Source organism: Chlamydotis macqueenii, chromosome 1 (genome assembly GCF_036417535.1).
Source record: "Chlamydotis macqueenii isolate bChlMac1 chromosome 1, bChlMac1.mat, whole genome shotgun sequence".
NCBI lineage: Eukaryota > Metazoa > Chordata > Aves > Otidiformes > Otididae > Chlamydotis > Chlamydotis macqueenii.
The window spans coordinates 75,026,988-75,099,076 of record NC_141556.1 but is presented as its reverse complement, the minus strand read 5'-3'; the positions used below and the strand labels follow the sequence as shown (position 1 = coordinate 75,099,076).

Here is a 72,089-nt window from a genome sequence, read left to right as displayed (position 1 = left end):
AGCCAGACATTTCAGTGGGGCGAATTCAGTAGAAGAGCATTCTAGACTAGCTCACAGCTGCTAAGAGAGTTCAGAATCACTATTTCTGCGTGCATCACTAATGCTACATTAGGACAGCTCAAGGTTTCTTCCTATCCCTATATCTAAGTAATTTTCAGATTTTCAGTAGTATAAACTGGATTAAAATCAAATCATTGACAAACCTTAAAGGATTAGAATTTATTTCCCTGTTTCCCTGCCAGCCCCCCAGTGAAGTGGATAGCTGTACCCTTCAGAAAAATAAGCAAAGCTTTCAAGGGTAGCACCTCGGATAGGGAGTTTAGACTGGGAGATAATGTTAAAAATTCAGCTGCAATGTGCAGTGAGGATTAAGATGTGGATTCAGTTTTGATATTGCTGAACCTTCATATATTTGTACCCATGTGGTCAGCTAAAAATGCAAAAAAAATACTGATACAAACTGAGCTTGTGACATTTTACCTGTCCTTTCCATACTAAAATAAGATTTTAAAAAATTAATTTCCATATAACTGAATCTATTCTGGAGCCCAGGTGCGGATCTGGGTTTTCACTGAAGATGTCCCATCCCCAAGAAGGGAAGCAAGAAGAAAATAGGGTCTTTGAAGCTGTCATTCAGGTCTGTCTCTCCCTGCAGTGGGCTGCGTTACGTGAACTGTACAGTCTGTCTTGCCCAGAACAGCTGTGGCTGTCATCCACTAGTATAGTGTTAAAATTAAGACTGATTGCGTTTCCATCCATACATTTAGCTGCTGTCAGTCTCAAGTGTGGCAAGCAATTGGTGCAGAGTTTTGGCCTGGAATTGAATAAAGTGAGTAAATATATAGAACAGCAACTGGAGTTTGATAACAACCGCATAACGTTATCTGCAAAACTGTTTCAGCTTCCAGCTGGCTCCTCTCAAGGGGCAGCAACACAATTGAGACTGGCACTAAGTTGATTTCATGGGCTGAATTCTGGCAAAGTACCCAGCTGCCTCCTTGGCTTGTGAGTTATGACTGTTGCCTTTCTCAGTAGCAAAGTGCTTTCTCTTCCTGGTTTCTTTTCACACTTATCTCTGGTACTTGTCAGCTTTTGAGCTAATTACAGCCTCTTTCTGGAAGGGTATGGCCTTCTGTAGTCACAACACATATGCTCTATCAACAAGGTAGGAAACCTCTCTCCTGGCTGTCTTGGAGTGCTCTGACATCTTCCCCTTCTTTGCATCTTGCTGGGTTTTGCCCTGAGCCTCCACGATCAGCTTTCCACTGTGTTTTATTTGCAGCTCACGGCAACAGAATGGGAAGATGCAGAAGGAAGCTGCTGTTGTGATGTTTAAATAGATACAGGAGTGAGCAAACACGAGGTTCAGGTTCTCTCAGGCTCGGGAGACACCTGACTTGCACCTTTTGGCTTTCAGCTCTGTGGTTTGTGATCACCTCTGCGAGAGGCGTCAGAAAACCTCTTATTTAGTGCTTCTCGACAATGAAAGCTTCAGGGCTGTTGTCAGCACAAGGCATTTCTTCCTCTTAGGGGAAGAAAGGGAGCAGTTTTTAGAAGCAGTTTTCTGCCTGTGTCATTTTATGTCCTGCCCATGTCCCGGAACAATTACGTGAGCCTAGGGCTGCACCACATGCTCCCAGTCACTGTGTGAGTCCCCCAACCTCGCCTGAGACGGGGCTGCTCTCTCAAAGGTCCATTGTCCACCAGCACAACAGAGGCCATAGAAGCAACAGGAAGACTGAGAAACTGCCTGATGGGGGTGTGGGAAAGCAAGAGGAACCAAAGGTTATTCCAGTGCCCGGCCAGGCTGTTCATTTAATGAAAAAGGCAACAGACTGAGCCCATGAAGCAGGTCTTGATCTACTGGGAAAAAAAATGTGGCCTTTCATATTGTTGTCTCTTAATTACTTGTGTTATGGTACCACCAGGAGGCTCTGTCCTCCTCTGGGGCAAGTCCATAGCTGGCAGTTTGCGCTCTGTCACGTTCAGTGAATACGCTGAGGTGACAAGGAGCCAACTGTACTTTCAGCGCCGCTGCTGCTTCTTGCTGCTAGCACACACTGCATCCCTGCAAGTGATTTCCTTTATGAAGGGTGTGTAGGCTGCTTTAATTGCTAGTGGAGCAGATCCGATAACACAGAGTACACTGCTATGTTTGTTGGCAAGTTCTTAAGAAGTGGGTAAAAGGAGCTAGAAGCAAAGTAAAAATAGACTCTCTTTTCTTAAGAGGTTTCATGATCTAATGCATCTGGACAGTGTAAGTTACAGTGCCCGGACTCAAGATTTATCCATCTTTGGTTTTTGTAATATTCTCCTTGGTGCTTTTAGTGACTCATACTCTTCTGTTCCTGTCACCACGGCATGTGGTTGGACTTCTGGAGCAGTTTGCTGTGCTTCATTTACTCTCTTGCATTTATGTTCATTTACACTCTGAAGATTTCAAAATACTTTTAAAATAGTCATTAAGTATATCTTGGCACATCTTTGAAAAGTATTATCAGTTGTATGCCTCAGGTTTAAGATGTCCCCATGAAATATCTTTGCCATGCAGTGCTAGGGCTGGATCCTTTTCTTTCCTTCCCTTTTCCTCCTTCAGATTTACAGATCCGGACTTGTGAAGCTTATTCTGTTCTAAGCCTAAACTGTTCTCTTTATCGTTAGGATGTTTTAAAGAGGTTGACAGGTGATTTATATGCTAAAATTTAGATCTGGCTTTAAGAAGACTTACTAAACCCACCAAACAGGGTATTATTATGCTGTAGGACCACTTCAAGAGCCTCTTTTATTGCCAGAATGAGTAAGCCCTTTCTGGTCTCTGTACAGTGGGATCAGAGGCAGTAGAAATAATAAACTGTTGTCACTGATACAAATAAAGGAAGATGTGAACCATTTTGTTGGTAGACCAGGAGTTAGCAAGTTAAACACTCTTTTGAACTGCTGAGAAATCTGTATGCAGTGACTTTGTGCTTGAAGTAGGAAATGAGGAACGAAAATCATTATGTTAGTAATCTTTGTCAAGGTACCATGAAACAAAACAAGCAGAATAGAGGGGAAAAATTAAATTGAATTAACAGAAGTTACGTTATAATGAGCCAAGGAAGCAACTACATAATGAAGGAAAAATATTCTAGCTGTGTGGTAGTATTTGTTCACTTCCTATTTATTTGACAACTTTATGTTAAAGAGATGAAAATAAAATTTTCAGAAATTATTCATAATATATGTTTGATCAAAAGACGCAAATTAGCTGGAATCAGCTACTGAATCAGAGACATGGACATGCTGGTGCATCTCAGATGGCAAGGAAAAATACCAACAGTCATGGCCATTTGGCTTTGTAGCAGCTCTGAGGTGCTGAGCCATGCTAGACCTAAATGAAAAGCTACGAACAGGAGGCTTATAGCTTACCTAAGAACCGAAGGGAAGCAACCTATAGTTCTTGTGAAGGAGCCCAAGTTGAAGGACATTTCTTCCATATGTTTTCCCGCAGTGAATACCCTGTTTCCTGTCAGTTCTGCGCCAGAGAGCTGATTTAGCTGACTTCAGCGAGATGGTCAAGATTCAGATTTCCATTTTCCAAGCGCAGCCTGCTTTGCAGGAAAACACAGACATAATGCAACATTAGTCCTGAGATTCAGCTGGTCCTAATAACCCCATATACATGCAATCCGGGAGAGCTGAATGTTACTTTCCAACCCCAGGGGAGTCTCCTGAGTCTATCCTTCAAATATTTCTATTTATACATTTATTTCCATTTAGGGCAGAAGAACAGGATGTGAACAGGTTGGCAAGCTACCACCCCATCTCCTGCACGGGTTGCGGTTCATGAGCCTTATAGCAGAGCTCAATAAACACTGGGCAGGATTCAGCTTTGAAAAAGCACAGGGAAGGGGAGCAATAAGGGTCCCTAATTCTCCAGCCTAACTCTACTCACATCTCTCAAGAGAGCAGGGTTTCCGAGACGCAGTAAAAGGATGGAGCGTGCTTTTTTCCTTATCACAGATCTTGGTAACGAGCAGGATTTGGGATGTGCTTTTCAAGGCTGCAGCCCCCTGAGCTGTTCCCTGTACTGGGGTCTGTTCTCTGGGCTATGCTCTCTGGTCTCAGCTCTCCTGAGGACAGATCCAGCTGCATTTTGTATCTCACTTATGCATGCTGTCAGTGTTTGAAAAAGCAAACTGTAAGAATGTACATGGGATTTTGGGAGCTGTGCTTCAGTGTTTAACACCCTTCTGTTGTACCTAATGTGGAAGACAAGAATCCACCCCCAAACAGGTCCTGCTGCAGTCCCACTGTGGCTGCACTTAGCAAGCCTACCCGTGATTCACCGGAAAGCTTCTCTAAAGTTGCCTGTGAGGAAGGAAGTTGGCTCTAAAAAGAGGTTTTTATGTGTTGAATGGTCACAGGGTAAAACTCTCTGTCAGGTCGCCCCTGAGCTGGGGCAGCTCTTCATCTCTGTAGGTGAGGAACCTGCACAACCTGCCGTAGAGTTTTTCACAACAAGGATGCTAGAACTGCTTTGCTCTCTGCCACGCTGGTGTTAATAGCATTGTTTTGGTCTTTACAACTGGAACTGGTATCAGAAGAAATCCTACTGGTTATCTTTAGACCTTATGCTTTTCCCCTAGCTCCAGGGAGTATGAATATATTATATGTGATGATAATAATAATGTAATTATAAAAGCAATGTAATTATAAGAGCAACATAATTGTTCTAGTGCAAAACTATTTTTTTACTCTGGAGTTTTTCTAAAGAAGTTTTAAATGTTAAATACTATATTGTAAAAAATTCTTCAATAATGAAAAAGCCCAGCCTGGGGCAAGGTTACTTCTACCTGGTGCTCAGCAGAACTGCAGTCAGTGCAGCTCTGCTGCTGATGTCATCACAGATGTACTGTTTGAAAAAGGTAAAGTAATCATATGTTCCTGAAAAATCTCTTTGGATTTGGGGAGCAATAGGTTTCCTATCACCTTATCATTGATCTAGTCTTGCATATGAGCACTGCAATTAGTTTGTCTGGAACGAAATCATCAATATATTTTCATTCATCATATTTTCATTCATCAAAATAGGCATTTAGCTTATTATGGCTGAGGACAGTGTTGCAGTTTTGGGGAGGATGTCGCAGCCGGGAAGCAAAGAAGAAGAAGAGTGAATATTAGCACTCTGGGCATTCCCTCCTGCAGTCAGTTGTCAAGCGCTTGCTGGGTTTGCCACTGTTGTGTCCTGCTCCTAATTCCCCTAGTTGCTGCTCTTGTTTCGGAGCAACACCTGGGGAGGAAGCATGTGTCCTGTGGTCCCATCAGCAGCTCTGAGGCCAAAAGGGCACTTTTGGCAGCCTGCTGCCTCCCTGCTGTAGTGTAGGATGCGGCTGCACGTGAGGGGGGACTCTGTGGTACTGTGCAAGAGGATTGGGAATGACTGGATTTTTCCTAGCTCTTAGCCATAGCTCTAAATTTTCCAGTGTGCAAGATGCAGATAGTTGTCCTGTGACTGAATCCCACAGAGGAATCCTAAAGCTGGCAACTAGCTCACGGCATCAGGGAAAAGAAATTAACACCTTGCTCCAGGTGTCCAGGGAAGAACATAAAGAAGTGCCAGCTGCACCGCAGTGGCTGCTGACCCCTCTGCCACGCTGGGCAAGGGGGACCTCTGAGCCGTGGACCCCCAGATGCTGGGGGCTAGCACCAAAAGGGAAAGACCAAGCTCACCCTATTTCTGCTGTACCTGTTACGAGTGTGCTGGACTGCAGATTGGGGCAAGCCTTTAGTCAAATGTGTCAACCAGATAAAACATTCGCTTAAAAGCCTCTTTTGCAGAAACCACAGACTGTTTCGTCCCTCATGCTCAGAAAGGTATTCAAATGGCTGTTTTCCCCAAGCCCTCCCCGTTCAGTTTGTTATCATTTTCATTATTAAACATTTATATAAGCACTGTAACATTTTATAGTGTTTGACAGAGATTTCCAAGTCTGCCTAATTAGCACAGTCCCTGCCACATGGAATATACTTTTATTATTACCCATTCATGTCCTTGTTGTTCAGAAGAAGTTCTCTTGTGAATGGAAATGTGCGTTACTGCACTTCAGGCTAGTAAGTGTGACATAAAATACGACACACAAAATTAACTACTGCGCTACAGGATTCAGCAATCAGGGACGATGTGCATAGGGTCACACTGAGACTCTGTTTGTTTGCATCATTGCTTTTCTGCCTTACTGCCTTATTAAAAGTCTGAGAGGAAAATATTGGGAGAAGAAGTAGTGGGGGGGAAGAAATGAACAAATCTATCTTGGCATAAATAGGTTTGGCTCAACAATACAACAGTTGTCAGCAGCCTTTTCCACGAGCCTGTTCCCTCAATGAGCAGAGCACAAAACAAGTGATTGAAAAGTCAGTTCATGTCCTTACAGCATTCTTGGAAAGAATCTGAAAAAAAAAAAAAAAGAAAAGAAAAAAAGAAGTGGTTATGTTTGTAAAATGAAGTGTGCTTTATGCTTCTGTGTGTCCAGTGCCAAAGCAGAGCTTGCCAAGTGGAGGTGCAGTCCTGTGTTGGCCCTGATTGTCTTGTCCAAAGATTAGATAGAAAAAAAAAAAAAAAGACAGTGTCTCTCTTTTTTCCCCTCCCCCTGCCCACTCCTGCTCGTATTTGTTTTTGTGAAATCATACCTAGCACAAAACTATTAAGAGCACTGGCAACTTTTGGGGCTCTCGAACTATAAATTATGAAGAAGGACCATAAAACAAAGCACTACTTGTCTATTAAATATGCATGCGCAAATCTTCTCTGTACGTGTATCTGTGGTGACTGAGAAGCAGGCTGATGTGCCTGGTGCTCCTCAGCTCTATGTCCCAGGGAGATCAGAAGAAGCCTCTAGCAGGGGTGCTGCTCTTCCCCCATGCTCTGAGCTGCAGGACAGGTCTTCCTGCCTCTGGGCTCATCCCCAGGCCTTCGGCACCTCCACCTCAGGAGGAGGTGCCGAACAACAGAGAAGGCAGCAAAGCGATGCCTTTCCCTAGCAACACCTCTAGGCTCACCTCTTCGACGAGCTGCACATGGACTGGGAAAATGCTTGGCTGCCAACTGGCTGGGGTGTGAGCAGGGCAGATTGGGGTGAGGACGGAAGGGATAAGAGAGGGGTTTTTGAGACTGAGTGGAGAAACTGAGGCAGCTGATGGCTGGTTTTTGACACAGCTTGGGAGGCCTATGGAACATGCTGTGGTAATTTCACTTTTCTCTACTCAAAATTACAATATGGTAATTAAAAAATGAAAACACTGAATATTCTGGATTTCCTTTCCTTGCCTCACCTTACAAGCACTGCTGCTTCTGACCTGCCAGCCTGCAGTTCCTGCGCTGAGCCTTGGCTTTATCCAGATTGCTTTCTCTCCCACTTCAAATAATAGGGATATTTGTCTGCTCTTTAAAAAGAGGCTCAAAACTCAAATTCTCAACTTCAGGCCTTAAACCTCTGGACTTTGTAGTAGTGTTGAAAAGCTGTTGCTCTCTTTGTGTTGGAGGTGTGTCTGGAAAACCAGCACCTGAGAGTAAATGAGTGACCAGCCATGAACAGGGAGTGCTCAGCTTCAGCTACTGCCTGTGGACCCTTTTCCCCGGTGCCTTGTGTTTGAGGCGACCAAAGGAGGAAGGGGGAGTTACTCTGTACTCCTGCAGACCTCGGGACAGCTGGGGAGTCAATATTAATGGAAAAAGCCTGATTATCTCCGCTGCTAAGGGGTTTGATCTGTGTGGTACCTGTCAGAGTGGAGATGACGGCTCCTGTGGGAGATATGTGCCCAGATCCCTAAAAGAGGAGGCTGATCTTGTGTCTGGTGGATGCACTATGCTGGCTGCTGCTCTTTAGTGATATAACTAAGTCCCATAATTTGATACTCAAGAACATGTTGTGTCTTTGGAAAAGGAAAGGAAGAAAATCTTGTGCTTCAGTGAACATATTGATCTGCAGCCCAAACGAGGCAGCTCATTGTGAAACATTTTTTTCACCGATTCTTGCAACAGGAAACAAAGTTGTCATTCCTGAGGCAGAGCAGCCAGCTTTGGCTGAAGCCGAGAAGCCTGAACCCTGATGCTTGGTGGTACGAAGGTAACTGGAACCACTGCTACAGGCCTCGACAGTGATTCGTGAGGACACTGAGCATTTGCTCTGGAAACATCCGGCCTGCGGTGTGCAGTGCTCTGCTGACGTGAAGAAACGCTGTGCGTGCCTTGACACATGCCAGTACTACCTGTACTGGTGCATCTTCTCTAACGAAAGAAGGGGCGGTTGAAGTAAACCTTCCTCTTCATAACATTCCAAACTGAAATATTAGATGAGAGAATACATGGAAAGCTCTCAGGGTGCATAAGACATGTTGAGTCTTGACAGCAGGAGATTAGAAAAACATAACAAAGTCAGTTGAAAGCAACTTGAAAATGATGCAGGTTGGCCATTGCTGGATTCAAATGTCATCATTTATAGTCAGCTCCATTTTTTAATAGAAATTGATGGGCTGCTGGGAAGATACATTACTTTTTGCACCATGTTAATTCAGTCCATGTACACGCATATATTAGGCATAATGCAGTTGTGGTGTCTGGATGTATAGATGGCGGCATACAAACACATAAATTTAGATGATTTATGGATCCTGATTGTTTTGGGTTTTTTTTGTGAGCGCAAATGACAGAAAATGTCCTCTGGCAAGGAAATAACCTTGCTAATTTAACTACATCAGCGAGCATATGGATCAGGCTTTCCCTCATGGGGCAGTGGCTTTGTGTTGTTAGTGAACATGCATTCCTCAGCAGCTAGAGAGACACAGCTCTTCTTTTGTTCATTTCTTCCACATGTTCTTGGAGAATATTTAATGGCATCTCAATGTTTCTGATACCACTTAAAATGAACCACAATTGTTGCAACTTCCCAGGCTTTAAGGAAGGAGTGAGCAGGGAGAAAGATGTAGAGAGGCACGAGCAGAGTCAGAGCAGTGGCTTGTGACAGCATGGTGTAGCTCAGTAAAGTTTTTCAAAGATACTGTTTAAACAGAAAGAAATAAAACAACTGCCCTCGCCAGGGTGTCTCTCGCAGGTACATTGTCAGTGAGCAAGAACTTAACCAAGACTTTATGGTCTGTCCATCAGCGATGGCAGCTCCTTGGTGCTGACAGGGGCTGCCTTTTGAAAAGGGTAGATTACATCACAAAATGGATTTGATCTGACAGAGATGTCATCCAGCAAGGATCCCCTTTGCGCTCCCAGCCCAGGCCCAAAAGGGACACCAAGTGGCTCACCACACTCCTTGCCAGTGGAGTTTCAGCATCATGTTACACACTTCTCTTCCTAACATAGACCTATAGATAGCAAACACCACTGGTGTGCTGAAGGCGGATTTGCGTGGGAGCAGGCAGTTGCACACAAGCTGTGCAGGGACTGAAGCCAGACGGAGGTGAGCTGGCTTGGCTCCACTGCTTGTGTGACAAGATCAGCGTGGGCCCGACCTGTGCAAGTTGGTGCTGCTGGAGGGGACCTGTGGTTCCCAGAGACCAGCTCACAGCAGTGGGAGCAGACAGGCTGCTGGCCATCCCTCCCCTGAAACTCTAGTGGTCCCAACAGAGCCAGTTAGAATTTGTCTGTCTCCACACTGGTAAAATACTCCCGCCTGGCTGTTGAAGCAGCTTCCCCAGCCAGCAAAACTGTGCACACAGGTTTCTCCAGGAGAACCGTGCTCACCACCTCGCTGCCTTGGACAAATGCCTGGATGGACAGGAGATGTTGCAGATGCAGAAACCATGTCTGAGATTTGGCTTGCCTGGACTTTTCGGTAGGGAGGAGACTCTTCAGCCCCTGTCAGCTTCAGAATGGTTCAGTGCACAGTGTGTTCAGCGCCGAGGTGTCTGAACATAGGCACCGCTCCTGTGCTTCTCTCGATGCCTTTTCACCCTTGAATACCAAGTCTTCATCTGTGAGTCTTACAAGACCTTGGCTGTGGCGGAGACTACTGAGGATTCTCAGTGTCTGCTGTGTCTCAGAAGGACCACGGAAATCCCAGCCTGGGGAGCAGATTTTTATTTAGAGAGCGCGCTTTCCTGGTAGCTTATCTCAGACGACAAAGTTGCTCCTGTGGGATGTTAGCACTGCAGTGTCACTACCTTTGGTTAAAAACTTGGACTGTTTCTCACAGCCGACTTCCTCTTCTGGCTGGGGACATGGGCTGTATCCATAGGCAAAAATCACAGTGTTACTTTTAGACTTTATTTACAGGCACAGTCAGACAAGTACTTGTAGTACAATTCAGGCTATTTCAGAGGGTTTTATTCTTCCAGTTAAGACAGAGTAACTGACTTTAGAGCAATTCTAGCCCATTTAAATGGAAAATAAAATTAAAAAAAAAGGATTTGCCTTCAGCATTACCACCTTCACAGACATGCATGAGGACTTTGCAAACCATTTGAGTGGATGTGCTTGAAATGGTTTCTGTTGCAATGATCCTAGAGAAAGAAAAGGAGAATCCTGATGGATGAAGGGAAAAGGTTAAAGAGAACTGCTGCAATCTGGCAAAGGGAGTTGACTGGCTGGCCAAATCTGTCTCTTTTGTTTCTTTATGCCTTGCAAAGTGTCCCTGTAGAAAAGAATTAGTAAAAAAAAATTCCAAAACTTCCTGAGAAACTGTCGATGAAATTAATTCCTAGATTTAAGTAAGTGTTTAGTGCATGTAACTGTACATATTCAGAGGGCAACAGAAAAGGGAAATTTGTATGTGTGGATGTGTCTGTAACATGTTAATGGCTGTGGGAAACGATTAAGAGCATTTGATTCTTTTTGCTCTTACTGTGTGATTGGTAATTTAATAAAATATTATTTACTTCAGGTTTATTCTGATTGAGACTCAAAGTGAGCATCCAATGAACGCGGGTATGTTTGCGGTTTTGGATATGTAGTCTGAAATGCCTGAAAAGCTTCATTAGATGTACTCATTTTAAAAATGAGGGAGGGACTTCCATTTAAATGCAGTGTCCCATGGTTTTCCAGGGTCTCCCACACCAAAGTGGCTAGCCACAAGCCTGCCCCAGGCCACAAATCCATTGAGAGTAATTAAATACTTACAGTGCTGGACTCCAGTACTCTCCTGAGAGCAGCAAGCCAATTTACAACCCATATTCCTGTGGAAAATAGCCTGTAGTTGCAGAGAACCTGCTGGGAATAGGCTCCCCATAATGCTGATTAATGTTGCAGGTCTGCATTATGGATGCTGAAACACCCAGTTTTGAACCCCAGCTTGGGAGATGGCCTGAGCACAGCAACTTCTAGAAAGGCACCATGTGCCACGTGGCGCTATTTTATTTTTAACTCAATGACCTGCTATGTAAGTGCTGGTGGAAAACGTACCACCTCCCCTGGCCATGGGCAGCTGCTGCTGATTCCCCCTCTCCCTGGCCTCAGGACCCTGTTACCAGCAGGCAGCGTAGCTGTTAATCTTCACTTTTAAGGTGATGAGGCAGGGTGTGCTCACGGGATGGGAAGCCTAGTCTCTCATTGCTCAGGGGCTGCTGCCAAACAGGCGTTTGCACTCTGTCTGAGCCCTGCTGATGCTGCTCTAGCAGCTCCATGCAGGGATGACCCAGGAGACGGGTGCATAAAGGAGCAGCAGAAGGGATGGATGGATGCCTGTTCATTTCTGCTGCATGTGTGTGGCAATCTTTTCACTGGTGCAGTGCAGCAGTAGGAGACTGACAGTATCTGCTGCAGTTTGCTTGGGATTTGGTTTGCAGAGCCTGTGGTGAAACTGTGCTCTGCAGCCCCCGAGGAAGAGTGTTCGCAGAACTGCTTTTTACAGCAGATACAGTGAGAAATATTGGACAAAGATATGTGTCCAGCACTTTTTAGAAACACTTTAAGTAATAATTTTCCCTCATCATATGTTGGGTGTTTCCAAATGTCTGAGGGTGATCTCTGCTCCCAAGTTTATGATTCCAGGAAATGAAAGTAGATGGAAGTTTGGGGGCTGCAATAGATCCGTTACTGCTTCAGCATGTCGATTCAAGATCACATCATGCACAAGACATTAAACATACAAACACATCAGCTTTGCAGTGTTTGTTGTTCATAGGAAAAGGATAAGAAAGAAAGAATGCCCTAACCGAAGTACAGAAATGAGAAAATAAAACCTACTTTCTCTTCCTGAAAATATTCCAGTTCATTTATTTGTTTTCACACTAGTCAGGTATTGCTGGTAAACTAATCTGTCTGCTCCACAGTAAATCTGTGATACAGAAAATCCAGATCTGCAGAGAAGGAATACCAGTCATAAAATGAAAGCTTAAAATAGGTTGAGTGAGTTTTATCTAGCAAAATTTAGAAACATTTTTTGGAAAGCTTTAGATAATTTTCAGCTCAGACGGATACTGTCTGAGCACATCTTCTGCTTACTGAGAAATAAAATCTAAATAGAAAGACATAAAAAAGGATGCCTATATAGTTTTCAGAAAGGAAGGAGACTTTTTGGAGCGTACAGTGCCTTGCATATCATAGGCACATTTCCATATACCGGGTTGTGGAGATGAAGTGAAATAAAACATCTGCATATAATAAGGATTTGGGTCTGCTTTGGATCTTCGGCATCTAAAATTTGACTATAGCTCCCAGGTATTCCAAGTCCTTTTCCAATAATATCTTCCTGAGATAAGTTTTCCACTGCCAGAATTTTATTTTATTAAGTTCTATGAAGATGGAGTCATGGGTCTCTGAGAACATCGATATAAAACCTTATTATGGAAGGCCACAGCCAGCAGCAACTCTACAGATGGTATTAAGAGGGCCAGTTTCAGTTTGCTCATTTTTCATGTGTTCCCCATTGGTAGAGGGGTAGCAGAACATTCCATTCTTCTATGGAAAGAACATTTATGGAAAGATTTCTGAGTCTGATTGCATTTGTCATAGGCTCGATTCTGTTCTCGCTATACTTGACATCAGGTACCTTATAGCTACTTGCAGAAGCAGTCTCCAAGGCAGCCGGAGACCTTACAGGACCTGCGTCCCACCCGCCTTCTGCCAGTGCCTCCCAGAGTACCTGTGCAAGCATGCCTAGTAGCATGCTTATGCCTCAGGCATCTTGGGTGATGCTCCAGTTAGAGCTGACAGCATGTATGTTGCTACGCAGGCTGGGAGATGGGCGAGGCGCCTAGGAGAATGGCTCTCATGTTGTCCTTCCTACATTGCACAGGCATCACCACTGCCTTCAGCCCACAAACTGTGCCGTCCACTATGGTAAGCCCACTAGTACTGATCTGGGTGTTGAACCCATGCTTAGGTCTGGTCTGCACCAGTTGGACTTTACGCTCATCTCTCCATGTGTAGGGACAGATAGTCCATCAGCCCAGTGAGTAGGTGGCTTGAGCTGTTCACCACAGTCTTGAACCAGACCCATAGCACCATAAGCATTGCCTAAGGTCCATTCTGATCCTGCTGTCAGTGAGGTGGCCATAATTTTTTGTATATGACCTAACTATATAGAACCAAAGGAGCATTTTATGGAGAAGAAGCTGAAGTAGCTGCTACTGAAACAGAGCCAAGAAGCAGCAAGCATGCTTTGGATCACGGGGATAGATACGGAAGGGGACTAAAGCTAGGTGAGTTTATCACGGTGCATGCTACTGTCAGGGAAGAGAAGAGCCCAGGAACAGACAGACCACCAGCATGTGCTGCCATCCTGGAAGGGATTGTTAGTGGACTGGGGATCAGCTAAAAAAGATTTGAAAAAAGAAAGTCAGAATCTGTGTAATTCCTGAAAACCAGGATCCCATCACTAGTCATGCACAAAAAACCATGCTAAGTAGTCTTGAAGTCCTGAAAAGTAGTGTGTTTTCATCAGAAACATAAGAGAGAGGTATTGACATGATTGTTGTGGGACAAATTAGAAAGCTGGGGGGTAAAAGCAGCTAATTTGGGAAGGATATGGTCTTTCAGACTGAAAACAGATTTCTACCCAATCCTTTTGCAGAAATGGTAACTGAAACTAAACCTCTGAGCTGTTTCTTGAGGACTGGTATATATGTGTCTTTGTATGCCTGTACATTTTGCAGTTTTTAACAGAGTGGGCAGTAAAAACATATATCACTATGTAATGTGAGTAGCTGTCATTCTTGTTTGCGTTGCAAACTAAATTGTTGTTGGAGCACTTACATTCAACAACAGATAGGATGCATTTGGTTTGAGAATGATGTTCTGCAGGCTTGTTTTGTATAATCAGTTGAAATTCTTGACTACGAGCTGCACAGCAAAGCCATTTACCATTGTTTGGGGTTTTCTTTCATCACTTTCCTTATCTGAGGTACATACAAAGTTTGGAGATGCTGAACTACTGTGAGAAGGCCTCTTTTTGAAGTGGCTGTGAGGATTTTAAAACCAGAAGAAGACAATGGTTTATAACTGTTGTCCTGAGCCCTGTAACTTCCCCTGATCCGCCATGATCATAGGCTGAACTTGAATCTTTTCTCATTCTTCATGACAGGCCCTGGTTCATGTCCGAGTGCGCAGAACCTTCCTCAGAAGAGTACAAAATTTTACCCTGGTAACCAACCCAGGATTATGCAAGTCTGTGTCAGACCTGGAATTTCCAACTCTTAGATCACAACTTTACCCCCCCTGGAAAATCCATTTAACTGTAGAAACAATGATGATGATGTTACCTTAAATTACATATATTATCAAGCAAATGGCAGGAAGCGAAGGCAAAGTTTGTGATTTTGGTACTACAGTGCTGAAGAAGTAGACAATTCTATAGCAGAACATCACCCACAAAGGTCTGATCTGCTCTTTTTGCCTGGTAAAATTGCTGAGTAAGAGGTTCTTTCAGAAAACTTTAGGTTTCTGGAAAGCCTAAGGCAGCCGGTGAATGTCTTGTGGCTCAGCACTGAAATACTTTTGTGGTCTCCCAGATGTAGTTCTTAATTTGCCAATACAAATCTCCATGCGTGTCACTGGTATGTTATTTTTAAGTTAAAATATAATGCTTATGTTTTTGTAGGATTGAATCTTAAATGTAACTGGTCACTTAAAAATAAGAGCAAGAAATGGCCTCTGGGAAGTGTTCAAAGTCCTTTTAAAATGCCCTTAGATGTGAAATGAAGAGTGAATGTGTGCTAAAACCCTACATCATCGGGAATCACAGAAGCAAGCAAAAAGTCTCCTTTTATTGTTTTGCTTTGAAGCATATCTGTGTTTCTTACATATTAGCACGCCTCAGGCAGGGCTCAACATTTCACGTAACATGATGACCCTGGAAAACACGCTACAATTTAGGGATAATTCCTAATGAGGGTTTATAAATCCGTAAGCGTCTTATACAAGTGAATGAACCAGTTCTCCAAGCCACAAAATGCTGCCCTGCACTATATTACTGCAAGGACCACTTAGTGCAAAGTCTGTTTTGCTCCAGCATGATGAAAAGGATCTCTGTTATTCAAAGGTAATAGGAAGGCTGAAGAAACCGTGATATGAGGGGAACTGACTTTCTCGTTTTGCTGGTTTCGCAGGTTTTTTTTTGTTGGTTTGGAAGTTCTGTGCTGCCATCTGTTAACTTTCTATTACTGTCACTTGGAGCCTGGAGCAGGTCACCTCCCTCCTCTGCCTCTCTCTGAACAAGAGGAGTACTATAGTCCTCTGTAACAGTGCCCAAGCAGCTCAGGGCATCTTATTATGGTGAAAAAAAAAGATGTGTTTGGTGTTATTGTTTCATATAATGTAAAGCTTTTGAATGGGGGGGAGTTTAGGTGAATGATTGTGTTCAAGAAACTGCAGCTCCAATGGAAATGAACAGAAGGACAGAGAAAGAGGGGTTTCCGACTTCTGGGGAAAAGGGGAGATGGCAAATGCCCTGTCATTGTTGTTCCTCCTTAATTCCTATATGTTTCTATTGCAGATCAAGGCTTCACTTAGCAAAGGGGTTTTTCAGGCAAAATGAGTATTGTCATTCAACCATTTCCAGATGCCTATAACTTTAGCCTGGGGATGAAACGTCAGATGGTTTCCTTAAAAGGTGTCAAAGAAAATCTGGCTGAGATCAAACACCATAATGAGGTTCTTAGTGGGAAGACATAGTGAATGGTAACCTGGTGTGGAAATTTTGTATGAACCTTTACAAGATTGACTTAAGCTGACATGTTAGAGTGTGTTGGCATCATTTGGCAGCTAACTCATGGACGCAATGTCTTTTATGTCTTTCTGCACTAAGCATGCATTGCACAGCTGCTGAAACTACAGCAACCATCGTTTCAGTGGTGCAGGTAGTCATCTGCTAGCCTGTGTTGCTCGTTTTAAAGCAAAATGATCACATTCTCATAGAGTCTAAATAGTTTTCTAAAATGTCTTAATTCCAGTCAGTTCCTCTAGCTAGCTTTTATTCTTATTCAGGTTTTAGTATGTGTATTTTTTTAATAGCAAAAGCATCCTGTGTGTATTTAAAGCGAGTATCTACTTGATGCAGTGGTCCTGTGTTGGGTCAGAGCGATGTGACTGAAATATCACTATAGAGCTCTGCAAAGAGTGTCAAAGGGCAATGTCTGATTTCCACAGGCTCTGCTTGCTTGAAGTCCTTCTTTTGTCTCATAATAGAGCTGTACTCTGATTGCAAAATGTAAATTGTCTGTATCTGCCTCTTTCCCCTACTCCTTATGTGTCAGCCCACCTAGAAGCTTTCTATTAATTTATCAAATTGTCATTGGGCTCATTTGTTACTCTGCAGCCGTTAGCCTGTCCATTTGTTTAATTGGTCCATTTCCCATTTGTTAGTTATTCAGTCTGTGAATCATCATTTGTGTAATTTTTAGCTAACTATTAATTGAATACTATTTATAATGTGATTACATTGTCTACATTCTCATTTTTGCATGATTGGCAAGAGAAAGGGTTCTTTTGTTATGATGCATGTCAGAGTCTCTGGTTAATTTTTGGTTGGAAAATCAGAAGAGAGTGATGGCTCTGTCCAGTAATTACAGAATCGAGGAGTCCAAGATTGTTTTAATCAGTTGAACATGGTGATTCAGTTCAGGTTTCTGCTTCTGTGTTTGGCTGAGGAAGGCCACAGGGACAAAGGGGTGGCTAAGGTGTGTGATCTTACCAAGCTTGTTAGGCCTTTAAGGACCAGAAATTGTTTTAACTCTGCCACTGTGCATTTGTAACATTAATCATGTTACTGTCCTAACATGCACGGTGGCTATTTGTTAGGCAGTGGTGTGCAAGAGCATCAAGATCTCCTAAGCTTTCACAGTTGGCACAAGTTCCCCATCTGCCTTGTCCTCACATGTGTTGAAAGGCAAAGCTTGGGTAGAGGCTGATCACCCATGTTCAGTATTGGGTAGGAGGGCAGTATCCTGTAGCTGGCATCCCAGCCACTGACGTGGTGAGCTCAGCATCCAGGGTATGAATAAGATGTAGTTAGGGAGCACAACGTATTCTTGCTATTCATTCGTATCCAACAACCTTCATGTGTTATGGTGGAGCCTGTATGAGAACTTGATCCATATGAGATGGCTGAACCTCACTGACTCTTTTGTGCCAATCCAACAGTTCAAGATTTGTACAGTGGCTGCCTTTGTAACAGCCTGTGATTTATAAGGAACTTGAGAGCAAATACAAGTTTACTGTTAGAAATGTTATGATGGAAGAGGGAAGTATGATGAACTTTGTGGGAGAAAATTAAAGCTACAGAGAGCTCCAGGGCTGCACAGTGAGACAGAGAAGCTCCTCCAGGTTTGCTCAGTAACATCTGAGGCTACACTGAGCTGAGCTTTGTGAGGACAGGGCTTGTGCTTACAGAGGATTGGTATGAATGTGGACCCAGACTTCAAGTCCTGACTTTCTTCCTAGCTGTGCTTGGGATTGGGAAGATCTGGGCTATTGATTCAGATGGATTTTTGGGTTTGCAGTCACCAGAGTGAGATTTCAGAGGAGCATTTAAGTTCTCAAGCAAGGCATGATCCTGTGGGGTAAGCAGCCCGAGTTTGGATGCTGGAAATAAAGGGTGCTGGGCTCCTCCTCAGGCCAGGGGGCAGCTTCCGAAGAGCTGGCCTGAAGCATCATCTTTGGCTACAGTGGAAAGAGACCACTCTGATATAAAACAGAGGCATAAAGATTCCTCAGTGCTAATGTCAGGTAGGGCGGGAGTCTGTGCATCACCTGGGTATCTCTGTGTGCCCAGCTTGGTTCTGGTGAATGTAAATATCCACAGAAAGACTCATCTGGGCCTGTGGTACTGACATAACAGGCAGCATCTAGGCTCAGTTCTTGGCTAAATTATTTAAAAAGAGAACTTGCAAGTTTAGCCAAACATAGAATTATTATTTTGACGAGCAGTAAAACTGTGGGGCTGTGAACCATCTAAATGATCCCCCAGCTGGCTAAGGAAAGATCATAGCCACAAACAAAAGTAACTCTCAAGTTAGAGTAACTCTACAAACTTACTGCTGTCCCAGAATAGTTGCTAATCACAGATGTATGTTAGTCTTCTCTGAAAAAAATACACTGGGAAGCAACAGATTTCAAAGTTGCAGTAGCGTGGAGATAATTTTATTTACACTTTCTCTGTGTTGGGTGCCGAGTGGCTCATTCTCCACTATTAAATTTAAACAGGTTGATATTGCACCCCCGGCAATAAGGGAAGAGAGCCAGTTAAACATTGACTGGGAGGAGATGCCTGTCCCTGCTGAGCTGAACACCACCCAGCTTGAATTTTGGGAGGTTCCTTAACCTTTGCTCTCGAGGTCATTGTGCTGCCAGTGTTTAAACTCTTTTACCTAAACAATGCCAGTAGGTTGTGGAGCATACCATTACGCTTGGTTACCTCCAGCTCTGGGAGGGCCCCTTGCTTCAAGTGCTTCCCCCTGCCGCCCTCTCCCTTTAAAGGGAGTGGGCCAGATCAGTCCAGCATGCAAACAATGATGTCAGTATTGTAAAAGAAATGAAAAGCTCTGTGGGAATCCAGGAGACAAGCCTCCAAATTAAGGATCTTTTGGCTAACTACAAGCATTAAGAGAGACTTATAAAGATCAAAATAGTGTAGTGTGCCAATGTGGCATTTGATGACAAAGATAAAAGCAGAACTTATTTGAGAAGCAAGATTGTTTTAGCCAGAGAAAGAAATCTTAGTATCTGTGTTGGAATGCATAAAAACACATGTTTCCGATATTGTTTTCTCATATGCTAAATGGACAGGACATCTGGTTATGTTTTTAAAAATTAAATTAAGTGACACTAAATCAGTGCTTTACAAAGCAAAAGGTAGTAAACCAAGAACATCTAATAAGGTAACAATGAAATATTTGGCAGGACTTCAGAGTCTTAGAAACTCACACAACCAAAAGGAGCTGAAATAACTTATTGTGATATATAGGAGGCCTTAACTTCTCATTTATCTGTGCTATTTCTTACTGCACTTCACAGTAATACGCTGTGTTCCCGTTGGTATAGATTTCTATATGTTAGAGCCAAAACTCCAGATGTTTTCTAGGTAAATCCCTGGAGACTATTTTATTGTGTTTCATTTCTCCCTATTTACAATTCACTCATCTTGAACTCCAGCCGCTGGTAATAAAAATCCATAGAGTCTGCAGCTGAGCCAAGTGGACGCTATTGTCTTGTTTTTTCAAGTCAGGGATGGGTTGATCCAAGCCTTGAACAGAATCCAAACCACTAGAGTTTTCAAAAAGTTCATATCGTCTTTCTTTTTTTTTTTTAACCCTTCATGCACCAGGGAATAAAGAGACAATTGCTTTGTCTTTCCTTTTCCCCCACTCTCTCGTAAAAGGTTCAGCACGGTAGCATTTCCACAATTGCTGCCCATAGGATTGTCCTTTAACCAGGCCTTTCTGCAAAGACCAACCCCTGCCTGTCAGTTTCCACTCTGTCCCTGCTCAGTCATTTCATAAAACACATTGGAAGAGATTCACTCGTCGCATAAGAGAGCGACATTCAGGCAAGAAATCTTTTTTTGCTCACTTCAGCCCTGATGCTGCCATAGTGTTAGCCAAAGAGACGGCTGCCCCAGCCCCAGTGTGCCCAGCAGCCCAGGGCTCTCTGTATCCTGCTGCCAGGCTACCTTCACCACTCATCTGCCGTCTTTCTCTGCTTTCCCCTGGAGTAAAAGAAAAAGCAATACGGATGCACAGTCTTGCCTCATCCCTGAGCCACTTTGTGCTTCTTTTCCTATTAAGAACACCTCCTTTTCTGCCTTGCAGGTACTGCACAGTGCTTCAGCCAGACGCGTACAAACCCAAGCTCTGCTTCCCCTTCCAGGGAGTTGTGCAAGGCCTTTATTAATGATTTAAAATACAATAAAGCCTGCTGTCTCCTCCCTTTCTAGATTTGCTATCTATTTAGATGGTAAACACCTTCAGGTTCTCTGGTACATCAGAGAGATTCTGGTGCCCGACTCGCACTGAAATCAGTCTGCAGTTACTGGGGAATTTGGGTCCCTACACACTGACAAAAACCCTGCTTAATGACATGAAAATAATTAGCCAGCCACTTCACTGCAGTGGGACTTCAGTTAATTTTGAACAGCTGAAAAGTTACATTTCAGAGTTGCTGCAATCAGTGGTACATTTTATATTCCATCATGGGCATGTTTGATTAATGGACATCAAACAGATTTTTATATTAATACACCCACCTACCATATGTATATAAACATATATGATTCCACAGCGTAATCTGATCATGTTTTCTTAGTGGTTCTGGGCTCAACTGAGCCTTCAGGGGAATGCAGTGCTGTTTGGAGAATGCCAAACAGCGGGCAAGACCTGCTCAGACCCTTGTCAGTGCTGCTCTGCTCCCTTTTCGCTTCGGGTAGAAAGGTGAATGGAAGGGAGTTGTTACACCTCCAAAAAGGTGATTTATTTCTCCTCGCATGCCCAGGTGAAGTTGACTGGCTCTGAGTCCAGCCTTTTCCCTATCTTGTGTTTTCTCTGCTGACATTCAGGGACTGCACAGTGCTTGAGACCTAGAGCTGCAATGCAGCTAACCGGTAACTCCAGCTCTCTGCAAGGCTGGAGGGAATTCTTTATTGCTCTAGTAAGCAGCTAGAGTGGTAAGTGCCAGCCTACTAGCACTAAACTAAAATTATTTTATTTTTCTTTGATTTCTTGTTACTTGGGCAGGTGAAGTACACTTAGGCAAAACAGACAACATCCTTTTTGCTTTGTGTTATTGCTTTTGAATTATTTACTTATTTGTGAGGTAATACAAGTTACTCATATAGTGTGAAGTTTATAATTTTTGCTTCATGGGTCAGCAGATCTGACTGTGTTGGTTGGCACCCTAGTTACTTGGAAGAGCTGGATATGTATTGTGAGTAAATTTTAAAATAAAATAAGTTAAAATGGACTGAACCCAAAATGCCAGACAAGAGCGCTCTTACAATGGATCTAACAACGCTTAACAGTTTCCAGGTTCCAAACTCAAGTTACATGAATTGCGTTTCAAAGTGAAAGTGCTATTATCATTAGTTTTAGTTTCAATCAGAGAAAGAGAGGTACAGAAAGATAAAATTATTTTCTTAAGGCGCTGCATTTCAATGGCAGTGCTAGCAGTTGATCTTCAGTCCTGTATCCTAGCTAGTGGCATTAAAACCTCAGATGCGGTATCTCCTTGAACTTCAGGGAAAACCACCTCCAAATGCCATGCCTCAAGCTCATCTCTAGAAATATTTAATGAGCAAAATTTTAATTGAAGTTACATTAAAATAATTAACAAAGAGAGCATCAAAGCATAGTAATCTTCCCAAGCTAGCAGTATTATACAAACCTAAATCTGTAGCAAACCAGAGAAAGTGTTATGCTGATCAACCGTTTTCAGCGGGGAGAAATTAATACAAGGCAGGCATTAAGAACTAGGAACGATGGCTGCTATTTAGTTTTATTTTCTTCTAATTTGGAAGCAAGTGCTGTGTCTGTAGCCTACGGCTTTATTTGCTAACAATGAGGCTTCAGCCTGGACTGGAGCCACATGGGTCACAGATTCCTCATCTGAAAGCCTGTGGATCTTCTGTCATGGTGTCCTTTGGGTGCATTACATAAAGGTCACCGTTCTGGGTACTTTCCCTCTCTCCCTCTGTTTTTCAACTCATTCTGGCTCTACTTGTTCACTACTGAGGACCAGCTAAAGAAAGAAAAACATTTTCAGTTCTTCAGTGTGAAGCTGGGTACATGTATAGTACTCAACATTTATAGAGTATCTGTCCTTAAAATGTCCATGTTCACTGAGCAATTGACATCTCAGATGACATAAGTAGCTCTCTGAAGTCAACTGAAAGACTCAAATGTTTTCAGTGATTTCAGTGTATTTTTAGTTCTGCCATTATTTTCCTGCAGTGAGAAAGGCAAAAAAACCCACCAAACCCTGTGGCATCTAAAATGCTGTGCGTATCTTTTTGCAAATGCAGTAATCTCACAGTAGCCTGCTTTTTCCAGTGTGATGCTGTCTCAGCCAATCCTTTGCATCAGAGAGGAAAATCTGTGACACATTCCCAAATTCCAGTAGCAAGTTACCTACTCCCTCTGCCTTCCCTGATGTCTGTCCCTGAAAAATGCAGAGTTTGAGAGGGTTTTTTTAAACATTCCTTCAAATGAAAATAACAACCATCAATGAAGGAACAGAAAAAAAATAATACATTTCACTCATCATAATTCTCAACAGTACTTGAATTTTTAGTAATAAATTGTAATAAATTGTATAAGATCAGTCTTGTGACGTAATAACATTTCAAGAGGGGGAAAGATTTTTAAGTAGTTTCAAAGACAGATTTGAAGATCATTGCCTGGACACAAAAAGAGGATAACTTTTGATAAGTCATTTGAGAAAAAGGCAAAGAGGCTAAATTAATTGAATAAGTTATTAGCATTAAATTATTAATTCCATTCTGAGTCAGCTTTGAGCTACTTATTAGCAATTAATTGATACAGATATTTTATAAAATGCACAAGTAATTTTCATAAATACTTCTGAACACTTTTTTTACTGGATGCTAAGTGATGAGCGTGTGGAAATGTATGCTCAGTCTTAATCTGCACCATAGTCATGTATGGGTTAGTCTAATTAACAGTGCTCTTCCAAGAAGGGAGACAGGCCCTGATACCTTGGGTAAGGAACAAAGCTTGAGAGGCTCTTCCTGTGCTGGTTCCTGGAGAGGACTAATAACCTCTTTCAGCACACAAAAAATGATGTCTTCTCATGTGTTTTCAGTTGTGACCATCTACCAAAGAAACCCTCTGCCCAAGGGTTCTGGCTGTTCAAGCATCTCTGGTCCATACTATGAATTAAGCATACAAAGATTGCTGTAAGTATTAAACAGAAAGAGATTGCTATAACAGGAGTCCTCATTTTCCCCATGCAGTATGGGCAGAAACAGAACCTGACAAAGCAGAGGAGGACACTGGCTCTCTACAGCATACCTGTCCTATCCTTTCTGGCTCCAAAAAGCAGGGAGGGCCCATGGAGCTGGTGTAAGGCCCATGAAGGGAAAGAGCTGAGGAGCAGTGGGTTTTTGCAGCCTGATCTTCTAGGCTGGAAATCTTCTGCACTGACCCTCACATCCTTCTCTGTGGTAGCTACCCCTTGGCACAAGAGCCTGTTGTGGGATTTTCCAGTGTTCTGTATGGACTCCATTTGATCTCACTCAAGTCAGTGCTCAGTGGAAGAGGTATTGGGCCACCCACGAAATCTTCTGGAAACCCCATTCTTTCTGTAATACACATTGGCTTGTTCCCATTCCAGGAGAGCAGGAACTTTATTACTTTTTGGAGGCTCTTTGAAGATAAAGTGTGTACTTATTCTGATCTTTTCCACATGTTCCTTTTACTTTCATCACCTAATTTAAAGTGTGACTAATCTTTGAAGAAAAATATTTTCCTGTTCTATCAACTTCTCTATTTAACATATCTTTCCGTTCAGCTGAACAGTTTCCACAGGGTTAATAATAATACTTACACACAGCCCAAATGAAGAATACATCCCTAAGCCAAGCAAAAATACTTTGTAAATGACAATTTTTACTGTTCAGTAAGAGGCCAGATTAATTATACTTTGCCATCCATAAAAATGCACCAAGATGGTTGGTGAAACACGCATGCCCTTGTGCACATGTACACACACTTACTAGAGACATAAAAGCATCTGGTTAAAAACTACCTCTGATTTTCTGCACCAAGCTTGCATTTAGATAATACTTTCACAGATTGTTAGGTGCTTTACAGCAGTGTGCAAAGACATTGCTCTCCTTTTACAGATGAGGATACGGGGACACAGGGACAGGAGAGTTCCTCAGGAACTGATGTTTGCAGATCCAGAACCTGTATCCCATTGACCTCCAGTAGACTTTAGATTCCTGTGAACCTAAATCACTCCTGAAATCGGATTCTTGCTTTGATGAATATTACAGTGTTAATATTACCAGTAGACTTTAGATTCCTGTGAACCTAAATCACTCCTGAAATCGGATTCTTGCTTTGATGAATATTACAGTGTTAATATTACCAGAGTGGCTTTGTTCAAATTGTCATCAAGTCCGTTGGTGGGCAAGGGAACATCAAAATTTACCTACCTTGTTTTGGGTTGTGGGAACTTGATTTCCACCTGGAAAGAGGAATGAACCAGGTAGTACTGAAACACACAGACTTGCAAATACCCACAAGCATTTTCCTCATGCAGATTTATTTCATGCACACTGTTTGTCTTCATCTCCTCTCCAGTGACTGAACTGAAGCCTCTTTGAAATTTTTTGCAACCTTTGATGACTAAATAAGCACGATGTTCCAGTGGTACAGATCTGTACCCTGCATGCTATTTGATTTAACCTGAAAGGACCAATAAATGTTTTCTCAGTAAAAGCTATCAAAAGTAATTCAAGACATAGAGCAGAAGCAGAGATGATTCACAGTTTAGTGAGCGAGGACTGTACCAAATCAGGACGTGTGTTTTTATTCCTACAGGTACCACCCTTGGGGAAGCTACGTTAGCTCCTCTGACTAAGTTGCCTCTCTGCCTTTGGTTGGTGAGTTAGGATGGGAAAAAATGTCTGTCTCTAGTCTCATATTGTGGATTTCAAAACTGCCTAGTGCAATCTCAGCAGGGCTTCTAGGAATAAATGTAACACAAATAATGATAATAATGGCTATCTTCAGAGCAATAACACACTAAAAGTTTCTCATTTTTTAAAACATGCTTGCCGCAGTGTAACCAAACACAGCACAATGACATTAACACTGTAATAGCTTTCTACAACACTATAATGTGATTTTTTTTTCCATCAGAGAAATAACTAATAAAATATACACAGCCACATTAGATAGAGCAATACATTTTAGGAGAAGGGAGTCCATTTATCTGATTACACATCCAAGGAAACTGTTGTGAGAATCAGGCAGGGAAGGGAGGCAGGGATGTACTTCGATAATGTCAGACATCTCGTTCTGTTCTGAACAGTATGAGTTCTTGTCACGTGTTTGTATCTATGGGAGACCAGAGGAGTCCCCACTGATCTCAGGAGAAAGTTGTCTTCATGAATGCTTGTTTGTGAATGCTAGTTTGGGATTTCCAGTCAACAGTTTTGATTAGGATAATATTTTTTTCACTTAATGGTTTTCAGAGAAAAAGCAATAACAAATTTTTCTCAGCACTTTAAGACATTTCTTGACTGGCTTGAGTAATAGGAACACAGAGTCATAGCACAATCTATAAATTTCCCATTTATTTATTTGTGTGTGTATGTATATTTCAATGACTCCTTTATGTAATGGCTTTATCTGCATATCACCTTTTAACAATATTTTTAAAGTGGGGTTTTGTTCTGAAAAATAACTTTTCTGTCCTTCCTGAGATGTATGCTTAACCATAAGGCAATTTGCTCCTCTTGCAACAGGAAACTCCAACAATATTAGCTGTCATGTTTTCAGTCCTAACTCTTAGTCTGTAAGCCCTGGATCCTGAGATCATTCTTGCCTCTCCAAGGCCATAATGCACTCAAAACTATGGAGCAGCATAAAGTTCTGCCCTCACAGCAAAATGGTACATGAAAGATGGTTTGGATCATGAAGCAAGCACCACTCCACATGCCCAGCCAATTTTCACTCCTTGCTTGTGAGAATTAGTGCTGAAGTGAGAGAGTCTGCTTGAGGGAGACAGAAATGGTCCACAGAAGAGGTCTTAAAGTTTGAACTTAAATAGTACATTTTGCTATTGTGATGAAAAGCCCCTTTTTGCCCTCTGAGTTTGAAGCATTACCTTTGTGCTCTGGAATACTTCAAAATAGAAAACCAAAATATCTTGGAGTTTAACTCTTGCTTCTACTCAGATACGTGCATGTGACCACATTTGTCCTGCCAACCTGAGTACTGAAAACCTGAAAATAGTGTTTTCCGCCTGACTTCAGGCTTTATAGGTTTCTGATCTCCAGCTATTATTTTAATTTTTGAATGCCCGTGGACAACTAAAACCAAAACAGATCAAGCAGTGCATAGTGATAGTAAGCCAACTCTAAACCACAGAAGTTAAAAAAAAAGGTGTAAGTAGTAGAAAATGCATGTGCAACCAAGTGTGTACCTGAGCAGAATGGTTACATGCTTAATGATCTTCCTGGTACATTATTATTGTCTCCCCCAGCTTAGCATGCTGCATTCAACCCAGAGCCGGCTCTCTGTACCATCCGAAATGGAAGAAAAGTGAACCGAATCTTGTAGCTTTCTTCTCCCAAGAGGTGCTTATGGGACTGCAAGTCCCAGATCATAAACCTTCCCAAAGTGCCTTCGCAATTGCCATTTGATCATGACTCAGAACGGGTCTGCCTTGCATTAATTGCACTGACTGTGGCTCACAAAGACATCTCCCGGGCTGTCTTTTGCATGCAGTGGACTCAGGTAGTGCTACAGGAGTAGCCATAGCAACACGACACTCAACAGGACCTGCACATCCTCCCAGAGAGCTGGATAAATCCGGAGGCTGCATGATAAACGCGGTCTCAAAGCTGCCACTATTTCCACTTGTACACTGGATCCTGAAGATACTCTTACAGATGAGGGTATCTATTGGAATTAGAAAGAAAAAAGGAAAATACTAGTATGCTAAGATATTATTTCAATCCCAAATACTTTTTCCCACTCAAGCCTGGCTAGTCCCTTCCCTTTGTGCTTAAATCCTCAGCTTAGCAAAGCATCTGAGTCTAACACATTTAGATGGCAGTCTGGAAATGGGACAAGGCATGCTTGAAATACTGGGATGCTGCAGCCTCTCTCTGAAGATGCCAGCAGCAGTGGCAAGCTTTAAACATACGTGTTTCTTGATCCAAATTCTGCCTCAGAAGCCTAAGGCTTCATCAGTCGTAAACGGCGCTCACCACTAGTGAGTGCTGGGGCTCTCATCCGTGTCCTTCAGCTGGGCACCCTGTGTCCTGGGGCAAAGCCCCTACCTGAGCGCAGGACCCTGTGTTAGCGGAGACGAGGTGTCACTCAGGGCTGTTAGCTGGGTTTTTAATTGTCTCATAATGCTGAGGCTTCAAATTAATATATTGCTTTTGATCTCCTGCTGGCACATGGGGTTTTGAGGCTGGTGTGTCTGTTCAGTTTCTAATAGCATCTTTAAATGCACCCTCACTATTGTTACCGAGTTATAATTAAGCAGACAAGAATAGCTCTTTCCTCCCAGTGCTTAATATCACAGAAGAATATGCCAAAGTTGGTACTTCTGAAAACTTGCTCTGTCAGACAGGAATTTCTTGGTAGTAAGACCACATATGCCCTCTGCTGTCCCTTCAAATTGTGCAGAGTGAAGACATATTATCAGAATATTATTGTTATTATTATTACTGATATTAATTTAATGATTATATGAAAACTAAGAAAAGAAGACATATTCTGAACCAAAATAGTATTCTTTGTTAGAAAGCAGTCTGAACCAAATGTTAGTTTTGTATCTGAACCTTGATTGTTGGATATTAGGGAATGTTACTGAAACTTATTGCTGTAAAGTTTAATAGCTGAATCGGAAGGAAGGTATCTGCTGCTCTTTTTCCATGCAAATGTTTCCCAAAAGGCCGCACATAGAATGATACACACTGGTACAGTACTGCTGTCACATCTTCCTTCAAACTAGCAGCCCTACCAAGCTCTGCCTCTGCCCTAATATAAGAATCAACAAAAGCATTGTTTTTTTAATGTAACTCGAGCCCCTGCAGGATGACTATTGCATTTCATAGAATCATAGATTGGTTAGAGTTGGAAGGGATCGTCAAAGGTCATCCAGTCCAACCCCCCTGTAAGGAGCAGGGACATCCCCGACTAGATCAGGTTGCTCAGAGCCTCATCCAGCCTGGCCTTAAATGTTTCCAGGGATGGGGCTTCCACCACCTCTCTGGACAATGTGTTCCAGTGTTCTACAACTTGCATCGTAAAAAAATTTTTCCTAATATCCAATCTAAATCTACCTCCCTCTATTTTAAAACCATTACCCCTCATCCTATCACAACAGGCTCTACTAAACAGCCTCTCCCCATCTTTCTTGTAGGCCCCCTTGAGGTACTGGAAGACCGCTATAAGGTCTCCCCGGAGCCTCCTCTTCTGCAGGCTGAACAGCCCCAACTCTCTCAGCCTGTCCTCATAGGAGAGGTGCTCCAGCCCTCTTATCATCTTTGTGGCCCTCCTCTGGACCCTCTCCAACTGGTCCATGTCCTTCTTATGTTGGGGGCTCCAGAACTGGACACAGTACTCCAGGTGGGGTCTGACCAGGGCAGAGTAGAGGGGGAGAATCACCTCCCTCGACCTGCTGGCCACGCTCCTCTTGATGCAACCCAGGATGCGGTTGGCCTTCTGGGCTGCAAGGGCACATTGCCAGCTCATGTTGAGCTTCTCATCCACCAGCACTCCCAAGTCCTTCTCCTCAGGGCTGCTCTCAATCCATTCCCCGCCCAGCCTGTATTTGTGCCTGGGATTGCCATGACCCAGGTGCAGGGCCTTGCACTTGGCCTGGTTGAACTTCATGATATAGGCATGGGCTCACCTCTCCAGCCTGTCAAGGTCCCTCTGGATGGCATCCCTCCCTTCCAGTGTGTCGACGGCACGACACAGCTTGGTGTCATTGGCGAACTTGCTAAGGGTGCACTCTCCCACTGTCCATGTCACCGACAAAGATGTTGAGCAGGGCCAGGCCCAAAACGAACCCCTGAGGGACGCCACTCGTGACCGGTCTCTTCTTGGACTCTTTCACGAAAGAGCTATAGAAACAAAGGATCCTTGCTGAGGATTTGAAGTCCCATATGTCAGGGAGTACAGAGCCCTGTTTATAGCCGATGGAGGGGACCCCGGAGACAGGTTGAAGTTTGTATCAATCAATCTCATCTAGCAAACCCGGGGGCCCAAACTTTTGCATTTGCAAAAGCATGCACAGCACAGATCCTTTCCAGCCCTCTGTTGTGTTTCCTTGAGTTTGCAGAGAGGTGTTTGCTCTTCTTGTGCAGGGCTGGCTGCATGGCTTCCTGCCCCAAGGAAGGTTTTGCATTGCAGGAAGGGGTTCAGGTAGCTCCATCCTTAAGTATGCAGGTAGGGGGTCTGAACTTACACTAGATGCAGAATTGTACAAGGCAACCTCATGGGAAAGCTCTGCAGAAATAATGCTTTTCAGATTTTGCATTTTTGTGCTTCATAAGCACGTAGTTTGATGTGCTTCGGAGTTCTGGAGAGTCGTCTGGAATAAGATCATATATGCAAAACTGTATGCCTTTAAAAATAGATCTATAACAAAAACCTAGATAAATTTCCAAATATAGAGGACATTGTATTTTTTTCAGTAAGTGAACTGCTTGCTATTTTTACATGCTGAATTGCCTTTATTTTTCAGTGATGGCTAGTCTTAAGAAACTAATTTCTTGGCAGCAAGCAAGCTTTTAACAATCTTGGGTAAACTTTATAGGGTGCTTCATTTACTCTAGCAGCACATAATGGAAACAAAGTGTTGACTAGAATGCGCTTTTCCAGATTAATTCCTGTCTTCTGACAACACACACTTTTCTTGACAAAGATAAGTTTCCGAGCGCTACACAAATTGCTGCCTGCTGTTTGCTCAGATCGTACTCACCATATTATTTTGATGTTTAATGACAGATAAGCAACTGCTCAACACTCTACTTTTAAATTATAGCCTAATCTGTATTTCACTGGCTCCTAATAGCTGTCATTTTGGATGGCACTTCTGAAGAGCACGTGTCCCTGGGTGAATGTCACGCAGCAGTGGTCAGCTGAGGTGTTGGAGTAAACTCTCCATCAGCCACGGGGAACACTGTGGAGTTCTAACAGGACCTAATTTTGGTAACTGGGAGAGGTGACTCAAGAGGCCAAAATTTTCCATGGATGAATACAAGTCTGGCAGCGGGCAGCACAGAACTGGCTGGATAAGGTGCTATTTGAGCTACTGTGATCATTTATATGGACAGAATTGCACCCCCTGCCCAAACTCTTGGATAGATCTATAAGTTAATTGCCGTGCCTATCTAGCTAGCTAGTGTGTGACCGTGTGACCACATGCAATGCATTCATACAGATTATTTCCACTAATACTCTAATTAAAATGTCTCCTAAGATACTCTTCTCAGTGCCTATATTGGAAATACGCACTGAATGCTCAGCCAAAATTATCTGTTAGAGTGCAATTAGCTGTGAGTGAAGCACTGAAACCTGGAATATTTTTGACTAAGAGGTCAATTAGTCTGATTGTGAAGCCAAGGAAGCAGCCAGCCATAGGATGGTCAGAGGGAGCAATCAAGCGAATTGAACAGTCAGCTGTTTAGGATGAAACCAGTGAGAGCAAGATGAATTTTCACCCTGCAAGTGATGAATGAAGACCTGTCTGGAGTGTTCAGCCAAACTGAACTCTCAATCAGTATTCGATTAACCTGAGCTGCCCTCTAGGTGAGGCATAAACATAGGATTTAAATATATATATGATAGTATCATCATGTATGACGCTCCCAAGAGCTGTCCTATATGTAATAAAGCATTAACAAAATTAGTAAATAATAATAACTGAAAAATACTAAATAAAAGTGAGATAACTGTATTCAAGCAAAATATTTTTGTATCAAACAGATGACTCCTTCATCTTGCAACTCATCTGTCCTTAGATTGTTTCAAATCTAAATATCAGAAATTTTTCTATTGTCTAGTAATAGGTCTTAAAGTATAATAAGACTAGGCTTTGAGGCTAATTAAAGTTCAGTAGAAATGAACTTTTTAATATCAAATGTAAGCCTTTGTAATTAACATTTAGGAGGCAGGGTTAATTATTATTTTCCCCTGTGTGAGTTTGCAGTGTAGCATGAAGAAATCTTTTAGTTTGATTTTAAGGCTGCCTTTTATTAATGGGGAAACTACCCTGACCCATTAATTTTGCTGTGGAGTCTCTAGTCCAGGTCTGGAGGAGGAAGGGAAAGATCACTGGGCTTAAAGATTTCTTCAGTCCCCAGCCCTGCCATCAGCAGCATACCGGCGCCACAGCTGGGGAACAGTTGTTGCAGGGTGGTGGCACTGGGGTGATGCAGCAGCCGAAGGTCACTTTTCCCTCTGCCTAGGAGTGGTTGGCTTGGCATCTTCACCAGCTTCCTGGGTGTTGTGTGTCAGTGGCGTGGCTTGGGGAGGCTGTGGCTTTGGCCACCCTTCGACTAGGCAGCGGTGGAGGCATGGGCAGAACTGGAAGTCACTGAGCAGCACCAGTCTGGTACTATCTCTCTGTTCTGCTGTTCAGGTCCAGCCACGTGACAGGGACATCAGTTTCCCTGAAACTGGGAGTTTTCTCCAATCACTCAAGGCTTGGTGGCAGGAGCTGCTGGGCAGCCGTGTTTCCAGTTCTGCCATTGCTCCCACAAAATGTGTAGTGGCCACACAGATGGAGCAGATTCCTTCACTTCCTCCATACAGCATTTTTAAACCCAAACGGAAATGTGTCTCGCTGGTCAAGCAAATGAGTAAGTACATGCAAGGAAAAGTCTGGCAGGCAGTGGAGCAGGCCAGCTGGAAACTCCTCCAGGTCCCTGCAGCAGAGACAGCCGTTAACAGGTCTTGCCTGTCTGAACACGAATGGCGAGCCAGCGCTGGCCCTGAACCACTCCTCCTACAGGGAGAGGTGTTTTGGCCGGGCCTTTGCAGACATTCTGTCATTATTTTGCAGAAGGAGCATCAGGAAAACCTCAGGGGAAGGAAAAGCTGGAGATATGCTCAGGTTTGGCTCTTATAAAGGCTACTCTAGTTAACTTCATTTGGTTTATCTCCGTGGTTCAGAAACATAGGAACAGTAGACTAGATTTATTTTTTTTCTTAATGAAGTCATAAATGGCATCATGCCAATTAGAGCAAAGGCAACGCTTTCTTTACATTAGCTAGTTAGATCTTTCCTCAAAGTGGAAATCGTGACTCCCTACATTTATTTCTTGTCCTTGCTTATATGTAAAGAAGTATTTGTTTAGCATTTGGGATATGTCATTTAACTCAGACTAGTTCTGTTTATAAGTGTATTGTGCCACTATTGGATTTTACGTTGCAAAATTCCCTTTATTAGTTCCTCAACCCTGACCAAAGTTATATTATTTTACCATTCAGATAGTTGCTCTTTTTTCAAAATATTTATATTGCAAAGCTCATGCTCCCAAATTTAGTGTGGTGTAGCAGTCACAAGTTTACTTCTTGCATGTACTCATTTGGCAGTGATCAAACCACAGAGATGTCAGTAGACCTACTCATTTATTCTGGAGAAAGATGAGATCTTCAGGGGCTATGCAAACAAGTCTGATTTAAGATTTTTTTTCCAGAAATGTTTCAACTGACATGTACTGTATGCAGACAATTAATACGGAGTCTCTTAATCTTTGAAACTGTAGTTTATGTTACTGATTGCACAAATTATCTTGGATGCCATTGTGATAAAATTCTGGAAGTTTTTCTCATGGCAAAAGAAAAACTATGACACTGGAAGTGTGATGCTCAGTAACGGGGCACTGACCTGTCCTACTCGAGCTGAGAAGTGGCTCAATTCACCTGCAGATGATGAGAATATTGCCTTCTGTACAGAGATTCTAGAAGGTCAAAACACTTGGTGAGCAAATTGTTCCTGCATGTCAAATGATACTCTGGGGTAATGGTTGTTGCAGCTTCCAGAGTCCTGTCCGTGGCAAAGCTCCATGGTATAGTTTTGGATTGACACCCATTGCCCACTGTCCCAGGTGACCCACAGATTTATTGGCCCTGCCTGGGGAGAGGTAGACAGCCTCCTGACTTGCACTTGTGCACCACGCTGGGGCTGCCTCATGCTGCTCTCCCAGCTCAGTAACGCAGAACAGGAGTTTCCCAGGAGCTCAAACAACTTATTTTCCTGGTGCAATTACAGATGCCTGGATTTGCGTTTCTACTCAGCAAGAGTGCTTGTATTAACCTTCTTCAGAAGTGGTCAGTGCATAACTCATTGGGAGATACCTACACATTTCTATAACATGCTTTGTCTAGTTGTTCAGTGCAACACACAGTGCTTGTTTGGGTGTGCATGTGATACAGTCTACCAGACTCTCACTGTCCTGTGGGGAGCATCTTCCAACAGAGTGCCTTAACTGTTGCGTGCGTGGAGATATCAGTTCTTCCAGCTTTTTCCCAGCTGAGAGTTTTTCCTGTCTCTTTTAGGAACTTGCTTTCTGTGTGTATGTAGGTACAAGAGAACTTGCAGCCCAATAAAATCAAGTTAGATCCAAAACCTTAGTTCTGATTATCTTCTTTGCACTGTGTTTATGTACAGTGACTGTTGATTATAAATCTTACCATTACTTAAATGACAAATACAGACACACACTTAATGAATGTAGGAACACTTTTGAAAGATTGCAATTCATAGGGACACCATCCTGTTTGGCTCATAAAATCAATATTATAGGTAGCCAAAGTTATAAAACATTTGGATCAAAATATGGATGAAGTTTTTGTTTTTCAGATCCAAATCCATGTTAGGGTAGCTGGTATGACAATCACAACCTTCAAAACCATTTTCCCTCTGATTTCATGTGATCATTTTCTTAGGAGACGCAAGATATTCTTGTCAAGAAGGAAGCACTGAAGGATGTTCAGGAGAATTATATCTTCCCGGAAAGTGAAATCAAGTCATCCAGGTATGTGCCTGGAGGAGGAAATAGGTGGGACAGTTAACTTAAAAAAATCAATCCGTTTACCTTATTTCGTGTTTTGCTGTACAACTCTTTTAAAACTGTATTTGAATATGCAGATGTCATGTGCCAGAATTTTTTGGTTTAGAGTAGCCCAAGAAAGGTCTGGGTCACCACCCCTCACAACTAATTAGTCCTTTACCTCAGGAAAAAGGTTATCACTTAAAGATGACACAGCGTTTCTTTGCCATGTTTTTTGAAAAAAACACTGGAAACCTACAAGTACTAGACACACTTTTGCCTTCTGAGTTCCTACCAGTTCTCCCTCTCTGGAGAGCCTTGTTATTACCCTACCTGTTTTCCCAGAGCAGAGTGTGGTGTTCACATGCTGTTGGATCTTTTGTCTGTGTTTTTTTTCAGAAGTACCCGTGAGCCTACGTGGTAGAACTTTCATTGGATGCCCAGTTTTCTCAGGCTTCCAACTATGGAAGTAGTTCTGTAAAGCCCTGAAAGGCCTCAGACAGCCCTCCTCACTTCTTCTTTGTATTCTTCCAAGCCAACTTCCAGTCCCCTGCATGCTAAATTACCAGAAATAATTTATCTGGGAGGCACGGGGACTCACTCATGGCAAAGCAGCCTATGTAGCCTTGCCAACCCAACCTCACCCCATCTGTCTCCGAGCTGCTCCTGGCTGAACTCAAGGAGCCCTTTACCTCTCCAAGTAGACTCAGGGTGGGAACTGTCACCTGGCACTGCTGAAGCTGATACCCAGCCTGCTAACCCAGGGCCAGGTCACCTTATTTTGCTCCCTGCACACATAACATTAAAGACATCAGCTTCCTTCTCTTAGAGCAGAGCAAGACAGCCAGAAGCACCTGCTGGAAATGCTGTGCCTGGAAAAGGCAGAGGAAAAACAGTCATGAGAGAAATTACTGAAATGACCACGCCAATTTTCATTCTGCTTTCTCTATCCACAGTTCTATAAGAAGAACTGTTTCCTCAGATTCTACCTAGCAGTCAGTAGCTGAACTGTGTTGCAGGTTCCTGGAGCAGGCATGAGTTTCACTGGTGCAGTTCTCCTCTTGCCTCCCTGTAGTTCAAAACTGCATATTCTTCAGATCTGCAAACTAGAGTGGAAGAAAGGAGGTTCACTAAGCAGCTGTGGTGCCCAAACCCACAAAATGAAAGGTCCTGCTGAAAGAATGGATAACTTGAAAGAAAATGTAAGGGCTGTATACGTGTCAGTAAATATAGGCCCATCTGATCTCTTTTGATTAGAAAGTCGAGAAGCAAAGAGCAAATTCTCAAATAAAAACACGCTTCAGTCATCTGATCTCCCTGTCACAAATGGTGTGTTTTACACTGACATAACTTGTTGATTTCATGCAGGAGTGCATGGCCTGCTGAATCTTCCTGAACATTCATTTGTTCAAAGACATCTATCTATATAGGTACCTGCATGTGTAAACACATAAAATCATAAAATAAAATAGATAATATAATGTAACTCAGCATAGCATAGCATAACTTAATTCATGTATTATAAATATAATTTATGTATTATATAAAGCAAGCAATATAGCTTATGCTTTTCTGTCTACTGGAGCCATTTGCTAGTTGATAAACTGAAGAGCTCCCCAGCCATTTTAATCAACACAGGCTCATCTTTTGCCTTTCTGACTGGAAACTGCAGAATTTATGTGGAAAACAAATTTGAGTGGTTTTGATTGTGATGTGTCATCCCCAGTACTACTGCTGTCATTAGCTGCCTTCTCTAACGCAGGGAGACTTTTGTCCACTCCTCTGTTTAATCACAACCATATTGCAGGCATCGAGCTTTGTCCTCTAAGCGATGGCAGGGTGGGGTGGGCATTTTAACATCTTTTTGTTCTATCCAGTATGAAGACTGCAATAAATTTATCTGTATTTTATATTTTGTGATGTATTATAATGCACAATGCTGTGGATGACATCCATTGCACAAGCAGGGTTTTTGTTAGGTATTAGAATCAGGTTGCCAGTCTCTGTGGATGTTTTCCGTGAGCTGGCGCTTACAAGAGCCTTGCTCTGGGTTCAGCTGTGCTCTCACCGACACCTGTATAAACCCACAAGTAGTTTCACTGAAGTTATTGAAATTGCTCTGGACTTGTACCACCCGTAGCTGGAAGCAGGAGGTAATTAATTTCATTTTGAAATTTTTTGACATACAGCAAACACTCAGCTCTACCCACCCACACAGACAGAGAGGCGTAGGTACATACATGCAGGTGGAGTTCATAAAATAAACAGCCTGACCAAGTGTATCCGTCCAGATGAAAGCCAGATGCTTGGGAAGGAAACTCTTTTCCTGCCAATGTGGCCTAAAAACCACCAGCTCATATACGGTCAGCCTCAGCTGTGTTGCCATAACCAAAAATAGTGTTCTTGGGAATATTTACAAGGATGAATACACACACGTTTTTTCTTCCTTTGAGAATTTCAGCAGATGCTGCTAAGCTTTGAGCTTTCTGATTAAAAAAAAAAAGTCCTACACATGTCAGTATCATATGAGCTGTGGCACTTTTTCTGCTATCCTGTTTCCTAGTGTAGATCCAGGGAAGTCCTGAGAGTGCTGGTTGCTGTATGTGTGCAGGGAGTGCCTCTGCTTTTACAGGCACATTGTCTTTAATCACATACGTTCCTTAAAAAAGTGCGTAAGTTAACTTGCTTGTCTCTGATAGGTAAATGCCTTCATGTTTTCAGTGGCCACACAGAGCTCATAGAGTTGCAGTGGCATAGCCCATCTGAGGGGTGATGCAAAGGACTGATGCCTTCAGTGGAACAGAGAAATTATGCCTCAGAGAACAGTAACTGTAGCTTGGGCAGCATACTGTCTCACAAGACATGCAGCCCAAACTCTTTTTAAGCTGTTGGAAGAGCCCCTGCATCCTGTCCCGTGAGGCAAGGCTGGATGAGGGACACCACCATGCTTCCACTCCTCCTTTCCCTGAGCCTCTCTTGCTGTCTCTGCAGCAGCAACTCTCAGTGCCACAGCAAGGAATCCTGCAAGGTCCCCTGAAAGACATAAAATTAACCATGTAATTATTTAATTTCAAGAGAAAGACAAAGACTTTCTTTTGAGTGACTTAATGTGGGGAACTCAGTAATTCCTAAAGGATTGTGGTGGAAGATGTTTGCAAATCCCAGGGCCCTGTGGGATAGCTGTGCTGGCAAATTATCAGAAGCCTTTTTAACCACTGTCTGCTCATTCTTCTAAGGGAGCAGTCCACACACTTGGCACCTAGAAGCATGTCCAGGTTAAAAAAAAAAAGTGCAGACAAATCCAAATCCATCTGTCTGTGCTCCCAACAGGATGGACATAAGCAAATTCTGGTCCGAAACTTGCATAGCTGTATTATGATAAGTCAGTATATTAGTTAGGACATGGTGCTGTCCTGACTGCACAAGGTGGCTTCCAGATGGGAACTGGCTTAGGTTCACCTGGCCCAAGAAGCAGGCAGTACATGCTCAACTCTTATTCATCTGCTTCTGCCCATGGTGGCAAGCAAAAGAGAATAAAAATTACAGATTTCAGCCAAAAGCCACCACAACCTGGCAGTTTAGGTAGCCTACAAGAAGGGAAAGATCTTGTCGCAGTTATTGACTTTGTCATCACAGGTACGGACTTGCTCAGATGGCAGGATGTAGCAAATAGTTAACCCAGAATGCAGGCGCATTAGATGATACAAGCATGTTGCTCGGAGCTGGAGACAGGTTTGTTGGCTGAATTGCAATGCAGTATTGCTCAGCTAGGACTGTGTCCACTTTAAGAAAAGGTTGGGATATCATTCTCTGGGTTAACATTGATATTACTTGTCCCCATGTAGATCCTGCTCTCGCTTATTTATTTAGTAAACAAAGAGACCAGTGTATACTTTGGTCTGGTTTTAAAGATTGTTTCCTGACAAATTACTAAGAGGTCATTTTTTCATACAGCACAGAGACTACATCCTCCCAGCTGTCTTCTGAGCTATTGGTCACAGGCTCCATCACTCCAAGCTCCACAGCAGATGGGTCAATGTATTCTTCAGACATGTCCTTTGTGGGTTTATCTCATCTTGCCTCTGTAACGGGGACCACAGAGATGCCCAGCCTGTCACAATCTTCTGGCCTAACTCGGACTTCGCAAAGAAGAGCCATAGGTAAGCTCTGGAGGCTTAACTGCTTTGTATTTAGGGCAGAAAAACACAGCCTTTCTTTGTCCATGTGCATACAGTATGAAAATACAACCCTGTAGCTTGAGAGGAGGCTTTGGTTGTATTTCGGCTAATGGAATGGAGCAGCCCACATCTCACTCAACATTCCAGCTCTCTGACTGGGACTGATCATGTCTCCAAACTATGAGAGTGGCAGGTGAGGCCTCAGGTGGTAGAGAATATGCTTGTGTTCCCTGGACTAAGTGTCATTATTTCCTTGTGTTTCACAACAGGTATAGCTGTAATAAGAACTCTATATCTAAAAAGAACTTTTTTTTTTTTCATACCTTATGTTATAGTAGGCTTAGCTTTCCCATGTAGAAAAATCTGCAACTGTACTCCAAGCAGTGTGTAGATGCCTGGAGGAGGTTTGTGGAAAGATGCGTGTAAATGCTCTGGGAGCTGTGACTGGCCCAGAATAAACTGCTGAACAGTGAACATCCAACTCTTCCCTGTTGCAGGGGTTATGATTGTTTCCAAATTACAGCCAGGACTGGGAGCAGCCAGCAGAGGTTCTGCACCCTCTGCTTCCCTCCTAGTGTGAGTTTCTCCAGCATTGCGTTTTGAGACAAAGGGCAGTGACACCAACGGTCTTGCAGGAGGGTGCTGCTGATGGGGCAAAGGTCCAGGCTTTGCACTTGGCCTCTGGATCTTTTTGACTCCCACAAAAAGACCTGGCAAGTGCAAGAAGAAACTGGTGCTGAGTGGAGATTTGTGTGAGTGCTGCTGTGTGTGCGGGAGAATCATGAGAGAAGGAGCCTCTGCAGTGAAGCAGAACATAGTTGTCCCCAAAAATTTTTAAATGCTCTTTACTTAATTCAGCATAGACCAGAGCGACAATGCCAATTATATTAGAGGGTTTGCTCAACGTCCTGTGAAAAAGGGGATACAGCACAGCTCTTGAAACAGAGTTATGACTACAGTTTCTAGTCAGTGGGCAATTCTGATATTTTGACATTTAGTTTAGACCTGCACAATGATAAAAATGGAAACACTGATATTTTGGAGGAAACAAAATAATTGGGTTTTTTATTCTTGTTGTACCTAGCTACTGATCTGTGTGCATATGCACCCATTTTTCTAACCTTAATAACTTTGGAATACATGGAACATTTTCTCCCTCCCAGGTTGGCACTGGGATAGTGTCCTCAGGGATGAGGTCCTGCAGGTCTTATGAAAATTGACGGTCAGGCATGAGAGATACTGTTAGTGCTCCTACTGAAGAAAAGGTTGTTATGTCCTTCCCTCCTTCCCATTTATTAGCCATCAGAGAATGCACATGATGCCAGGGCAGGGGGATGGGGAAGCAGAATGAAGGGAAAAGTCATTAGAAACCAGGCTTCATTAATTCAGCTGCTTGAGGAACAATGTGTTTGGAAAGGTTGAGATGTTTCATTTGACCTAAACAAAATGCTTGGACGTTCTTCAGTTGAAATGTTTCATTTCTGCCTATTGAACCAAATCAAAACACTTAGTTTTGGTGTAGCGCTGTAATGAAGAGCTGGGAGGGAGCAGCTGCAGATTATTCTAGCAGCACTTGCCTGCCCCAGGGTTGGGAGAGGGTGACATTCCTTTTTGAAAAGTGCAATGTTGATTATTTCCAGCATATTGATAAATTAAAATGGATTTCACCCCAGGTGTTAGAAAACAATGAAAGACCCCAGTGTGTGTGCTGTCTGAAGGGAGTGTACATCCTCCTGCCATAAACAGCTGACTGAAGGGAAAAAGCAGTTGTGAAAATGTTTTAATGGCCAGGTCTTCTAGGGAAAAGGAGCTGATATGATCTCCCTCTGTGTGTGTGTGTGTGCTGATATTTATCTGTCTGTCTGTCCTCCTAGTTGTGTCTTTAGTTAATGATCCACTTCAAACAAATTTGGGCATGTTTATACATACAATACAGAGCAGATAGATGGAAAGCAGTAGGCCTCTGTTGTTCTGCCCTTTGGTGCATGAGCTAGCCACTGTTCCCCTATGTCTATCAGTGAACAATGAAGCATGTTATATAGGGGGGAGTTGTTGACAGACCCATTCTCCCCCTCCACACCTTTGCCTGGAATTTAATCCAGCCCCCTAAGTGGAAAACTGTGTTTAAAATCATTGCCCTGATTTGGATATGGTGAGTTTGAACTCAGAGCCTCCTCTCTCTCTTGTTAGAGTTTTCTAAGCACTCCACTACAAATTTTGGGGTATAGACGTCCCTTGCTGTGGCATGACACAGCAAAATGGCACAAAAAAAAAAAAGGAAGGTAGCGTCTACAGGGCAAAGCTGGTGCCCCAGGGTGAACTACGTAAGGCAACTTAGTAGATGGAGATGGGGATTTCCTGGAGTTCACTCTGCCACAGAAGAAGAGAACTTGTCTGCCCAAGGGATGCTGTCCTGGAGGCTTCCCCTGCAGCATTTTCTCCTGCTGACTGTTTGTGAAACACTACCACAGTTTAGACAGTAGTTTCCAAAGGAGCATAAAGGAATTAGTCATTTGATCCCACTGAGTTTCAACAGTGTCAGGGCCCCTCCTAGAGGCTCCCCAAAAGCCCCTTTTAAGGATGCCAGATCCTAGCAACAGCAAAAGCAACCATAGGTCTGATCTCAGGAACAGACTGGCTTGTTGACACATCGGTGAAAAGCAGCTTCAACACAGTCTGTTCACCCTGTGACTGCCAGTTTGGCTGCCACTCTCAGTGTTTGATCTAGCAAAGGCTCCAGCCCAGAAAAGCAAAGCCCAGCACTTCTAGTCGCTGGCTTAGGCAGCTCGTTGCCCCTTGTGCTGTTTCTCTGCTATCAAAAGCCCAAAGGCCATTCTTTAGTATTACCTAGTTTGGTTCATCCTCAACCACTCAGTTGAGCTTTATGCCTCTTTAGACCATTTGCACTTTAGCATTTCACCTCCTTACTACCCCTGTGCTATTATGCTTGCCTGCCACTAACGGCTAGTTTAACACACGGAGGTGGACCAGCACCACTGTCTCAGGGCTGGAGCAGTGCTTCCCTGGGTATCCCAAGGGAAGGGATTACATATGACACTGGAAGAGGGTCCGATGCTGTGCCATTGCCGTGCCGTGGTGAAATGCACAGGGAGAAGGGATTACAGAATTTCTAACACTCTGGTTTTTGTAATTAAAAAGAACTCACATGGAAGAAAGGGACACTGTAGACAGCACTCCCAGGGAGCTGGTGAAGCTAATCTGCATTGCAGTGATGCTGTCTGTCACAACCCATCTAACCCCGAGGGGCTGGTAAAGTTTCAGGCTGTCAAGGATGGATCCAGGTTTGACCCAGGATGGACCCAGATTCCTCTCCAGCAGCCTTACTTCCACCCAACTGTTTAGTGTTGGTAAATGTACAATACCAGACCAATGTCCATAGAATCATGTTTAAGAATAGGAAATAAAAGAAAAGCACCCCCTGGGCTCCAATAGGTAAAGAAGCAAGCCGATCAAATATCAGGTTTACCAATATATATGCACTTGATTTAGCATCTAAATATTTACTAATCGTTGCTATATTAGCTCTAACAGTTCTAACCTTATAGAATCATAAAATAGTTCAAGTTGGAAGGGACCTTTAAAGGTCATCTCATCCAACCCTCCTGCAAGGAGCAGGGACATCTCCAACCAGATCAGGTTGCTCAGAGCCCCATCCAACCTGGCCTTGAATGTTTCCAGGGATGGGGCATCCACCACCTCTCTGGGCAACCTATTCCAGTGTTCCACCACCCTCATTGTAAAAAATTTCTTCCTTATATCCAGTCTGAATCTACCTCCTTCTATTTTAAAGCCATTACCCCTTGTCCTTTCACAACAGGCCCTGCTGAAGAGTTTCTCCCCATCTTATTAATGAATAAACCTTATTCAAATGAACCTTATTCATGAATGAACCTTATTCAAATATTTATGAACAAAAGTCTTTATGAACTTAATAGTAACAAGAAAAATGGTAATACAGATTACACTCACGATTGCAATTAAATTGACTGCCAGTGTTATACAGTCAGGCGTCTCTGGCCAGGAGGAAGTCACCGCACACTAGTGAGGTCCTCAACTAGTTCTGTCCTAAAATCAACTTTTATAAAGTTGCTTTGCCTACGCTCAATTAGTAACACCTGTGATCCAAAGCAGACCACAAACTATGGGAAGAGCGCTCCTTTTCCATTTTCAGGACCTAAGTGCCTGCTGTGCCAGTTCGTGTTTGCTGCAGCACACTGTCCAGTCCAGGGCTGCTACGAGAAAAAGCAGGGGGATCGGTGAGCACACTGTCTGACCCAGGCACTCATCCAAGCGAAGCTGATTTGTGCTCCAGTTATTTCGGAGCTAAGATGAGCTGAGGGTTGCATCTTACCCCCAAAATTTAGGCTGCCCCACCTGATCTGGTTTGAGATAGATTGCCTGGTGGAGTGAGTCTTTTACAATACTCAGCATAAAATACTGAAGGAAATTTGGATTTATAGTTTGAGAAACAGACACTGAAAAGCATTTAATTTGTTGGGGAGACTTTGATTTGAGAGATGAGAGAAGTTTTCCTGGTGAAAGACAGGTTTGCTGGGCCTGTTCCCTCTCTCTGGTTCTTGCTGCCTTTACCAGGACAAGCAGTCCCACGTAGTCCATCTTGAACACTTAAATTTGAAAAGAGAAACAAAAAGGGAATTAGGAGATGTTGCCGCTTTAATTTTGTAATTGGAAAGAAGCCTTAATATATTCATTATCTGCTTACAGCTGATGCTATGCTGTCTAACAGCACTGAAATTGCAGAATGACAATTATACCGCTGATGGTATAATTTATTGTTTCTTCGTTACCCAAAGTAATTCCGATGAGGTAATAAATCTACATCTCAGTAAGAAAATACTTGGTTTACCAGCTGTGCTCTATTTTATAGCCATAGGTTTAACGCTTTAAGAGGAGCATTTGCTGAGCATCACTTTGCTATTAGAGGCAAAGAGGAAATTAAATGTTCCATTTTTGTTACTAAAAAAAAAAAGATTTGTTTATCATAATTTGTCTTTTTGTTAATATTGCATAACTCAGTGTCTTGTGCTTGCTCATCAGCTCATCCCAAAGATGGTATTGAAATACCAAACTGGAACTCTGCTCCATCAAGAAACATTAGCCTTTCAATGATGGTGTCAGGACAACACCAGAACCACTTCAGCCCTTTGTTCACTGACTCAGGGAAGACTCTTCAGAGCCTTGGATGCATGGAGGATCATGGAAGGACACATTCTACTTTCGAGGATTACCAAAAGTCTGTATCCACGTACAGGCACAGTTGGGACTTTCCTTCAGATTGTTTTTGTAGGGAAGAGATTACTTTTGCTGAAGTATCTCCTTTAGAGGAGCTGTGAGCAAATGGTTGATAACAGACTGACTGGTTATCCAGGAGGATATTGGAGAATATCAAAGGCTTTGAAATGTAAGCACTTCTTGCTTTAGGAACAACTGCCTCCAAATTGGACTTCACCCTCAGAAAGGATAAACCGCCCTTCATTCGCCATGCCCCTTTCAAGGTTTGTTAATACAAATTCAAAGATGCCCCCCTTGTAAAGGTCGTCCATACAAGGAGCAGAAACACGGTACCTCATGGCTGTTTTGGCCTTGTCTTCAACTGATTCTGCCTCGTTTTGAATGCAAGAATAGAACTGATATTGCAGGGGACTTCAGAGGGTGTCACCATGTGGGCTGCATGAAGCTATTTGAGGCAGTGACAGGCAGCCAAAGGAGTGAACTGGGCTGTATGTGGTTTACACCCACCTAGAAATCCCATTAAAATATAAAGTGTTGTCTCCTGGAGAAGCTAGTTGTCCCAAAAAGGCATTTGCCGTCTTTAATTTAGCTTCACGTATACTAAGGGTGGGAAAGATCTATCAAAACAGATTCTCAGCTGGTTTCAATTGTCTTGAATCTGTCTGCTTCAGAGAAATGACAACAGTTGACAACTCCAGTTTTAAGGCTAGCCCCTATGTGGACAGTGTCTGCTACAGACTACCTCCTATTGCCTTGTCTAGTGGATAGGCCTGCATGTGCTTACTCATAAGGTTACTTTCACAATACTAAACCTACATTTCTCCTTTTATAATGATATTTCATTGGTTCAGCTGCACAAAGCCTTTGCCTTTGGGAGATTTTCCACCCACCTGCTGTATCCATTCTGATATCATGTGTCCCTGTGATTATCTATTGAAGACAAGCATTTTAGCTCTTTTTCTTTTTCTTTTTTTTTTTTCCCCACAAATTAGCCCCTGGATCCCTCATCATTTTTGTACCTTTCCATAATTCCTTGTTAATATTTTTCTGATTATGAAATGTCCTAAAATGAACATAGTCCATTTTATTCTGGTCTCATGCCAACCTAAATCCAGAGTTTCTAGCAGAGTAGAACTTAAAACAAAGCACCATGGATGAGGTTGTATATTTGATGCCTCAAGCAAAGATGTGAGGAGTGGATGTTGCTTCCATTAGAAGTGGGAGAAGTCTATTTACCTACATTTACTCCTAGGAGAAATTTTCTTATGGTCAGTGAAGCCTGCTCAGACCAGGCACTGGTGCATGTGAACATCAGGATCAGTATTTCTAGCTTTCTGTCTCCACAGCTGCACAAAGGGAATCTTCCACTCCATGCTCCCTACACCACAAGGACAGTGCCATAAAATTGTAACAGCCTTTTTCTTTTGTTCTGTCAAATTGCAAATGCATCATTAGCATCCTCCTAGCCTTCCCTCCGGTGAATGCTATTTCCCCCCGATAAATTATCGTACCGTTTTCCAAGAGCTGCACCTCACTTCTTTCCTGCTGTATTTCTCAGCTCTCTAGGGCTCCTGGTATTATTTCTCTTGCTCTCATTTGTGTTCCTCTACCCTCTCCTCTCAACTTAATGTTATCTACATATTTTATTAACCAGCTGGTTTTTTCCCTCTTGCACATCACAAGTGGAGATGCTCTGTGAAATGAGAGCTACCCGTTATCCCAACAGGGAACATGAGATGCAACCCCCTTGTCTGTTACTATTCCGTGTTTGCAGTCCTTCAGACAGTTCTTGTGACGGTATTTATGTCTAAGCCAATGGGAGATAATATTTTGAGAGGCACTTTATCAAACGCTTTCCTGACTCCCAGCTCTTTGATGCCTGGTCTCCCTGCTCTCATTCATTTTGTAATTCTGTCGACTTTATGTGCATTTTCCTCATGGACTTAGCCTTTGTAAACCCATAGTGCTCCTTGCATATGTTTCCATAAAAAGGTCTGTGTAATTCGCAGGACATTATAGGGAGAGCCACGAAAAGATACCTTTGAAAGCCAGCATGAAAGCTCCAGTTGTGTTCAAAGCTCTAAAGCTGTTTCCAAATAATGAGATACGCCATACTGTTTGACTGGGCTTGAGGAGAATAACTCTAGATAAACATGAGGAGATAAAAGAAATCACCTTCCTCTTTGTGCATTTCCTTGGATTGTGTGAACTGTTCTCCAGTGGGGATTGAATCACATTCTCATATTGTCTCATACAGAAAGCAAAAGAAGTCATTAGCTCTGCTAATTGTTGAAGATAAAGACTAAAAGGTGATGACAGTTTGCTTTGTGTGTGGTTAAACTTGTTAGATGCATAAATTGAGCAATTCTTTTAATTCTCATTTGATTCATTACTATTATGGTATTCTACCATGCCAGCACACTAGCAATTTTTTTTTCACTCCACTCAATTTAAATTTGAACTATACCTTTTTCTTGTTATACACATTAAATAAATAAAATTACATTGTAGTATGCAATACCCCATCTTTTAATTTGATATTGCATTATAAAACATCCTTTGAGTGTACACAGTGTGAACACATAATTTAGTAATACTTATGTAGAGAACTGATGAGTAGTATGGATGGATCTGATTTGTCATGAAGCCACAATACAATTGTACAGAAATGTAGTAGAAATATGTGGGTTTGAACAACTAGGATATTTTGGTTTTATTGTTATAATCGAGTTTAATTTACATCCATTTGCTTTTTAGCATATGTGAACATGCTTAGAGCACCTTGAAGGTTCTATGTTTAATGTGATTGTTAACTAATGTCATACTGAGAAATGGATGGGAGCTGAGCCATCAGGATTTTCAGCAGCAGTATTGGGATTTTCGGTGGCATCAGGATTCACTGCATTAGGATTTTCAGCTATCAGCTGTGTGCAAGGAGGGTGATAGTGTTGTCACACATGTTCTGGCACTGAGACAGTCACAGTGTCTGTTCAAAGTGAATGTTGCTCTGAGCCTTTCCCTGACTTTTGCACCTGAGCAGTGTTAAATCTGCTGTATGTTTGAGGTGTCTGTTTTGCAGAAAAACAAGAAAAATAGAAACTGGTACTTGAAGTTTTGTGCATAGCTATTGAAGATCATCAGCATCTGGTTTGTACTAAGTGCCTGTGCTGCATACTAAGGATGAGTTAAGTTAAAGCCCTGATCTGTAAAGCACTTGGGATCTCAGCTGAACCTTGGCATATCAGGCCTACAGTTGGGTACAGCTGCTGGATGTTACATTTTGTGTATTACATTTGTGATTACTACATTTCACAGCCTTTCACAAAGAGTGAGCTGAGCCTTCTCCCAGGACTTCTGATGGAGATAAACCTTTCCCAATGTAATAATAGTGTCAACATGTGACTTTCTTAAAACTTAGGAGCTTAGAAAGCCTTGAATTCTTGGTGTGTTTTATAGTTACAGTGCCTTGTTGCTACCTCTATCAGTTCGGAGAGGAGCAGTTCAAATGGCATCCTAATGCCAGATCAAGGGTCCATGGCTGGTGCACCCCATGCTACCAAGAACATTGACATTTTTTCCCACCTCTGCAATGTGCAGTGCTGTGTACGTTATGGAAAACTTTAGATTCTGTTCCACCAGTGAATATTAGCACGTAGCGTTAAAAACTGCAGCATCAACACACACACTAACCTCTACTCCGCACACTTTAGCACTTTACCTCCTGTCTGATGGGAGCTGGTCCACTATTTTGAAAGGTAAACTAAGTTGATAAAAAAAGATTTGGAGCTTTAAATGAACATCTCCTTGGAGAAGTTATTCCCTCATTTAAACTCACAAAAGTCTCTATAGCCATCCAGCAGCTAGCTGGCTGTACAAGTTCTTAGAGAAATCCTGCAGGTCTCGTTTTTTTTCCCTGGCAGCTCCCTCCCTCCTGTTATGTTTAGGGCTTTGCAATGGGACTAAGAGCTGCATGAACACTTAGAAAGAGTGCAAAAACCAAATGGCTTTGGGGAAATTAGTTCAAATATTGCCTATACATTTGAGATTTTTAAGGTCTAGGGTAAGAAGTGCACAGGCTAAGGTCCAAATTCCCGATGAGACATACACATAGATCATGATATTAATAAATTCAGAGTCTTGTTTGGCAGAAAATAATATACCAGAACAAGAAGGTATAAGCATGTGTATTTTATTATAGGGTTTCTTAAAACTAGTTGCTGGTAAAACAGGATTTACAGTTCACACAAAGAATCTTATCTTTAGTCAGTCCTTTGTTTCTGAATCCCACTCCGAATTTCATCAAATAGGGGCTATATCCCCAGCAATTCCTCTGACAAAAGGGGTCCCAGAAAATCTGGAAGATTATCCAATTACAATTTAAAGAAACGTACAGCAAAGATGACTGACTAAAGATAGACGTATAAACGTCTCTGAGGAGGAGAGCAGGAGAGAGTGTGAGGGAGTGTGTGTGAGGGAGCTTAACTTTCTTTTATAAGTAAAGTGAGGAGAGTTATACCTGCTCTTAAGTTTTGTGGTGAGTAGAGTCCCTGGTGTTGGGTGTGGACCTGCCTTCTCTCCTTCCTTTCTTCCACTTCTCTCTCTTTTGGTATGTGCAGACCCCACGCCTATATGAAAAACTGACATTGAATCTTAAGGAGGTTTTTTTTTAGATTTACATGTGTTAACATAAAAAAGGTGCTCTTGACTTAGAGGTTCTGTTTGGGATGTATGGGCAGAGAATAAAGATTACTGTTAATCCCGGGCTGAGTCATGGTACTGGTGGATGGCTTCTCCTGGGAACAAAAGGGATATGCCAGACATCCATTACCTTGGAAATCCCATCCAGGGCAGGATCATTGAGAGCTAACATCTCCTCCTAGACTCTGCTAGGTATTGGGAATTGTCCACAGGAGAAGGCTGTATTTTCATGCCTGGAAGGAGAGTTGCATGATGATGCATTCCCATGCTATGCCCATCAAAAGTACTGTACTTTCTGACCTGGCACCAGAAAGTGCTCAATTGATTCAGAAGCATTTGAGATTGAAGGATGAACAAGCCCATTTAGTCTCCTTTATCACAAACAGCTCCTGCCAGATTCACCCTTAAGCATGGTTGAGCCAACCTTGCTGTTTAACCCTTGCAGCTTTGGACTTGACCTTCTCCTTCAGCGATCGTGGCTGTGAGGCAGTGGATTACCTGGATACAAGCTGGCAGCTCTGTGTTATGTGCTTCAGCAGCTTCCAACACCAAATTCCCATGTCCTGTAATTTGCTCCTTTGCCAGTCCTGTGTGTTGTATCAAGAACTCCTGTCAGCCCCATTCTATGTTCCCAAGTCTCCCTGGCTTCACTACGTTCAACCTGGAATCTTGTTTAAGCAAAGTTACACCAACTGGGACCCTCATTATTCACTCCCTTATCAACCAGGATTCTGCCGTTTACAATGTTACATGGCCTTTTAAGACCATTTTAGGAGGTGTCTTTCCCCATCTGCTTTTTCCTGTCCTCCTCCTAGATACATTTTGGCACCCAAAACTTTTCCTTAATTTTCCTTGCACAGGTAGAGAGAAATGGGAGATCAGGAAGATCTTTGCCTTCTGTATGGTTTTAAAGCCTTCTCCCATTGACTTAACTGGCTCTAAATCCTTCCAGAGGGTAAAAATGTCAGGAATTTCTCTTTGTTTCTGGTGTCATGCTCCGAGACAGTAGTGATTTATGTAGAAAGCAACTGTGGATTTGAGTTGCAGCACTTTACATTTGCATGTGTATTGCATGTGTAGATGATGACTTACAAACCAAGGGATCCCAAAGGATCATTCTGTGCATCAGCAGTTTGCAAAGTTTTGAAGCACAGCTGTCCATCCCTTCAGCTGCACTAATATAGCAGCTTGCAGAATCTGTCAAAAAAGCTCAAGTTAAAATAATGTTCCCCCCAAACCTTTTATGCTAGATTATTTCAGTCATCCAGCTTAGAGTGTGGTCCTATGAACACGGAGGAAGGAGAAATGTGCCAAACTATGTCAACCAGAGGAAAGCAAGCAGCCAGAAGAGGGGGAGAGTCTGAAGGTGAGGAGCCCCTCAACCTGGCTGGGCTGCCAAAGCCTGTCCAAACCTCTGTGCCTCCGGTGAGCTGTCTCCAGGTCTCTGCTTGCTGATGTGAAGCACAAATAGACCAGGACTGAGAGGGAGGAGGGATGCTCTGGAGTTCCCAAAGTTTGCAGGAAGGTAAAGGAGCGGCAGCCAAGTGTTACATTCGATTTGCTATGCGTGTCTTCTCTGGCCAGGGAGGGGGCAGTTCCCCACAGCTCTGCTTCCAAATCTATCAATGCCAGCGGCAGCCTGGAGGCAGCCTGGCTGTCGTGAGCAAGTGTGACTCACTGCTACACCACACAGCTGAATTATTTGGGGTGGGTGGACAGTATTTGTCACACTGTCTATGAGGATTTGGCTATGTTAAGCAAGGATATAGGCTGTCTGGGCTGTTTGGTCAACTTTTACTACACGTGCAGAGGTCTATGACTTAAACTTACTGGAACAAGAAGAATGTGGCAAGGGCAAAAGCATTACACACACAGAAGAGAGACAAGACACCGCACCAATGCTAAATTATGAGATTTATTGCAGTAGAAGCTGCATCAAAAGCTGAATGATTCTTAGACTTCATTCGCAACCTGTCTAATAAGACCTATGATGAGTATTACAGTCTAGGACCGAGTATTTAAAAGTACTCCCTTGACATATGCGCTACTTTAAGGAACACTCAAGTGATAAATTTGTTTTCCAGTGCTTAAGGAAGATTGAGTGTTCCCCTGCTCAGCCAAGAAATCCATGATCTTCCTGCAGATGCAAAACAGACCTTGCTTTGCTGTGATTCTGAAACAAGGGAGAGATGAAATCTCAGTCTTGTAGCATGGAGTCTCTCTGAGTTAATAATAAAGTGTTAAAAATGAAGATTTGTCTTTCTCCAGGAAGGAAAAAACAATGAGAGGCAGGAGGAGAAAGGTATACTGATGGACTGGAGGAATTTTCCAAATTTATCAAGGGGGTCAGCTACACAACTGCCACTAGTCATACCAGGCTAAATACCCAAGGCAGCCTTAGAGATGGAGGTCCACATAGACTTAGACAAAGCCAAATTCAAATGGTGTACTGATTGCTTTTACCCCACAAAGAATCTTTTAGTTTCTGATATTAATGGATGCTATTGAACCGAATATACTAATTTTAACGCAAATGGATTTTTTTTCAGATGAAAGGCACTGCATAAAAAGTCCTGTAAATATTCTGCCTGTGGTATTTTATTACCATTAATTACTGACATCTAGGCTAGTTGTTATAAGGAAATACATGTATTTTTTCAATTAAGCAATGCTTTCATGCTTTCAAACCAACTTCTGTTCTTTCAGTGCTATTGGAAATTTGAAAATTGCTGAAGTTGATCCAGGCGGTCGTTTTGTAAAGATCCTGAACTGTGCCCCTGAAAAAGAGGAAAACATTGGAGATTATCTCTTGAAGCAGGACATCCAAGGTCAACCAGTGGCTGTATTTCGGTTTCCCCCTGAGACCAGGATGGGGCCCAACTCCACCGTGACTGTGAGTGTGGGGGGTTTGAATGTCTTTTCTCAGCTGGCAGAGTAGGGAACACTCTTAGCCTGATGGTATAGAGTCAAACTTATTTTCGGAAAGGCTAACGCTCACAAATAATGGTGAATTCAGAAGAAGCTGCTGATGTTCATCATCAGTACATGCCTGGCATTTCCGTGACACATCCAGCATTTCATGTTGCCTAGCAATGGGAAGCTATCCTGGAAAGTCCTTGTTTGATGCATTCCTTTTTCCAACCATTGCTGCCATAAAAAGCTCCCCATCCTGTCAGAATATTGACTTGTGCCATTGTTTGCCAACAGAGGGTGTGAACCTTGGATTGGAAAGCCACAAATAATAGAACTGGAAAGGAAATGAGTTTTATGTGTTGCTACTGAAGCAATTAATATGGTTTTGTGTATAGTCTGAGGTATCACTATAGTAGGGTCTCAACTGAAAATAAAAATAAAAATTATGTTGCTTTCCAGACTGTGCCCACTATCTGAGGACAGCTGTTATCCAGTAGAGAAAGCCATAAACCACTGTTCTGGCAATGGTGCTCTGTTCCTGGCTTTGCCTTGGATGACTTCAGGCAAAATGATGACACTCTGTGCCTTAGTTTCCTATTCTGTAAAAGGAAGATAATGATGTGCTCTCCTTTGATGTCATGCCAGAACTATACGTTAAAAATTCAGTGCATGGGCTGCTGCTCTTCAAAAATTACTTCCCCTCCAGGTAGTTCAGATATATCTTTTTGCCAGTGTGAAAAAGAGTTAGAGAGGTCGGTAGAATCTAAGATGCAAAGAGTCAGATGACTTCATCAGACCCCAGAAAAACTTTAAATAGAAAACAACCAATATGTGCATCTGATATCCATGGTAAAGAAAAAGACTTGGTCATGTGAACTAAATGTGACCAAGGCTTAGTTATAGATGTAGCTGAGGAACGTCTGCTGGTGTCTGCACGTGGCCTCCAGCAACCTCTGGGATGTAACCACGCTCAGAGCGGGCACAGTCTCTGAAGATGCCGGCTGCTTGACTGGTTGCAGGACAACTTGCAGATCTCCCCGGAACTGATTTCCTCTTAGTTGGCTTTGGTGCACTAACCATTCCCACCCACCCTAAAAGTAGTCCTTTCTGAAGCGTTGTGATCAGTGCTGAAGTAACTGACAAGGGTGCTGCTCCCATTATCATTAAAGGGCTCTTGGGTGAACAACTGACTAAGATAGAAGGTCCACCACAGCTTCTGTTTCAGCATATGCAAGCAGAAAATTCCTACTGGGTTATTAATTTCAAAGGGTCGTATTCAGGCTGCCAAAGCTTGCATCTAAAATTCATGTACAATAGTGTCTGTGTCAGACAGCCAGCTAGGGAGGACTTCCAGGCCCCAGCTCCCTGTGAGAGCAACAGATGAACCAAGGCAAAATGCTCAAGTTAGATGCCAGTGTCGATGGCTGGAATATGGCCTGAAGCCTCTTTTACCACCAGTGCTTGTTTCTTTTTCTGAGATTAAAATTGAGGCCTCGCAGAATAAAAGGAGAGAAACTCCATGTCCATCACCAAGCTCAATGCAGGTCAATGCAGCCCTGAGTAAGCCCTCTTACAAGAAAGCTGGAAATGCAAGCTGGCCAGGGTCCAGAAGAGCCACGGTCAATGCTGTCTTCTGGTGTATGCGTGAAAAAGCCATAAATACACCCTGGCAGAGTGCCGTATGGTCAGCACTTTTGGAGGAGAGCATTTTATTGTTTTTCAAGATACTTCTCCTTTAAAATTGAATGAGAATTGTTTTGGCTCCCAGAAAATGGTTGAAGCTTTTTTCTCACAGATGGCCAATGCCAAATCCTTTAGGGACACTGCTTGCAAAAGAATGTTGTGGTTGTCTTATGTAAGAGAAATATTTTCATAACTGGTCCTTTTGCTACTGCGTTAGTGATGAAGGTCACAGATAATTGTGTTCACTTTATAAAGCATAACGTTGTTAAATCTTTTGTATAAGGATAAAAGTACAAAAAATCTCTAGTCTCCAGTAGACACAGCTTCTCCCTGAACAGAGGGAATCCAGAATCAAGCAGAGACTGGAATTTTAAAGCTGATATCACAGATCTCTTCCAATGCCCCTGGTAATTCAGAAAATAAAAGAAACTGCCTATTTTTAATCTTACTCTCAGCAAGCCAAACCAAAAGGCCCAGAATTTACTATCACACCTTGACAAATGTGCCTTTGCTAATCTCTGCTAATCCACAGGAGAGATACTTGAAAATAGTCACTATAACTAAGCTGTGAGTCTTGAAATACAGTTCTTTCAGCTTTGATTTCTCAGATCAAATAGTGACCAGTGTTACAAATATCAAAAAGGAAAAGGAAAACCTGATGTTTTTACTGAGTTCTTATGTTGTATAAATATCCAGGAGCCATTTTGTCTTTAATCTAATGTCTGCTTGATCTTTTCAGGTTTGGGCAGCAGATGTTACAGTGCTTCACAAACCTCCCTCAGATTTTCTTTGGAAGGACCTGGAGAGATTTAGGACAAGCCTTGACTGTACTACCATTCTCTGTGAGCCTAGTGGTCAAGTGAGTGCCCTGAGCAAAATCACTGTGTTTCCTTACCCAGACAGCTCTATTGTTGGACTTCCTTCAGAGAGTTACGATCGTATTGTTAAAGTCCTTGTAGAATCAAGCACAAGCAATCCAAACATAGCAAAGCTGTGATCTCTCTATGTTAACCTTGCTTCAGTGTGGATATTAATTATTAGGATCTAAAGAACTGAAGAAAAACAGTAGATTGATGACACCGCTTGTTAAATGAAAGGCTAACATCCTCACAGCAGTTGAAGCAGCGGCTTCACAAGTGTGAATTACCAGCTCACTGTCCTCTTCCATGGCTCATAAGCCATGGAAGATTCAGCTATGCCCACGGCTATTCAGCCGATGGCTGCCCATTAGTAACTGCCATCGGCTCGGCAACTGTGTTGAATATTTTTAGACAAACTTCTGTTGACTTGGGGATAAAAAAGCCCAAGATCACTTCTTACCCCATAGTTGTCCATGGCAACTATGGTTTTAGCCATTTTTAGCTAGACAAACTCGAACTAGTGACAATATGGAAAAACCTGTGATTTTCATAAACAGTGTAAGTTATACAGCTTCCCCAAGTCAGCATAATTTACGCCTTAGAAACTGTTAAGTGAATGTTGACTTTTCGTCTCACCTTTTCACAATTACTCCTCTTCTAGCTCAGTTTGGCCATGCTTGCCATTACGTCAGTGCCAGGGAATCAGAGGCTGAAAGGGAACTCCAGACGTGATCACCTCTGCCAGGATTGCTCCTGGCTGTGGCTTGCCTAGGTAGCTCTGGAAGACCTTCAGTAATGGAGACTCCACCATGTCCCCAGGCAACCTGCTTTAGTGCCTCACTCTCTGTATGCTTAGAAGAGCTTTCCTAGTGCCTAAACTATCTTCTTCTGCCTCAAGTTTAGTCCTTTCCTTCTTGTCATACTCACTGTGGACATGGAGAACAGATTGATTTGTCTTCCTTCAGCAGCCTTTGACATACTTGCAGAATTGTCATGTCCTCTTTTATCTCCTTCTTTGTCTTATTTCCTTAATTGGAGCAGTGGCATTTCAAGGCTCCTAGATGTTCAGTCTGCCCTAAATATATTTAAAGACTGGAAATGGGATTTTAAAGACCAAAGAAAAAAAGCTGGAATTTGGTGGTTGCAATCAGTTTTTATATTTCAAGTGATAAATAAATCAGAAATACATCTAAGCGCCTACCCTTTCAGCCCTTCCTGTTTTTTTCTGCAACAAACAATTATCTTGATGAAAAAATGTAGAATATAAACAAGCAGTGATACATTGCAGGGTTTTTTTCAGGCTGTGGCTTGGTACACACCTCTCTACTGGAACACAAGACAAAGATGTGTAGCGAAAGAGGAAAGTGAAAAATTTGAGAACGTTGTTATAACAACTTCCTCAACAACAAAGACAAAAGAAGGATGGGAAAACGAAGAGGAATTTGCAATAATTGATATGGAGTGGAAGATGGCTGACCCATGGCAAAAAAGAAAAAAAAGACAAAGCTTCATTAAAAGGTACCTAATGTTCATTGTGTGTACTCTGTAATTGCAGCATTGTGTCAGATTGGCTCTGTAAGTGAACCATTTAAATGAACATCTTGCTAAGCAATTTTTAAAATAATTAATCTTCAAACAGGAATCCAGCCCAAAACTCCTGATAGGAGTGCATTGATTGTCAGTCAAGACTAAGTGGAAAGTAAAATCCAAGTAAAACTCTTCTTAAAATTTGACTTTACTATTACATACCATCCTTTGAGCCCCAAGGGTTTGGATGGCACCATTTGGAGACCACCACTTGGAAAGCTTTCACTGAAAAAGGTTAATAGTTACAGAACTATTTATCTTTGTCTTGAGAAGGCTGGGCCTGAACTCGATTCTCAGGAACCCCTGAGCTGAGCCATCACTGTTTTGAATAAGCAGCGCAATATTGGTGTTCTTTCCTAAGTCCCCTCCAGAATATTGGTTCCAGGGACTTTTGAGCCTCATTCATGACAGAAAAACATGTATTTCAGAAAAAAAAAGGATTGGCCAATCTGGTTATATTTTCACAAAAAAAAAAATAAAATGGGTGACTCTTCTCATGTTTAGGGTAATTGCTTTTATCTAAATTTTTTTTCTCCAGACTGTGGCTGGAGATGTTCAGAAGATTAACAGTTTTCAAAATAGGTTAAACTGGCTGTTCCTTGTAAGCTTTATTCTTAAAAATGACTACATCACTTTTGCTTAAACTCTTCTAAGAAACTAAGTCAGAAGGAGGGAGAAATTATGTAAAAATTTAGTGCAAAAAGTTCAAGTCTGGCAGAATTATAACCAAAGGCAAATGGTAAATTATAATGTGATATAGCAAAGAATATACAAGTTGCAGTTCTTCCACCTGCAACTAAATGCAGAATGTGTCAAATATGTGTGTGCTATTTGCTAGGTATATCGCATAAATTTAATGTATGTGTATAGTAAATACAATAAATCTATGCAAAATACAATAATAAATATGCTAATATGGTACAATAAATAATTCAGTGATAGATAAAATATACATTTTTAATATCCTCTGCACATACATGCATGTGCAAAATATGTGAAATACACACAGTAAGCTTAATTCAATTTCTGTTTACAGGGAAAAAAAGGCCTCTGCATCCCTTTTCCCTAATCAGAGTCCCTGGTGCCAAAGTCCGAACTCTTCCACACACCCTCACTTTTCTCTGGTTAGGCCATTAACCATGGGGAATGACGGCAGCAGTTTGTGCAGGCAGTCCCGGTGTCAGTCATCACGGCCTGACCCTGTTCCAGGTGAGTTCAACAGCAGATGCACTATATGCTGTAGCACGCACACTGGCAATGGAGTGGGTTTTCTGACAAAAACAGCTTAGGACTTAAAATACATATATGTTACCACCTCTTACTTCTATAGCAGTGATCTGCAAACTTTTTTAATTGTGCACCCCTATCAGTAAAAAAATTTTGGAACATGCAATCCTCATATATGTACATTTATTTATTTGTAAATTATACACATTTACTACTGCTATAATAGATTATGTACATTATAAAACATACACATGAATAGAAATGTAAAAGGATGAGATAAAAATGAAAAAAAAATACTATTTAAAAAGTATTTTAAATTGGATTTTATTATTAATCTTACAAGAATATTTTCTTCCTGCACCCCAATGGATTCTCTTGCACTCCTTTTGGAAGACCACTGCTCTCTAGAACTATATATGTTGGTAAGATGTGAGGAGGCTATTGGTACTAATACTGATGCATTTAGGAAATGAAACAAAATATTAGGAATCAGTAAGAGAATGAGACTCTCATATTGGCTGTGAATTGTTAATTAGGTAGTGGTGAGAAAGTCAGTGTGAAATTCAGGTAGGTCAAATCCAGAAAGCTGTTGACACACTGGAAAGAGTTCAGGGGAGAATGACAGAGTGAAAAACCTTCCAAAGAGATTGATTCATGAAGATTAAAAAGAGATAAATGTGTGTTGGACAAGCAAGGTGATTGTTTTGTGAAGGGGTTCAAGCATCACAGCAAGAGAGGAAATAGTTAGATTCAGAAAACAGAACTAGAAGGAATAGAACCAAGTGAAACACAGGAAGGCTTAGGTTGAATATGTAAATAAAAAGGAGTTTTAATGATCTGTAGTATGGTCTTCCAGTTGTGCTTGTTGCTCCACTTGGAATTTTAAGCCACTGACAGATTTTAAGTGCTCAGCTGCCATTAATTTAAAAGTAACTAGGTACCCAGCTCCTGAAGACAGCCTTGTGACGCTCATTCTTTCTTTAGTGATCATTTAAAACTAGAGTGGTCAAATTCTTTGAATATACTAAGGAGATCACCCTGTGACTAGCATGGATAGGTGACTGCACAGTTGCCAGGAGTTTTTCCCCATTTCTAGGAGTGCCAGCCTAGGAAAAACTTCTCAGCTTGAGCCAGGAAAGCGTTTATGCACCTGCTTAGCTTTACACACCCAAATAGTAAACCTGCAGACAGGGAGGACTGTCAGGAAGATCCTTCTTGGTTGTTAAATTTAGCCAAAGCAGACTAAAACCTGATGGAGTCAGTTGTAACAGACCTAATTTCATGGTTTGTTTCCTGCTCTGTCTTAATCACTGGTAGCATCAGCTACCGGATGTCTATTTTGTGTAATCTCAGTTTGTGTAATTTGCTAAAACTTAGTTTTTCTTGTTCTGTGTCACTCTGATCTTCTGCAGAGCTGAGTCCCCCATATCTGTTGTGCTAGTTTCCTGGACAGGGAAAATCTGGGGACAGAGAGGGAATTGGCACCTGCCAACTGGAGGTGCTGGTGGCATCGGATGTTGTGTTCATATGAGAAAATGCTGTGGACAGAACAGGAGCAGGTCTGCAGAACAAACCCCTTGGTGCTGCAGACCTAGCATCCACCCTGGACACATTTCAAAGGTGATCTGCTTTGTCCCAGCTCTTGGCTAGTACCACAGGCCATGATGGGGCACCTACCTTTTGCATGGTGTAGGTCCTTTTTTGGGTATGTATGAAACTTCCTGGGCTGCTGCGTAGCCCACTCATGCTTACTACCAAACTGCACAAAGTGGTTTCTGTCTGAATACCCACTTGCAGCTAGAATGCTTGAGATTTGACTCTGGAGAGCATCTTCTGGCTTGGTTTCATTCCAGAGGAAGCCAGCTTGTGCATTTGATAGTGCTCCATGATGTCAGCCTGACCACAGTGAGTGGGAGGAGTGGCAACTCCACTCCATGGGTGCTCTCTTCTTCAGACCCAAAGTGCTGCGAACACAGGCAGGACATGGCCCAGTACTTCTGCCCAGCCAAAGGGAGTTTGCTACATACAGTCTTATTTCCTACGTTCCCATCTTTTGTCACATCTCTGCAGATGGAGGTCAGTGCTGTCGCCGCGAGCTACGTTTGGGTTCAGTTTTCAAGATTTTTCCTTGCAACTGTTAGACTAAAAACTTTTTCAATAAAGCAAGCAATATGAAACCAAAACAGAACACCTCTGAGACTGTAAGGCAATCACGTTGTTCCAGGACCCAGAGCTGCAGGCAGAGAGAGAGCGGCCTGTCTGCAAATTTATTTCCTGAGAGTGGGAACTCTGAAGGCAGAACTCAAAGCAAGGTGGTCTGTCACGCATTAAATATATCTGATTTTCTGTAGGTTTTCACACACAACCTACATACCCTCAGTCTCTTTTTCTCAGATCTTTGCAAAAGATAATTCAGCTCTATTTACTTATGGTTCATTTGCAGTTCTTTTCACTACTGAATTATGAAATTATTCCTCTTAATACTGCCAGGAAAGTTAATAATATCCAAGATCTCAGATTAAAAATTGAATATGAGTATAACCATTATTTTCCTCTGATAAATATTCATGTGTAGTACATATTACTGCCAGATTTTTACAGAAATGAATGTAGAGATAAATGTAAGCATAATTCTTATTTTATTACAACGCAAAAATTACAAGTGCTTTAGGCAGATTTATACAAGTATGCCGCTAGACATTATTGCTGATGGTGGTGGAATGATGATTTTCAAATATATGATGGAATGATGATTTTGAAATGTATGACTTCTTTCTTTTTTTTTCTTTTTAATTTTTCTTTCCTTGCTTTATTTTTCTTTCCTTGCTTAAAAATCTTTAACTAGTAGGCTTATAACTGACATGAACAACTGGATCCACAGTAATATGCATAAATGCAGTCTTGCTTAGGTCCTGGTCCAGGAAAGCTTCCCTGTTCAGAAGGACTCTTCAACTTGTCCATGAACACTTCATAATATCAGGAACTTAGAGAAATCAGTATTAACTTATTTGTTTTCTTCTACAAACACACTTTTAATCACTATCATCTTTAAATATGTATTGTTATTTTCCTAATGCCATAATACAGCAAAGTTAGGTCAATGCCTTTGAATCAAATTAGTGATTCAAAGTATTTTTGCATTTTCTTCTTAGATACTTAGTTTTGCTTTTCAAAATCAGTTTAGCATGTGCTCGTGTTTCAGAAGTACAAAGGCCCACTCAGAACTGCAAAGAGGTGGGCCTCACAGACTTATACTATTTGATGGTGTTGGCTTATTAGCTTGAAGTATTTAATTTCTCACGCATCTGATGTGTCCTTTCTAACTCCTAGCAGCTCAGCATTTTACTTTTCTAGCTGCTACGGAACAGGATTTTCACTACCTGGCTCCAGTGGCTCCTGTGGCTTTACCTTTGAGTCATTGCAGTTGCTAAGATGCTGGTAGGGTGTGTGGTGGCTGTTCCTTCCAGCACATACCCATCCATATGAAATTTTAACTGGCACCTTATTGTTCGTCCACTTTGCCTTCTGGGTCCCTCTGAAGCTCATCTGAATGGTTTTCTTTGGTGCTGACAACAAAAGACCTCTCAAGTTATCTACAAATGGTTTCACTTGATTTATCGCTATCTTTATAGTCTTTTTTATTAATTGTTGAACTGTCTGTTTGGTTTCCTCTTCACCCAAGTATCCTCATTTTCTTCTCGGACTGAGAGACAGGAGGGGAAAAGCTGCTCCTGCCAGAGGTCACAAAGTGTGAGCTGAGCTCCTACCTCCCATTTTCCTCAGAAATGCATCGCTAGTGTTGTTGTTGTGAATGAATTTCACTCTGAATCAAAATGCTCAGCTGTGAATTTTGCAAGGAGTTTAAAAATAACCATGAAGTGTATTGTGAAGTGAGCACTTTGAAGCCTCAGCCAAAACCAACGAGTTTTGTCAATCAGAATGTTTCCCTGTTGCTGAGGAATGCTAATTAAGCTTTCAGTGGCAAATTGAACCTGCAGACAAGGAACATATTTAGCACACATTTTCAGTGAAAAGCAGCCTATTCCTACCACCATCTTCTCTAGCAAGTGGAACAAGCATATTAGCTTTCTGTTCTTCCCACTGGCTCTCATGGTTTTTGTCACAGAAATAGAGGGCTGAATGAGATGCACTCATATCATGATGCATTTCCTCTCTTGACTTGTCCCAAGGACTTCTGTAGTCTACAGGACTGCCCATGTAATTTCCAGTTAGCAGTGAGAAATGTTTGCAGATTAATCTTTTTTTCTCAAAGGGCACTGACATATTACAGACAATACCAAGAAATTACATTGGCTGTTATAAATTATGTTATACAAGCACACAGATGCACTTTTTGAGTAGAAAGAGGTCAAACAAGATGTTACAGTGATATCCCATGGCAGGAAACTAACTCAGCTGCTTTCTCCAGTAGATCAATTGACCAGTGCGGATCAATGAACTGTTCATGTCATTACTAAGACACAAAGCGAAGCATCTCAGCTTGCTCAACCTACTGTCATTCACTCTGTCTGACAGCCAGGTGCTCCGAAAGTCTTCACCTTTGCATGTGTTTATGTGCCCTCTGACAGTTTAAGTTCTTCTGTAGCTTTCAAAACCTTAAAATAACTTTTCAGTTTCTCACAGATGCAGATTATTTATCTGGAATTCTAAGGTTCTGTGGTGCTGAGGAAGAGGATGGTCCAATAAAGGCGACTGCTCTTGTGGCAGAAGGCTATCAAAATATCCTGACTTCATTTGTTAGGTACCAAATGCTGTACCACCATTTTATGAGAAACAGAATAATTCTGGTTTCTTTATTGTTGCTTTCTCAGACATGATATCTTATGACCTGACACTGTGTTTCCCTACCTGCCAGGCAGGATACTAGTGTGTCAAAATAATTTTCTTATGTATTTATTGTTTACTGCTTAAAAAACACTGATGTATGTGCATTTGTGTATTTTCAGTGCTCCAGGAAAAAAAAAAAAAAACCCAACTAGTTATTTTGACCTAGAATTTTGAGGTGGGAAAAACTTGGGAAGATCAAGGGTATAAATAATAATTCTCTGTGGCCGAATATGGAAATTGTGAAAGGAATTAAAGATTATTGCCCACGTCTTCAAATAATATAAATAAGTACAGCTCTTTCAACTCACCTCCTTCCATCATGGTCAAATAAATTATGTCATGAATACTTGAGCGCCAGTGAAACCAAATTGAAGATTTATCCATGGTTCTGTTGAGAGAGAGAGAGAGGAGGTGGTGTTCGACAAAAGACTTTCTTAAGACTGTAGGAAACCCAAATACCTTCTGCCAGTTCTGCTGTGGGTGACCAGAGGTGACGGTAGGGTGTGCGTAGCAGGCTCTTCTGTGAACTGCCTCAGAAAGTCAGTAGCACTGACCTGCTTGGTGTTCATTAGCATCACTTACCAGACAAAACATCGTCACCATGCTGAGATGTGCTAACACGTTTGGCACCTGCAAACTCTGGTTGCCACTCAGAGGAAAATCTGGAGAGCTGCAGAGAGCTGCCTTTGAGATGTGAACACTTCCAAGCACACAAGTCCCCTGGAAATATCAGCAGAGCTCTCTGAGTGAAAAGTACATTCATTGCCCTTTGCTTCTCTTGCAAGCTGATCGCAATGGGGAAACTGTGGTTGCAAGTGTCAGGTTAGCCTGTGAAAAAGCAATTCTCTCCTGAATAATTTTGGCAGAACAATGTGACCTTCAAGAAACCATGACTAAGGATGACTCTTTATCTTCTTGTCGCCCATTACAGCATACACTCCGTGACCGAGTCATATAATGGAGTGATAAAATGAAATCCAGAGATTTACTTCTGAAAATTTCTCTCATGTAATAACAATACTCAGCAGTTATGAAATCTCTAAGTGAACTTGCTTAAAGGTGGTGTTCGTGTCAGTAGAAATGTGGAGTCATTTAAAAGGTGATTTTATGGTAAAAGTATGTCTAGGGCTGAGATTAGGTTTGAACACCGCTCAAGGAACTGACAGAAATCCAGGGTCAAGGAGTAAACAAGCTTGTTCCCTCCCTGCCAGGAATTTATGGAGAACTGCAGACAGTGAGAACAGGGAGCCAAAGACATGATGATTTTTGCAGTGAGACTTGTGGAGGTGGTGTAAGGTAGATAGTCTGAGCACATCAGCTAGAGGGAAAGTGACAGTGTGGAGGAAAATGATGTGATCTCCATTCAGAGGCTGCTAAGGGTTTGGAGAAGTACATGTTGTTCATGGGCAGCCAGTGCAACTGTCATTTTGGCCAGCCAATGCTTGCTGAAATCCAATTCAATCAGAAGTCTAGAAGAGAGAGTTTGATCCTTTAAAGGTATGCGAGTGACCTTGCATGTGATTGAATATTTATCCCAATGTGGCTTTTATTTAAAATGCTCTTCCATAAGGTCAGAGGAAACAGAGAGTTTGTTGTTAGCATGCTTGTTTCCTAAACTGACTTTCTTTTTAAAGTAAGTATGTGGAAATAATAACTGTTGTCATCAACAGGCACTCTGTATGCAGGAACCAGCCAGAAGAAAAATCCTTCGGTTCCCAGCTGTGCGACTGGGGAAGGCAGAAGGCAGCCCACTTGGTCAGCAAGGGTGAGTAGAGTGACTACAATTTGTTTTCAAAATAAACAAACCCAAAAAAAACCCCAAAAACCAAAACAAAACAAAAGAAAAAGAACAGTAGAGTTTAAAAAAACCCCACAATTCTGAATACAATAATTTATTTATTTTGTTGGATTCTTTTAGTCTTCTTTCTGTGAGAAGATGCCAGAGACAAACACAAAGCATCTGGATTCCGGCATTGCAACTAGATCACAGCTACATGCTTCTAAGTCTAGAAAACTTTATGTTTGCATCTGGGGTTTTCTTTAAGTTGGAATCTATTTACACTATTCCTTCTAGGAAAAAGAAGATTTAAGTGCACGCTCAGACATATTTTTGAGTCTATTGGAGACTCTGTTGCTTGTACTACCCTACCTAAAGACCTGGAATCTGGGGTCAGTAATGAAGCTCTCGTATGTAAATTTGTAGACCCTCAAACTTGAGTTGCTGCAAGTTCCCCTTTCAAACTTCTTAATTTCTGGACTAATCTTCAGGAGCTAATTGTTCAATTTTACTTAATATCAGTTGCATGATTCATTGTAATGAAGAGTATTTTCTCTCTATTTTCATTTGTGCTACAAAATATCATTAGATATGCAGATGTTGGAAATGTCTTGTGACATGTTAAATATCGTTCCAATTGCCTATCTCTACTTCTTAGGTTCTGTTATGAAAGCTGTAAGAATTGATGGATTTTGTCCATCAAAAAATTTGTATATACAACTTAATATTAATGCCATAATTATTAAATTGTGCAATATGTATTGATATTGCTTACAATGGTTAATGTGCTATATGCATTTTTATATATATGTGTAAGTAATAAGGAGAAAAAGAATAGTCAGCTTATCTGCACCAGGTAGAAATAAAGAAGAAAAGAAACTGGAGGGTTATGCCTTGTGCATGACTGCTGGCTGTACGCATGAAGCGGGGCTCTTTGCCCAGGTACAGACTTAAACAAATAAATACATCAGTGCTACAGTTTTGCCTTATGTAAAATGATAGTAATAACACGTATCTCCTAGGGACAGTGTGAGTCAGCAGTGTTTGTAAAAAGGCTTTTCTATCTTTAGATGAGAGGCACTTTAGAAGTGCAACAAATTAGTGTTTTTCTCAGTGACACTAGATTAAATGCTTTTTGATTAAGAATCTCACAATTCCTGAGTAACTTGCTAAATTAAAATGACCTGAACACTTGGGAAAACCATGACCAAATAACTTGCTTTCTAATCTCTAGGTTGACTACGTGATAGTCAGGGTTCAGTGGAATCACTGCAATAGCTAAAGACAACTATGTGACATTTTACAACTTCATGAGGGGGAAGCCCTTAGCGCCATGGCCTGATGCCGGTTCACACTGTGAAAATTTCACGGCTCAGAAAACAGCTCATCCTGTGACCTGTAGTGTTATCAGCAGTGACTAACTCTGTGCACACAGTTCTCTCAGAGCAAATTAAAAGAAGGATCTTTGCTTTATTTTCAGCAAAAGAGATTTAAAGAATACTTCCAATTACAGTATGTTGAAAGTTTGACTTGACACTAGCAACTCGTTAAACACTGGTGTCACAGCCCTAAAAATATAACTGCTTCACAGCCAAGTCAAGCTTTCATTCAGGTATTCCTTACAAAATCCTTTTACCTGATAGAGTTATGCTTTCAGTCACGCCAGACTGTCAAGAGCACTAACTTAAATCCCAAGAGAAGCTCTCATTTGGGCTGGCCACTTGCCCATTTTGCCATGAAGAGGTGTCCAAGCCAGCTGAAACAGAGATGCAGATCTGTAAGTTCTTGCACAGGGTAAGAAATAAATGAGCAGCTCAGTTTGCTGCAGCTTAAAGGACTGTGGGATGTGCTTCTGAAAATGAGGTGCGTACAGCGCCTATGAAGACACAGTAACTCAAGTGTAGCTTTGCAGTGTGGCCTCTCATGCACAAGCAAATCTACATGCTAATTGCCTTAGAGAATAAAGATTATTTTATATATTTTACTGCTAGTGATTGTTGTAGACAGTTGTTAATGATTTTCCCCAACGTTATATGTATTTGTAGTGCTGTAAAAATTATTATTATTAAGACAAAGTTTGGGTGTGAGGTCTTTTGACTTACTATGGTCTTACGTTCTCATTGAAACAACCATAATGCTCATGTAGTCCTGACTTCTCAGTCATGAAACCACATAGCAGACAGGAGATTCTGAGAGACACCAGAGACTGGTCCCACATCCTCTACTATATATTAATTGTAGATTAATATCTGTGAGTATGAACTGAGCTTAGATAACTTAACAATGACACTAAGCTCCTGGTTTCCCGATGAAATACATCTCAGATTGGTACTGAGTGGCGATCTGATCTTGAGAGAAACTGTGAGCTTCCCTCCAATTCCCAGTGGTCAGTATTTGCCAACACAATAAATGGATTTCTTTGGTTTGCTATCTTAGTAGACAAGCAAAAAATGGAGTGGTAGAGAACTAACATCTAGACCCTCTGTCTCCAGGCAGAGGCATTTCTGAAGCAAGATGGAAGTACCGTGTTGGGATGGAGTGAGGAAGCTTGCAATGACCATAGGCTTTAAAAATTAACTTAGGAAAAACACACATGTGAGGATCCCATCTGCCTCCCCAGTTCAGCCCATCTCAGACAGATGTTCATATCTTAATATGTGCTGCAATTTTACTTTTCTCTAGGAGAAGGAAATGCATGTTTAGTGAACAGTAGGATTTCCTGGGGTGTGGTATCCAATCACCAGCTGTTAGGAGGAAGGAACACGGCAACTTGTAAGGCATCCAGTTGGCTTAAAAAGGAATAACTCCTTGGAACTCAAACTTTCAGTTTCTTAAGACAGGAGAAGTATCGATCTGGTTCAGGTGTTTCCTAAGCAGAAAAAACCCCAGAACAAACCATACCAAAATAAATCTGTCTGTTCATCATATTCCTAAAAAACATTCATTCCTTTCTCCTCTACCTTTGCTACTAAGCACTTCCTGAGTGGTTTTTTTTTTCTTGAATTGTGATTTTCATTGCATTTATTGTAAGGAAAGTCTGATGGCAATAATCAAGAGAGTTTACCCTTGAATCTAGTTGACCAAAAAGTGCCTTGTTTCTAGATGGAAAATGGACTATTTTCATGTCAAATAAGCAATGGGAAAGCTTAGGATATTTGAGAAGTGACATTCAATTAATTGACAGGGCCAGATCAGAAGTGTAGCTGTCCATCCCAGTTCAGGTGTCTGCTTCGTGGGTGAGAGAAAGCAGGACAGAGCAAACTCTTCTATAAGGCTCAGTGGGAACCGGAGTGTGGGAAAAGGGGCTGGCTTATCTGAGAGCCTTGTGTGAACTGCAGGAGTCAGGGCAGGAGATGGAGTTGGGGCAGAAGGAGATGCTGCCTGACCTGGCCCTTTCTCCACTGTAGCAGTCCCCACAATTCTTTCTCATTAAGAGTCATAGAGAACTGGTGCATATACATTTAAAATTCAGATTTCAGATCAGGAAGATCCTATGGTTAATAAGCAATCCTTTTCCCTTCCAGTTTCATTCTTCTGCAGTATCTGTTGTTACGTTCCAAGCTATTTTTTTAAATAATGAAATAGAAACAGACCATACAAGCTGGGTATAGGCACACAGTCAACTGTCAGAATACTAGTGCGGAATTAATGTTGATATCCTCCTCACTGCATTTCAGGTCATCTGGAATAGCTCAGGAACAAGTGACACTCTAGATTACTGTTAGAGAGAAGACAGAGCAAGCAGTCTCTTCTGGTACCCTTTTGTTTTCTCATTTTATTTTGGTTTTTTTTTTTCATTTTCTTCCACTGCACTCCAAGTACCTTTGCAGTCATGCTCAGTGTTGAGACGAAACAGCTCCAGCAGTGGGGATGCTAATGACTGGGTTTTAATTGCAAAGTCTCTCTCACCCGTGTGTCAGCAATGTGGATTGTTATGACCTAGTTTTTGTCACAAGCAGGGTGCAACCTGTGTGGGACATGTTCCTAGGTCTCAGTTTACTCTCCAGTAGAGAAGCCACCACTTTATGCGTTGCTAGTAGTGATCCTGATAGCAAAGACAGAGACTGCATGAGCACAGAAAAAAAAAAAGCAAACCTCTGGGACAATTTTAAGACAAATTAGATGGGTAGCATAAAAGCACTGTTTCTACTGCTTACCCTGTGCTGTGGATTTATGAATTTATGAAGTCTACTGTCCAAGGCTAGCAATTTTGCTTCTTTTACAAGCTAAGTGAGTGTCAAGCACCCCAAAATAGACCCAGGCATTTCTAAAGATCTGTGAAGATAGGTTTGGTGTTATCCTATTCAATTCTTCACACCCACCTGAGGCTTCTTTGGACACTGTAGGATAAACCAGAGTATTTCAAACCAAGGAAATGAAATCTGCACCTTGTCTCTGATCCCCATATTGCCTACAGTTTACAGTTTTCATGGCATGGAAATCCTCTGTCCAGATTTATCCTATTTAAGTAATGTAGGGCAAGGCCACTCCATATTCTGTCTTACCCTTTCATGAAAGAGATTGTTTCAGAAAAACGCTTAAATATTAGTTGAAAAAAAAAAAGTAGTTCTGAAAACAGGCTGATGGCATGAGGAGGGCTCAATTCCATTCTTAATCCTATGTATGCATGTTACAGCTACAGGCAGCACATCCGACCTGGTTACAATACAGCTGCCCATCAGCCTCCTTACACGGTGGTTGGAAAGAGCAGCACAGAACTGATGGTGTCCCAGGCCATGTTTGTGCGCTAACTGCACTCTGACTTCAGGTTCCCTGGCTTGTGTACAGGACTTGACAGAAATAAGGAAAATGTGAGCCTAGTGGCTATTTAGTGGTTTTTAAGCCTTACTAAGAATACAGTTATTGCCCTTGGAAGTGAATTTCAGGCTCCATCTAAAGTGTTTTGATGGGAGACAGAAGAAAGAAAGCTGGATTTGTTCATTACACTGTTTTAGTAGCTTGGAAAATGAGTGTATCAAAAAGTCACTAGTAAATATGCTTGTTGGGTGATGTTGTACTCTTGCACGGAAGGGTGTGCGTGCACAGGCAGACATGTGCAGGGGCCTCCTCAGCATCCAGGTACCAGTTCTTATATCCAGCATCGTACCACATGCTCCAGCCGTGTTTGCCCATGAGTTTGGACCCTAAGTGCTTCATTTTGCAGGAGGGCAAGGTTCAAATGCCAAACCACAGAAGTGCAGACATGACTCCATTCTGGAATAGCTGCACAGTCACAAGAGTGCACAGGCAACACATGGTGGGTGGAGAGTGCTCTGTTTCCTTTTAGTCTGCCTCTTTTTCTGTTAAACAAAACACTTGGTGAATCACAATTTTGCTGCATGCTCCATCCAGGAGACACTGTAACACACAGTGAACTCCCCTATGGACTTGATATGAGTTTTAAAAATTTATTGCCCAATCTGTAGGTCGATATTGCTGTGCGTAATCCCAGAGAGTTGGTACACGTCCATGTGTCACTTCACATTTTCTTTAGACAGAGCTCTGAAATCACATGCTATTTATATCACAGTTATTAGAAATACAGCAGATGTAATAGAGCTTAGAAAGACAACAGGAATTCCTGTGAATCTCGGAGCACTGTAGAAGCATCCTTTGTAACCTTGCTGAAAGAAAATGCATCCTCCAAACCTTATGAAACAGCTGGACTTTTGAAAAATCCCCTTTTCTTCCCCACAGTGCTGAGAGAAACTTTCATAACAAAACTTAAAGTGAAAACAAAATGTCATTGGGTACACCAGAGGGCTGGAGCACCTCTCCTATGAGGACAGGCTGAGAGAGTTGTTGGGGCTGTTCAGCCTGGAGAAGAGAAGGCTCAGAGAAGACCTTATAGCAGCCTTCCAGTACTGCTATAAGGGGGCTTACAAGAAAGGGGAGAGGGACGTTTGACAAGGGCATGTGGTGATAGGACAAGGGGTAATGGCTTTAAACTGGAAGAGGGTAGATTTAGATTAGATATAAGGAAGAAATGCTTTACTGTGAGGGTGGTGAGGCACTGGAACATGTCGCCCAGAGAAGTTGTGGATGCCCCATCCCTGGAAGTGTTCAAGGCCAGGTTGAGCGGGGCTTTGAGCGATCTGGTCTAGTGGAAGGTGTCCCTGCCCACGGCAGGGGGCTTGGAACTAGATGATATTTAAGGTCCCTTCCAGCCCAAACCATTCTATGATTCTATGATCTTTATAGTTTTAAAGCTCAAGCCATAAATACTGAAAGGATGACTACATAGCAGTCCATACACGTATTTTGTGACTAAGTACATGCACGCAGTGCAGTGCCAAATTCACCTATTTAGCTCAGGGCCCATTTGTAAGTGGCAGTTTTAAATGGGATGTGACTAAGGGGAAAAATAAGGATTCAGATCTGATTATATTGCCAGAATGTCCTGATGCATCCCCACCAGGCAATCCCAGGGCTTCTCAATGTCGTGATGGAACACGATGGTGCAAGTGCCTAAAACTGCTTGTAAAATAACTTTAAATTAAAATATATCCTTTGATTTCAGTAGGGAGAAATTGCATCTTAGTCATGACTGTACTGAAAAATTACATTACACAGAAAAAACTACTTTAAGAGACTGTTCATGTTGCAAAACTGTGTAAGCAAAAACTTAGAAATGCCAGAATTAGGATGTCCTGTGCAACCTCAGTTTAGATCCCTGAGGACTTACAGCTCCACCCTGTCTTGTTCTACTCTCAATGCATTGAGTGGTTTATGCCTGGCCCAAGCTTTTGCTAGCAAGGCTCAGGATACTCCAGGTATGTTTTCCAGTATTTTTTACCAGACGTATCCTATTTCTGCCAGCTGGCTCCTGTCCTAGATTCTCCAGTTAGCTCCTTTTCCTTGTTTTTTCCCACCTCTTTATGCAGCTGCTCCATCCTTCCACCATCTTATGGGCAGTTACTGGCTCCTTCCCAAGTGCATGGATCTCAGTCTCTTCCAAGTCTTTGTTGCAGTCTCTGCCTTCAAAATATTTTGATTTACATCACATTTCTCACCAGCATTGGCTTTGAAAACACATTTGCAGTGGTGGACAAGGCCAGTACTGGTATGTATGTTGCAAATCCTGTGTGGTCCCAGAAAAGTGATGATGTAAGTTGCATTGCATTGCCACTGGCAACCACTGAAAGGTCACTGTGCTGGCTAGTGATAAAGACATAGGAATCCTCTGAAATCACTGATCCACTCTATCCTTATGGTGATTTGGTAAACAAATTGCTGAAAGCTTTCTTAGTCTGTTTTCCATAGTCCCTTGAAGGGGATAAATATGACTCAAGCACCAGGAAGTGTATTGTTTTTCATGCTTCTTTTGACTTTCAAAACATGGGGTTTGTGTTCATCTGTTCTTTGTCTGCAGCCTTTCCTATCTGACTCGAGCAGACATTTACAATAGGATGACATTGGTGTCTTCTTCCATTGTAGCACAACTTTATTTTTCATTTCCGTTTATCTTAAAGTAACCTGAATTGCAGCCTGTGAAACAGCTGGCAGGTAAATATATTACGTAAATAGCTTTATTTCATTAACTGACATTAGTTTTAAGGGTGCTCTGTTGTCATTTGCCTTCCTTGCAGCTGTTGTAGTGTATGCTGGACTGTTTCACAGTGTATGCTGAATATATAAGCATGTCAAACGGCTGCAAGGTAGAAACCAGGCAGAGGGTAGTTTCTTCCTTTTCTTTAATTATGGATTACATTTTGGAAAGATAACTCAAATCTATTGGCTTTGGAAACAGTTCTTGCAGAGTTGTACAAGATCAGCACATGTGTGCACTTTCGAAATGACACGTAGGGCAGGAGGTGCTTTGTAAGCCTGCACCATTGCATCACTGTCCTAGGGACCGTGGGGAGGTGATTGTGCTGGCTTATGATGAAATAAATTGTGAGCAGCTGTTTCTTTAGTCTGTGGAATTGCAAGAAGAAGAGTGAGAGGTGCAGGCAGCAAACCAGAGCGAGCCCGTCACGACACAAGGCAGGAGGCGTAAAGGACATGCAGTATGCTGTCTGTATGTGCACAGGTACAGAGCCTTACAGCTGGTTTTGAAGATAATTTTTTTTTTTTAATTGATGACACTTAATTTCACATTCTATATTTTTTCTCACATAAGTGAGAAAGTATATTTCCAGTATTTTTGACCAGACGAATCCTATCTCTCACATAAGTGAGAAAAAATAGGGGTTTTTTGGTTTGTTTGTTTGTTTTAATTGTTTACACACGCTGAGTGTTACAATCTAAACAGAGTTCATCTAGCCACAGTAAAATCTTGATCATTCTCAGTTAGCTTTTCTGCAGACCCAGTAATTTCCATCTGGAAAGGCAGTCAGTAGTGAATTAAGAGTGTTGTGGTCAGATCTCCTGTCATTTCATTGCTTTCACAACACACTGCTACAGAACACTTAATGGCCCTCAATGAAGTGTTATTACAAATACATAAAACTAAACTTGTAATTCAAAATAAATGAACTAAATTATTTTGGTGGTGCAATAGTATCAAGTGTTTTAATCATGGGAGTTTGCCTTTCTAATTTGCAAAATTCATTAAACTTCAGTACGTGCAAAAATCAGGGCTTCTTCGAGTTTCCATGCTGATCTTTCTTGAGACTTTATTCACAAAACAGAGGGAGCCTGAGAAATGGCAGGACGAGTTTCCTCGCATCGGCTTGCCAGTGTGCTGAAAACTGTTCATGATACTTTAGTCTCTGCATCCTTTCATTTGTAAGTGCCTCTGCTGAGAGTGTCAGAAGAGAGAACAAATAATGCCAGCTGTGTGGTGATTTTATTGAGGGTAAACAATGTCTCAGTAAGAGTGGGGTTAAGGGCAACTAATCATTCCCGGAGGTCA

General features: G+C 42.1%; 1 protein-coding gene across 1 annotated transcript; it reads left to right on the top strand.

Moving 5' to 3' along the window:
- The first annotated feature begins 29,502 nt into the window (after positions 1-29,502).
- On the top strand, positions 29,503-67,983 carry LMNTD1 (lamin tail domain containing 1). The gene is made up of 8 exons (XM_010129539.2): positions 29,503-29,574; positions 34,084-34,172; positions 51,044-51,230; positions 53,673-53,792; positions 55,094-55,275; positions 56,417-56,589; positions 57,144-57,174; positions 67,869-67,983. The coding sequence occupies exons 1-8, from the start codon at positions 29,503-29,505 to the stop codon at positions 67,981-67,983; spliced, it is 969 nt and encodes a 322-aa protein (XP_010127841.2).
- Positions 67,984-72,089: the final 4,106 nt, after the last annotated feature.

Coding starts and splice junctions, on each gene's coding strand:
- LMNTD1 (XM_010129539.2), top strand. CDS start 29,503: ATGGCTTCCTGCCCCAAGGAAGGTTTTGCATTGCAGGAAGGGGTTCAG. Junction 53,793..55,093: donor TCTGTGAGCCTAGTGGTCAA/GTGAGTGCCCTG, acceptor GGTTTTTTTCAG/GCTGTGGCTTGGTACACACC. Junction 56,590..57,143: donor ACGGCCTGACCCTGTTCCAG/GTGAGTTCAACA, acceptor ATTGTTAATTAG/GTAGTGGTGAGAAAGTCAGT.